The 72,089-nt window shown below is 41.6% G+C and overlaps 1 protein-coding gene across 2 annotated transcripts; it reads left to right on the forward strand.

Annotated features, from left to right (window-relative positions):
- Nucleotides 1-16,083: 16,083 nt before the first annotated feature.
- On the forward strand, nucleotides 16,084-39,968 carry FGFR4 (fibroblast growth factor receptor 4). 2 transcript variants are annotated; one of them, XM_032209115.1, is made up of 18 exons: nucleotides 16,084-16,403; nucleotides 17,811-17,956; nucleotides 23,905-24,171; nucleotides 25,400-25,489; nucleotides 25,937-26,103; nucleotides 26,909-27,032; nucleotides 28,316-28,506; nucleotides 30,118-30,256; nucleotides 32,055-32,248; nucleotides 33,014-33,159; nucleotides 34,595-34,716; nucleotides 34,844-34,954; nucleotides 35,214-35,404; nucleotides 35,976-36,098; nucleotides 37,125-37,195; nucleotides 38,618-38,755; nucleotides 38,888-38,993; nucleotides 39,122-39,968. In XM_032209115.1, the coding sequence occupies exons 2-18, from the start codon at nucleotides 17,863-17,865 to the stop codon at nucleotides 39,266-39,268; spliced, it is 2,421 nt and encodes an 806-aa protein (XP_032065006.1). In that variant the 5' UTR covers nucleotides 16,084-16,403; nucleotides 17,811-17,862; the 3' UTR covers nucleotides 39,269-39,968. The 2 variants fall into 2 exon arrangements, with proteins under 2 accessions (XP_032065006.1, XP_032065007.1); XM_032209116.1 differs by lacking the exon at nucleotides 16,084-16,403 and adding an exon at nucleotides 16,644-16,741.
- The last annotated feature ends 32,121 nt before the right edge of the window (nucleotides 39,969-72,089 follow it).

Here is a 72,089-nt window from a genome sequence, read left to right on the forward strand (position 1 = left end):
TCCATCAGATCTAGGATACAAATGCAACTGTAGTAATCCTCACATCTATATATAGGTCTATAAATAGTTGTTGCAATACACCATTACCTTTTGAACCTGGCCTCCAAAATATCTTCTCCACATTACCCATTCTGCTCATTCTAATAAGCAGCACCACTTTAAGATAAAGGTAAGATAAAGGCTCCCCTCGCACATATGTGCTAGACGTTCCGGATTTTAGGAGGTGCTCATCTCCATCTCAAAGCTGAAGAGCCAGCACTCTCTGAAGACGTATCCATGGTCATGTAGCCGGCATGACTAAACGCTGAATATGCATGGAACGCTGTTACCTTCCCACCAAAGGTGGTCCCTATTTTTTCTATTTGCACTTTTACATGCTTTCGAACTGCTAGGTTGGCAGAAGCTGGGACAAGTAACGGGAGCTCACTCCGTTACGCGGCGCTAGGGATTCAAACCTTTCTGATCGACAAGTTCAGCATCTTAGCCACTGAGCCACCACATTCCTAAGCAGCACTGGTTAGACCACAGCAATAACGTTGTGTTTGGTTTGGGGATGCCTTGCTTACTTGAGATTAAACCCCAATTAAAGAGTATGATAATAAAGAATCTACCAATCACGAAAAGTATGTGAGAGCTACATATATTTAAGGCACATTAACCAAGAAGTACTTTTCTCCCACTGTACAATAATCAAACTCTCTTCTATTAGAAGGTTGTGGTTTAATTCCTAATATAAGTATAACTTCAGAAGGCCAAAATGTTCGACACTCTTTTCTGACATGGCTGCCCTCCAGAGGTGTGGTCTTCAACTCCTCTAATTCGGAGGATGAAAAATGACCCTACGAGCAAACCGGAAGTCTGGTTTGTCCGTAGGGCCATTTTTAGTCCTCCAATTTTTTGTGCTCCAGAGGCTTCAGGGAAGCTTCTGAAGCCTCCGGAGGGCCTCCAGGGGAAGGGTGGGAAGGCTGTTTTCACCCTCCCCAGGTTTCTATAAAGCCTCTGGAGGGTGAAAAAATGGCCTCAAGAAAAGGGCTAAAGTCAGCTGGCCAGCGTGCGCATGCAAGCTGGCCAGCTGACAGGGCAACGCCTCGTATGCCCTGACAAATGGCTCCGTGTGCCCCCTGTGGCACACGTGCCATAGGTTCACCATCCTGGGTATAGGGTTTCCTACCTAGGCAGAGGGTTGGACTAGAAGACCTCCAAGGTCCCTTCCAACTCTGTCTATTCTATTATGTTCTGTTCCATTCCATTCTTATTCTAGTCTCATTCTATTCTATCATTATTCTATTCTCATTCTTATTCTTATTCTATTCTATTCTAGGGTAATTTCAAGGTATGTGAAATCTGTTCGCATAGGTCCTTCGTTATTTGCAGGGAAATGAAGGGACTGCAGGGGGTTGGGAGAAGCAGAGGCTGTGGAAGAAGCATGGCGACTGGCAATAGGGAAAGCAAACATGCTGACGTATCATCTTCTACATGCTGACGTATCATCTTCTCTGTAGAAGGACCAAAGGGCTTTGAAAAGAGAAGCCCATGGGCCTCCTCAGGGGCTATGCTTCTAGAAAAGAAGAGGCCATAGCCCAGTGGCAAGACACCTGCTTTCATGAAGAAAATCCCAACTGAGCCTGCAGCATTTCAAGGTAGGAAAGCAAGCAGGTACCAAGTTGAAGAGCCGAGGTGGCGCAGTGGTTAGGGTGCAGTACTGCAGGCCACTTCAGCTGACTGTTATCTGCAGTTCAGCGGTTCTAATCTCACCGGCTCAAGGTTGACTCAGCCTTCCATCCTTCCGAGGTGGGTGAAATGAGGACCCAGACTGTGGGGGCAATATGCTGACTCTGTAAACTGCTTAGAGAGGGCTGAAAGCCCTATGAAGCGGTATATAAGTCTAACTGCTATTGCTATTGCTAAGTGATGCTAAATACTAACCTTCAGTCCCTGCAGAGCTGCTGCCAGCTGCAGGGAGGGCCCCTATGGGCAAATAGCCTGACCAGCTATCAGGTGATTTCCTGTCCTTCAACAAATAGGAAGATGTTTCCCCCCACCTCTCCCTCCCTCCCTTTCTCTCATTCTCCTCTAGAAAGGAATGTGTGAGAGAATAGCTAAATGTGTTTTTCTGCTGTGTCGCATGTTGGATTCATGCAATGCAACACCCAGAAAAGAGGTCCGCCTGTCTGTCTCTTAGAGGTCTGTGCAAAACTACTCAATCAGGGCTCATTCTGAAACTCCGGGTTGAGCGAAATCTTGGCTTTGCATGCCCCATAAACAGAGCTGTAGCATCTTGGCGCAGAGTTTCATTCACCTTGGCATGAAGGCTGCAGGGCTGCTGCTGTACTATTTCATATGTTCCAGAACAAATACATAATTTATTCTTATTTGCTGTCCAGACTCCTACTCTTACTACCTGTCCTGTTGATAGATCGGAGAATGTTCAGCGTAAGATTTCAGGGAGACCGCCTGTCCCAGGTGATTGCTTCCAGATAAGTTAGATTCAGCTCCCTTCATCCATTGTTGGCTAGGAATGATGTGTGCTGACACCAACACATTTAAGAGCATTTGTTAAATCTTCAAGCCCCATCCTGCTACTTTTAACAAAATAATGCCTTTTTCCTAGTCTGCAGAAAAGTGTAGTTAAAGGAGCCACCAGAAACAATTCATCCCCTCACACCTCCATTGATGTCATATATATGTATCTTGGATATGCAGTGGCATTTATAGAGGCAAGCAGGCAATAGTCTTGAATTTCAGTGCTATCTCAAAGAGGCCACTGTTGGAAAATTTTTAGTAACACAAGTTTTCCGGTCATCTAGAACCTTTTTTTTCTTTGTGGGTCCTAACCCACAAATATCTATTAAGGCCACAAAAATAATAGTCCAGTTTGAAAAAAATATTTATGGATCTTAAAGAGGACAAACCTTTATGTATGAAGATATATGATACAGAGTAATCCAAAGTTTATTTTTAGGACCAGAAACATATAACCTTCAAAATACTTAATTGCGGCCACTCATTCAGCTCTGTTTCAAATTTTAAGAGTTATTTGAACTTTTGACTTCTAAATCCTGCATTGTAACTGCTACTACACATACTGGGTTAATCTTACTGAGGGAGAGAGCAAGATTAAGTTCACATCCTGTGCTTAGCTATGGTTTGCTCAGCCATGATTTGTTGAATAAACCATAATTTATGTTAAATTATTAATTGAAACCCATAAACATAAGGTTCAATCAATAAGATAAATGAAAACCGAATCAGTCATATTGTGGCTTAAAGCAAACCTGTGATCTAAATTATGAGTGAATTTCATTCTTTCTCTACTGGCAACTCAACCTGCATTCCATTTGTTTTGCCTGCAGAATTCCAGAGATAAAACTTAGCAGAGCAATTGTGAACTTGGAAACTCAAAGAAGCGGAGAAGGCAGGAAATATTTAAAGAAAAGCAATAACAACCAACAGTTAAGCTCAGACTTTTTTCTCCAAATGCTTCATTTGGGAGATATTTTGGGGAGGAGGAAGAGGAAGAGGAGGAAGACAAGGAGTGAGGAGAAAGATCTGCTATCTGTAAAGATCTATGTATAAAATGTACCATAGTTTGATCCTGGGTGATTAATCTCAAAAAAGTAACTCAAGTTGGCATTTTTTCAGGAAAAATAAAGAAAAGTATTTCCAGAATTCTGAATGCTAATGATTGCCTTGACACAAGGCGGCTATATTTATGTTCTCTGTTATTATGTAATTCTTACTTTTCAACATTTGTCTTATATCAGATTTGTTTTTATATCCCAAATGATCTGAGCAGCTTTATTAAAACTATACACAAACACTTCAGTTGTATGAATATTAAACAATTGGACTGTACAAACTTAGCCAAACTACCAACTAAGTTTAGTTCTTAAGTCCTTCCAATGTTTCAAATCAAATAAATCAAGTGAATGAATCAAAACAGTGTATTATAGCATTAAGACCAGACAGTAAAATACCTAAGACTAGAACTATTGCAGATATACATGTGTACGTACATATATAAAGCAGAAATGAATGAATAAATAGGGTCTAAAAACAAAAACATATATAATAAAATAAAATAAATATAATAAAACTGTTGAACAAATGCATATTTAAACATAATTAATGGTGCAAAATATTGTGTAGATGGGAGCACAAAACTGGAGGATTTGAGAGGATATTTTGAGTCCTTGTCCATAAGAAATGCTACAAAGTAGAAATCATTCTTCCTGCTTGAAAATTTTAAGACTGGATAAATGAAAGTCTGTCTAGAGCAGTATTTCTCAACCTTGGCGACTTTAAGTGCTATGGATTTCAACTCCCAGAATCCCCCAGCCACTGGCTGGGGAATTCTGGGAGTTGAAGTCCACAGGACTTAAAGTCGCCAAGGTCGAGAAACACTGCTCTGGAGTCCTTATACCCAGAGCACAGTAACATATACATAGAGCAGCAGAATTCCTATTGAACTGTTACCACATGGACATAATTGAAGAGACACTGGAGTATTCTTAAAAACATCCCAAAAGGACTGCTAAGGATAATGAATCTGGTCTCGCTAAAAGTGAAGGCTTTATGAAATTTTAGAATTACGTGGATGATAAATAAGAAACTGGAGCAAACCCTTTTGGTAGAATCTGGTAAATAATGAGCTCTCCATTCCCACCCAGCTCCAGGGGAAGGATACTGCAAAATCTCCATTCCCACCCCACTCCAGGGGAAGGTTACTGCAAAATCTCCATTCCCACCCAGCTCCAGGGGAACGATACTGCAAAATCTCCATTCCCACCCCACTCCAGGGGAAGGTTGCAAAATCTCCATTCCCACCCCGCTACAAGGGAAGAATACTGCAAAATCTCCATTCCCACCCAGCTCCAGGGGAAGGATACTGCAAAATCTCCATTCCCACCCCACTCCAGGGGAAGGATACTGCAAAATCTCCATTCCCATCCAGCTCCAGGGGAATGATATTACAAAATCTCCATTCCCACCCCACTCCAGGGGAAGGTTACTGCAAAATCTCCATTCCCACCCCGCTCCAGGGGAAGGTTACTGCAAAATCCCCATTCCCTTCTGATCAGCTGGAACTCGGGAGACAGAGAATAGATGGGGCAGGGCCAGTCAGAGATGGTATTTACCGGTTCTCTGAACTACTCAAAGTTTCCATTAATAGTTCTCTAGAACTGGTCAGAACCTGCTGAATACCACCTCTCATACGAACAAATAAGTACTAAATGGGCCAAACCTATAGGATTAACTTTAGCCAAGAGTTTATTAGAAACTATGCTGTAGCATCCAATAAGACTATACCTGTCTTTACATGTATGAGAGTATTTTTGATACTTTTTGGAACCATCCCTATGGCACTAATAAATTTATTTTGAATAGTTTCAAGACTATTAAGCTTTCTTGAAAATTTCAAGAATATTAAAGTATCTGATCTGTTTTTAATATCCTAACTGGGCAGTTTTATTAAAACTGCACTTAAAAACTTCAGTTGGATGTAGTGGGTATTAAACAAGTGAACTGTTCAGAACTAGCTAGGCTTCTGATTCTTCTTAAGCCCTTCCAAAGTTTCAGGGCAGAGACAAAGCAGCTCCCTGGGGAGCACAGGAATAACAATTCCAGGATATTTCCTTGCAGTTTAGACGCTGCTGGGAATAGAGATCTTGATACTGAGCCAAGAGCCTACAAGATCTTGGTCCTTTGGGATCAGAAAGGATACCATTATTAATTCATACCCCATATCACTGGTTAAACCAGGAAAAGTTTGAAGAGATTGGATGAAGATTATACATAAAGCAGCAACATTTGGGGGAAAAACCCCCACATAATTTATATTTATTCACTGACAGATGTCAGGAATAAATATCTCCAGTTTGGAACAGCTGAATAAAAACGAAGCCTGTTAGGAGAAAACAAACTTTGTGTTGCATTCCAATATTTATCTCTGCATTTAACATCATGTATTTTTAATGTAACAGCTGCTGATTTCATGGCAAGCCAAATTCAAAGTAGAACATTAAAAATGAGACTGATTTCAGATCAAACCACTGGTTTCAATATTATCGTCACTGAACAGCAATCTAAAACAGAGATTTCAGCTCGTACAAAGCATATAATCTTTCACTGAGCTATGGTCCTTTTCCCAGGCAATGGTTATCAACTTCAAGCCAACTGTTCCCTGCCCAAGAGGATTAATTCCAATATCATCACACACCTACACATTGATACTGTACAGAGAGTTGTCTTCCAGTAAGACAACTTTATTAATCAGCTAAGTTGCTGATTTAGTACCAAAGTGCCAAACAGAGCAAATTCACAATCATACAGCAATCTTCCCTACTATGGCAAATTGTATTTTTTTTCTTAAATTACAATAATTATGAATCAGCATGCATGGATCTGTCTCTTCTTTCCTATAAGTGCAATGTGTTCTTTTCAGGCAATGGGAAAATAGTCCATCAGCACACAAGAAATACTGCTATCTCTAGTCATGAAATTATATTTGGACAAACCAGATTGGGAAAACAACTCCCTTATTTCAGCACTCACATTCCACCAAACCAGTGGTGGGTTTCAATTTATTTTACTACTGGTATGGTCATGCACGCGCATGCGCAGAAGCATCCGGGTGGGTGGGCGGAGCCTACTGCCGGTGCCACTACTGGTTCACCTGATCTGGGTTGAACCAGCAGAAACCCACCTCTGCACCAAACATTTACCAATTTAAGTTAATCTTTGTCATGCTGCATTCTCTTATCCTCACAGAGCCTCTTTGATTGCCACGTAAAGAGCAAAAAAAATAAATTTCTCAATAGCACAAAATTCAACTCATTGACACCTATCCAAAAAGTCAACGAAACCCAAGATAATGAATTTATTTACAAAGAATGGGGAGGAAGTTAGTTAATCCAAAGTTCAGATTTAAAAAAAAATTAAAACCCCACCTCTCCTAAGGACTAATCAATAGAATGTTTTATACCTGGATGAACTTTCCTGTTTATTCAAAACGAACTTTGTTATTTCCTTGAAAAAGATTGAGAATAAAAAGATAAAGATGCCCTTGAATCAAGCTTATCTAATTGATAACTACAAAGTGTCAGTCCCATTGTATAGATCAAATCAGCTTAGCTATAATAATAGAATCTTGCAAGTTAAGAACCTTCTCTCTCTTTTTATACACTAATAAATCAGGGCAGTGGCTATCCAAACCACTTCCAAATATTATCTAATTTCTCTGAACCTAAAACCTGTTTCTGCTCCTTTTGCTTGGAAGTTAAAATGGTTATTGTATATTGCTTTGAATATCATTTTCTTTACTCTCTTCAAAACTGTCCATACAGTTTTCCTGACAACATATAAAAGGGATCCCACCTTTCCACCATTTTTAAAAAAATTGTTTTTGAGCCTGGAATTTGCTACTGTTCTGCCACCCAAAAACTTGACCCAATTTAGTTTCCAAGACCAGACAAGCCAACCATGTGCTCTGCTTTTATATTTCTGGATCTTACATATTACAGAATTTCAAGGGATTCCAGCGTGAAACCTTGCTTTTGCACAGCAAACCGATTTTCCCCTCTCCTCTAGCTATTTGTGCCTTTGCTCCTATTCAGGGGTGGGCTTCAAAAATTTCAGCAATGGGTTCTCTGCCCAGTTTCTGGTGAGTGTGGCCACGGTGGGCATGGCCTAGTCGGCCTCCTGCACCATGGTGGGGAAAGGGGCATTTTTGCCCTCCCCAGGCTCCAGAAGCTTTCCTCGAGCCTCTGGGAAGGCAAAAAGTACCTCTCCTGGGCTCCGGAGGCCTTCCAAAGGCCGGAAACAGGGCCATTTTGGGCATTCTGCAGCTTCTGTGAGGCCCGTTTCCCCCCTCCTCGAGCCTCTGCATGGTCCCTACACTTAACTTGCATCCAAAACAGGCTACGTGGAGACTCCTGGGAGGGGATGGGTGGGAGGAGCCAGCCAGGAGTGGGATTCAGAGATTTTCCGAACCTGCCATAATGTTAACTATGGTTTCTTCTGAACCTGGTCGAACCTGTAACCCCCTTCTCCTATTAAACTACGGATGCCGAACACTAAGAACAGTTTACCAGCCAGACTTGACAAGGTAAAAGGTAATATAGAATGTAAGGAAGATGAACCTTGTCACAGATATGCAGGAACTGTTACTCAGGCAAAAGGAGCTGATGTATTTTTTAGGTCCAGAATGAGATAACATTTGGAAGCAGCTTAGGAAGAGGCCTCCTAATTGAAGGAACCAGAAGAAGGGGGAGGAAATCCAGCACAATCTGATTTGCAATTTTTTTGTTGTTGTTATTATAGCCAATCTCAATAAAAGTAGTTCTAGGCTTCCTTCGGAGATGGAAGTCTCGTCTACTTAATGGAGCTGATATGTAAACAGCTTGATTTGTTCAGACTATAATTCTGTGAGATGTGCATTATGCTTCAACAGTACTATTTCTTGACCAAAGTGAGACTCTCTGGAAGAAAATGTATGCTTCAGTTCAGCTTTCCTAGATTCGGGAAACTTGAAACATCTACTCCCGCCATTTGCTGAGGTAGTGAATGAGCCCGTCTCATTGATTTTCCTTATTGGATCCTTCCCTAGCCTCGCCCTCTCCAACCACATTCAAGTACAACCACTCTCTGAAGTGGTTGAGGATGGGAGTAGTTGTAGTCTTAAGCATCTGCTGGGCGAGAGAGGAAGAAAAACTGTTTTGTGACATGCAAAGCCAGTGCAGAGGAGACTGAACCATGGGCTTCAAGGGTCGAAGCCCATGGTTTCAAGGGTAAAAGGCTCCAAGGCCATACTCTTATCCAATTAACCCAAGCAGGGAGTGCTAGCACTAGGTGCAGGGACAGCAAATCGGCAGTGAAGTGTTGAGCGTGTGGGGGAACTAGAGGTTCTTAACCTCAGGATTCCACATTTGCCTGGTTTTTTTTTATGGCAGCCTTTAAAGGGCTCTAATGAGGACTGCAGGCATTTTATGATCTTGCTGGCGCTGATAACCCTCAGCTAATTACAGCGGCAATTTGCAAGCAAGCTGGCAAGGACACTCAGTTAAGGACAGGTAGGCAGGCGATAGCTGTATCCAGCACAGGAGACCTTGAACCAGATCAAATGAGCAGGGGAGTGAGGGGACAGTCTGCTCTACCAAAATCATGCCTCCTGCTCGTTTGGGGCAGCTCTTCCTTGACAAAACCGGGATGAATTATATTGGTTCTGAAGTAAAATTTAGAACACAGCTAAATTTAGATTGTAGCTTGGCCCCACAACTTGATCTCAAAGCCAGGCTGTAGCCCAGCCATATCTAGATGGAACTCCCTTAAGCATGCAGAGTGACTATCCCTGGCCTTTACTTTTGTTGGGCTGGTTCACCTAAGCTGTCCTGATTTAAAGGCCTTTGATACATTTCTAATAATCCATCTTGACATTCAAGCCGTTTTGCTGGCCTGATCCATTTTCAAGAAATGTTGTGTGTGCCTATGGGGGGAGGGGGAGGGACCGTAGCACTTTACTCTGGTGGACAAAGATGCCTCTGCACCTCTCAGCTCTACAGTACCTGTCTATCAGGTGGCTCATTTTATCTAAAATAGTGTTTATTCTACCGTATTATTCAAGCTATTTCTTTTTAGATTTTCCCATCAATGCCAGAACTTACATTATGGATTTTTGGAAGCATGCTGGTTTCACCTACTTCTTGACTATATCACATCCTCATAAATAATTTGTCAGTCCTCAAATTTTCCTCATTTTTGGATTATTTCATTCCATAAGGGCTGGGCAACTTCGAAAAGGATTGGGGACTGCAAAAGTATCCAGACGTTTGGCTGCAAAAATGCTATACAGCATGGCTGAATTTTTCCAACTAATTTGGAAGGGGAATGTGGGGTAATTTAAAAGTGGGTCTCTCAAAGGACTGCTGAAAGGCAAATTGCAACCACCACCACCCCAACCTTCACAAACAGGACAAACTCACCCTATCGAAATCACATGGCTGAAATGGGATTGTTTGCCACTCAATGATTGGCATGACTTCAATGTGCTGGGCCACAAATGTGAAGGTGGGGCCAGTGGTGAAATTCAATTATTTTTACTACCGGTTCTGTGGGCGTGGCTTGGTGGGTGTGGTGTGGCTTGGTGGGCGTGGCTTGGTGGGCGTGGCTTGGTGACGTGGCAGGGGAAGGATACTACAAAATCTCCATTCCCATCCCATTCCAGGGGAATGATATTGCAAAATCTCCATTCCCACCCCACTCTGGGGCCAGCCAGTGGCAGCATTTGCTGGTTCTCCAAACTACTCAAAATTTCCACTACCGATTCTCCAGAACCTGTCAGAACCTGCTGGATTTCACCCCTGGGTGGGGCCCATGGGTTGCTCACAATTTCTCTAAAATAAACTGCACTGAAGGGGTAGGCAGTCTGGTGTCCTACAGGAGCTCTGAACAAAACCAGAATAGTGTGGTGATTAAAGCATAGGACTTAAGTTTATGCTTCGCTGTGTGATTTAGGCTATTCACTGAGTTAGGCTATTCACTGATTTGGGCTATTCACTGGTAAGCTCTCAGAGCTCTGCATATAATTTCCTGGAAATTCAGGAGTCACACAGCACTTCAGATCTGATTCTTAGGTAGAAATTGCTAACACCAGCAAATGTATAGAGCAAAAACTGCAGTGGTGATTTGAGCAATATCCTATAACGTTATTTACACTGAAAAGTTTATTTTGTTTTGTCCTGGATATGGACAATGCATTGCAGGAGCCAAATGAAGCCGGGTTCCAAAAATGTGTTTGCTGACATTTTTGCCCTCCCATTATCTATATGAAGAGGACCCACCAGAGGCACTGGCAGATGATCAAGCTCAGATAGTCCCTTTAAACATCTGTACCTTTACATGCCTGATAACAATAACAAAACACTGACTGTATCTGACAGGGCTTCCTGTGTGCAGGTCAGCCTGCTTTTAAAGATCACACAGCCTTGCCTGCCAGCAGAGAGCTTGCCTAGATAAGGCTCCCAACTCCGGGGCCCTGCCTGGAACATTTCCCTAAATAGTGCTTCTATTCTGGAGGGAGCAAAGCTTGCAAGCAGCACGCCTGAAATCTGCATGCGAGTAAGAGGTGCTTAATTTCAAAGTAATTATAGCACTCCATATAAATGTTTGCTCAGGAATATGCATTTGCTGATGTGTTGCCTCGCTCCAATGTCAAACAGTTTGTGCACTTAGGATTTTCCACCCTAATTACCTAGCAAGTAGCGGGAAGCCTGGTCTTCCTGCGATACAGCAATTGCCATTGCAATTCTCTTTGGAGCCCATCCTTCCCCTTCTGTGCTGTCTGACCTTGATCCATTCAATCCCTCTTCTGAATTAATGTTCAGACCAGTGGTGGGTTCCTATTGGTTCGGCCCGGTTCAGCCGAACTGGTAGTAGTTTGGCAGCCTGGGTAGCTAGAACCAGCAGCGACCCACGCCTGCCACACCCCCAAACCGGTTCTCCGAGTAGCACTATAAGCACTGCCATATTGTTTTTTGTTTCTACGCATGCGCAGAACAATCTTTATTGCACTGTGCATGCAAGCACAGCGCATGGAGCGCCCATGACCGAACCAGCAGTAGTGACTGCCAGAACCCACCCCTAGTTCAAACCCACCATATTTGTCTTTTTTCTGCCCTGTTTTGTTTTGATCTGATCGCTCTATTGCTGTTCTCCGTGCTTTTAGAGTTCAGTGCTGTGCCAGTCTTGGGAGAAGCCCCCAAAATTGCCACTATGTTTGCATGTCATCATAAAAACTATCCTTGAGCTGGACCAATTACCCAGTGCCAGGCCCAGACTGGCCGAGTAGCACTTCTGATGAAGTCCAGGTGGCGTGTGCTTCCAGGAACACCATTTCCATGAACTGCAAGGTGATTTACATGGTAAATTCCGGTGGCCTTGGGGGCAACTAGCCCAAAGTGACATTGCACCAAAGGAACTGGAGCTGTCCTGGGTTTCAGATGCCAACCCAAACAGCAAAACGGAAGAGTTTTGCTCTCCTGATGCAATGGAACTTTTTGAAGCAAACAAGTCCTGGTGAAGAATATGAGCACGTTATACGCTTCTCTGCCTCCGTTATTTCTCTGCCTAATTACACCATTGCCCTGGCCTAGGATCCCTGTTCGTCAGGCAGCTGCTGTAGTTAAAGACTCATATCGAGAAGGTTTCTCCCTCCCAGAAAATGGGAGACTTTTGTTCTTTTGGGGGAAGTGAGCATCGAAATCTGCTAGAAGCAGTTCCCCTTCCCCAAAGTGGTGTTTAAGGAATGAAATGATGCATCGGATGGAATCCAAATTTGGCCCCTGAAACCCTGTTTTAAAAGAGCAATTCGTACAAAAGGTGTGAAGTCTTTTGCTTGGCGATCCCTGGACAGTTAAAATAAAGTAAAATCTGCAGACAAAGCCAATAGCAGGAATACATGCACTCCTAGGGAAATACAAGCAAAGAGGGCAGAGCTTAAAAAGTTATCATTAAACACATAATGCTTTATCTACAAACTTGTCCAATGTTAGCGTGTTTTAATCTGCACCCTTAATCTGTTCTTATTTACTTACTGGTGAAAGAAGGCAAGAGTGACAATCTGGAAATTTTAAGTACTACAGTAAGAGCCTCATATGCAAAGTTGCCAATGTAGGCATACAGGTAGTCCTTGACTTATGACCACAATTGAGCCCAAAACCTATGTTGTTTAAGTGAAAAATTTGTTAAGTGAGTTTTGCCCCATTTTTCAACTTTTCTTGTCACGTTTGTTAACTGAAACACTGCAGTTGTTAAATAGGTCACACGGTTGTTAAGCAAATCTGGTTTCCCCATTGAGTTTGTTGGTCAGAAAGTCTACAAATGGGATCACATGACCCAGGGGCATTGCAAATGTCAAAAATGTGAGTTAGCTGTCAAGCAAATGACATGACTATGGAGATGCTGCAATGGTCATCAGTGTGAAAAATGGACAAGTCACTTTTTTCAGTGCCATTATAATTTCGAATAGTCACTAAGGACTACCTATATATGATGAAAAACACAGTGGCCTTTTCTGTTTCAGGGCATCTGTTTCATCCCAAACATGCTATGTCAAAAGACAGCAACAACCTGCTGGTAAACTGAGAATTTATTAAATCTATGTGTTTCGTGCTAATACACACTCTGAAGGCACCTTCTATTAATACAGTAGCCTCATCCAAATATTGCCTGAGAATTTAGGAGTGTATGAAGCCGAAAGAAAGAAAAAAAATCTTTTCTTCCATATTCTTTTCAGTTAAAAGTTATCACTCTGTTTTAGAAACAAGAAATCTAATCCGTGAGGCAAGTTTGATTCCTGGTAATTTAAGGGACACTGTTGTTTTCTCATCAAGGCTACAGAAATGGTTTGCCATTGCCTTCTTCTTCCAGGATGTTTGCCTACACATTTTATTTGTTAATATTTATTTTCTGCCTTAGGTTCAGTTGAGACTGTATTCCCTCCTCTTCTCCACAGCTAGCACTTCATGACCTGGTTGTGCTGAGAGAGAGTGACTGGGCCAAAATCACCCAGTGAGCTCTTGTTGGAGCAGAACCTCCAGCTTAAGATATTAACTGGTCTTAGTCCAATATCGTAACCAACATACCACGTTGGGTCCCATCTTTGCTTTTCATCTTCCCGATCTGAACTGGGGATTCCCATTGGCTGGAGCGCTCTGCTTGTAACGTTTACCAGCTCTGATTATTTTAACTTCTAAGCCTACAAAGGAGAAAAACAAGATGAGATATGTCTTAGTAGAAAGAGGAGGATCCTGCAGCTCCAGGAGGAGAAAAACAGGATATGAACAGAGAAGACCACAGTTACCTGGAGACAGAGCCAAAGCTAATCCCCCATTCTGGGAGCCTATTGATATGGAGAGTTTTATCTGAAAGGAAGATACTCCACTGTGGAGGCTCAGGCTTGGTGGAGGGGTGAGGCTGTGCTTGCTTTGGAATGTGAGTTTGTTTGGATGCAGTTTCATTTGAAGGAGGAGGTTTTAATCAGCAGGGTTCAATAGCCCCCGTTCAGCATGGAAAATTGGCTTGGGAAGTGCCTGCCATCCATTAATTAGCCCTTTTTGGAGCCTCTCTGTAGATTTTTCCTTGATCAATTGGCGTGCCCTTCCTGGTTCACCATCCACATCTTGATTGCATCCACATCTGTTCATGCAGGGCCATGAGACCATATTAGAAAGAAACCCAAGAAGATAGCTCTCTTGTAGCTAGCTTAAAAAGATTGGCCATTGTCAGGGCCTAAATGTTTTCTTCCCAAGATCGAACCCATCCGTTCCATCTTGCAGAGGAAAATAAATCACGGAGCATTAAAATAAAAAAAAGCTTGTTGCTGGATGGTATGGAAAGAGAGAGAAGCCCAATGTGGATAACCTTCCACACGTCCTGATAACATGCGCAGACAGTGTGGCTCCTCGGAAGATTGTTGGGTGTGACAGAGCCTGAGGGAAAACTTCTGCTATTGTTCTTGGTTTTTTTCAGTGGGCAGAATAAGGAGGAATGACCATCCCTACTATCTCACTATCTCCTTCAGCAAGCTTACATCTGTTTCTCTTAGCCACTTTCCTAGACTCTCTTTTCCCAGTTGCCAGAACTGGCATACTGCTTAAGAACAATGAGGGGGAGGGGAGGTTGGTGGGGAGATGGCTGTAGGCAGAAGAAAAGGTTTCCAGAGAGGTTTTTCAGTAAAAACAAACCAAAGTTCCTGGGATTCTCTAAATTTTCTCTCCTATTTTGATAGTTGGGGAGGGTGTGAACCTCAGCACTCAGGTTTATCTTGTGGTTAAAGCATGCTCATAAAAAAATTCTTGAAAAATATACAGTATAGAGGTAATCTTCCTTAAATAACTTTACTTAGAATTTGCATGCGGTTTTTAAAAGGTGTGGGGGGGGAGGGAGATGAAAAACCAACATATATTCTGATTTTATCTTGGTTGCATGTCTTGTTATTAGATCTTATTAGAACACCATCTTGAAAATGCTGACTTTCCCACGTGCGTGTACGCACACACCCCTGAAAACTTCTTTCACACATTCGCCTTACATTCTACCCACTTCCTTACCATCTTTTTCTCTAGCAGCTCTTTTATCTTGTATAATCTAGACCAGTGGTCACCAACTGGTAAGCTACTGGTGGTCCATAAGAAAATTTTGGTGGTCCTCAGAAAAATTATTTCCATTTTTATATTGCTCTAAATAGTATTTATCTTTTAAATATATATATATATGATATTAGAGGTCCGCAGGATTTAAAATTTTGAATTTAGTGGTCCCTGAGATTCGAAAGGTTGGTGACCCCTGATCTAGACATGTATCATAAATCCGTATTTATGATACATGTTCTGTGACAAGTCTTCTGAGTGTGATGCAGTAAATCAGACCCACTTTTTTTTGGTCCTTTTTCTGCCTTTTCCTGGAATAACATTTAGAAGTCTCAGTCGGATTGCAGACATTAGTGGATCACGCTATTTCCCAAATTACCTATTATTAAAATGAAGTTTCCTTATTGGATTATAGAAACTGATATGCCTAAAGAATAATGAAGCAAGCTAATTTCAAACCCACCCCCCCTTTATCGGAAGCACTTCATGCAGCCGTGGGTTTGGCAGGTGCAAAATCATGCCTTTTTACATGACTATTCATTTTGTCAGATGTACTCAAATAAATTAAAAATCTGCATAATTTGGATTAAAGTGTTCCGCCTCTTTCTCCTTCCGCGGGCTTTTAATTTCCCCCCACCGGCTCACTTTTTGTCTTCGGATGAAAAGTTCTCCTTGAGCCGAAGTTTAATGAGTCGTATCTCTAGTTGCCATTATAAGCAGAGAGGAAGCAAAAGGCTGGGCGAGATTGAACTCTGTTTAATCCCCTTTGCCGAAGCTTTGGGGGAGAGAATTTAGCTAATGTGAGTGTAAAAAGGCCCCGGCGCTGGAGAGGGAAGCGGCAGAAGGAGGGGACGGGGCGGGGGCGGGGCAGGCCCCTCTGATCCTCCCCCTCCGGCCTGGCTCTTTTCGCGGCCCATTGTTGGCTCGGAGCGGGCCGGCTGTGCGCTTCGCGGGGGTGTAACTTGAGAGCTTTCGCTACAAAGTCCCAGCGCCTATTGCAGAAGCCGACAGAAAGCTCACGAAGTGGAATCCGGCACTGGACGCGGCCGCGTTTTTCGCTTGGGGAAGATCCAGAGAAGAACGCTGAAGGTTGGCGGCGGCGGCGGCGCCTTGCCGGATTTATGCTTGCGCGGGACGAAGCGCCGCGGCCAAAGACCGGGACCCTGGCGCATCCTTTTCTTCCTACCCTCCGAGGGACGGAGCCCGGGAAGACGGAGTAGTTGGGGACAGCTTTTAAAGCCGGCTGGAGGAGGAAAGGTAGGTGCCTGGTTGGTTGCCTTGAGGCACCGAGGATGGAGAGGATCGGCGCTCTTCTCTCCGAAAGCGGACGGCGGGGCGAGAGGCAGGCGCGGAATGCCGAGGTCTTGCCCACGGGAATCCGGAGACCTTCCGGGGTGGCTAATGTAGCCGACTATGACCCGGAGAGTCTGTAAATCTGTTACTAAACCGTCCGGCTGCTTAGAAACTTTTTTTCCCGTCTCCCCGGTTTAAAAATTAAACTGTTCTCGGGAGGACATCGGTAAGCGCAACTTGTTCCCTTGCCTCACGTCCACACCGTGGGCTGCGAACGTGCATCGTGCCCACCCGCGCCGCGCGTAAGTGACAAGGCAGATCCGCGCTCCTTCCACTCTAATCATCCTCTTCACCTGCGGCTAGGCGAAACTTTTTCATAAACACAACCCAAAACCGTGCTTAAGCGAAACGGAGTTTGGGTTCTTACATGCCACTTAAATCCATTCATTTCAATAGCAGTAGACCTGCGTTATTGGAGCGCGCGCGGAGGGGGGGGTGTTATTTGCGAATGCACACGTGTGCTTTCTTTGGACAAGTAGTTTAAATCCTCGCAGTTGGATGAAACTTCGCCCGTGTTTCTTCCATTTACAACCGAACATTGTCTGAGATAATTTATGAGGCCCATATTTTCTTTAAATGGCATGGGCCAGTTTCCCAAGATCCGTTCAGCACAACTTCTGGGGAGCCACATGAAAACGAAGCATTGTGGTGATGTGCGAAGGAGGAGAATTAGGTGGATGTGTTCAGTGTGTTGCAGGATGATTGCCAACGGTGATCTTAGGGGATTGATTCCTTTGTCTCTTGAACTTTGAGCTCAAAAAAGTACAGCTTGGAGTGACACCTTAAACCTTGTGTTGGCTGTCTTTGCAAGACAGAATGAACTGTAAACAAACTACACCCTCCCCCCCCACCCATGTTAGTTTACTAGGTGAAGCCAGCCTGATTACTTTATGGTTGTTGTGTCAGATAATTATCTCAGATAATGGATTAATTGCATTTACCAAGGTTCAGTTAAGCATAGATAATTGTACAGTGAAAACACGATTGCTGGGAACTTTCAAAGTGAGTACTGTATTTCAAAACTGTAATAAGCTAAAGACTATTTGTTACTAAAAGGATTTCACTTCTTTGGTGGCATTTCATCTAGTGTTGAGAATGTTTGAATATTTGGATTGTCAAATGAATGTATTCCATTCCCTGCCACTTCTTTCTTTTGAGATAATGCGAAGTAATACTTGCACAGTCTAAAGCTTTAATAATTGTATCTGTACACTGTCCTACTGACCTTCTAAATGTTTGGATAGTTACAGACACATATTGATAATGTGTTACAGGACAAAAGAGTGACTTTCATTTTTCTCTTTAATCAAGTATCTGAGCGTTCAGTTGGGAGCCAGAGTGAAGAAGAAGAAAAGGCAACAGGATGAGAGCTCTGTGGTGTGATCTTCTTAGGGTTCTGGTGGTCGCAACAATATGTCCTAGGATATCTGCTTCCCCAGAAGGATCCAGGGATCCAGGTGAGAGTTACTGGGAACTATTGCTATTGATAGAATTAGCAAAAGTGTGCCTGAATATGAAAAGTGGTATTAATATGCTTTCTGTGGCAAAAGAAGACACTCTGATCTTTTGAGCAGTATGCCTTACAAGCCTCAGCCATCATGGCAAGTGATGAGGTATTTCAGATTTGCTCTCCAAACTAGTGGACAGCAGGAGACTTTTGCAGCTGACTTTTAATCACTCCTACTTTTTTCCCATGTCCTGAGCAGTCTTTTTGACAAGAAAAATATGTGATGGAAAACAGAAAGCTATCACTAATACAGTTTGTCAAAGGCATGTAGTAAGTCAGTGGCAAGAAATGGAATATCTAAGATCCAAGCCCAACTCTTTGCCTAACCAAGGTTAGTTCTGAATATTTTGTGCAATAAGAGCTTGGGTATAAATCATTTGGAATTTAAAATAAATAAGTGGTGTAGCAGTTAAGTAAAGAGTTGGACTACAGGACCAGGGGGATGAAAATTTGAGTACACATCCCCAGGCATGGAAACACTGCGTAACCTTGGACCAGTTGCTAACTCTTAGCCCAACCTACCTGACAGGGTTGTTGTGCAGAAAAATTGTCATAGGGAATGCTATGTATACTCCTTTTGTCCCTTAAGGAATGGTAAAATATAAAGCTATCTGTTTATAAACTTTGAGTGATTAGACTTCCAAAGGTCATTGACTCCCATCTTTTAATCTAAAAAGCCTATTAACATGAAAGAAAATGCAAAAGAAAAAGATGGAGTGTATTTCTGCATAACTAAACTATAAGCTGATACCAAAAGCACATTGCTTTGAGGCATGGCATTCCTACTGTATAATTCAAAAAGATGTTCTTCACTCACTCTCTTAAGATTACTTTCCATCTGTTCCAGCTGGTAGATCTCAACTTCCAGTTAAAAAATAAAAAAGGAAAAATAAAATGCCATAAGTCTAAAAAGTCTTCCCATTCCCTGGAATTTAAGAATAACAAAGGTACTTTCTGCACATAGGAAATTCCTAATTCTGATTGCAAGTGTAAAATTTACAGGCGGATTTTCTACAGTCAGCATACAATTATACCTCTTTAAATACTGTGCTAAAGTACTTTTGTTCACAAGCAAGATCTTGATAGTGTCAAATTTCTGCTTCTTTGTCATGGAGATATTGTTAATCTTCTTTCCCATTTTACAATAGGGATAGTTATCTTTTCATCTAGTTCTCACTTTTGCCTCTTAATTATCTTAATTCTTGACTGTGAAAGAGCTACATATTTTAATTGTGTGTAATGTAGGAGAGAACTAAGCACACTTGAATCATGGAAAGATGTAGATCTCTCTGAAAACATTGCAACATTACACCACTGCTATCATATTAATAAAATGTAATGTGCATTGAAATGCACATTGTAAGTTTGGTTGTGGACCGATAGCTTATGCAGATACATTTTAAAATTTGTCCCATGTATCTCATATATGTGTATATGAGATACATGGGACAAATCACTATATCTATAGTACTTTCTCTGTACCTATACCTGTCTATCAGTCTGTACTGTATGTATGTATATGTTTATATATTGCTGCAGTTTGACATTTTTTGAGTTGCTTCTACAGCTAGCATCCTTGCAGATTGTCTTACTGACCTCACTGAATAATCTAATTCATTTAAGTTTGCATTTCTGGGATTCCTTAGTGGAATAAGAGTAAATTGCCCTGCCAGGTGCTTGGCACTATCACTCATGCTTGAAAAAAGATGCTTCTTCCCTGACTGGCCCATCCATGAAACAGATGGGATAATTGTTTTTTTGTGCCAACCAGCTGCCTGGGTGCCTCTGAGCCTACTGTCACATCATGCTAGCCATAGCGCTTTGCTGCTATCCAACAACCTGCATTAATGGACTGAGAAAGCAATGTGATGGTAGATATATAGAGTTTCTGCTTTGCTATCTCTTCTGAGATTGGTACCATAAGCCCCCCAAGGAAAAAAGATCAAGAGAATAAGGGGTAAAGTTTGCAGTTTCTGCCTTTAAAGTCCGGTTTAATGAAATTACCTAGTTTTGTAATCAATGCTGCTTGTGAAGAAGAATAAAATTAATGTTTGTTAGAACCTACTGACAAACTCGGTGTTTCTGAATAAGTCGTCTCACAGTAAATGTGAACTTTACTCCCAAGTAGAAAGTATTTGTATAGCACTGATTCCGCTTGTCAAAGTCCATTGCTTGGGTGGCAAGATGACAGGACAGCTTCACCGGTCCCAGGAGCGACATTGTTAAGAGTTGTCAGCGTCACCAGATTTCATATTAGTTTCAAATTATTTTCTTGCTCAGTAGAAGGATTTTGAATTACTTGGAAAGATCTTGAATGCCAATCTGAAATGGTCAGGAATTGGAAAACGAGGTGATAAAGAAGAGCAACTTGAGAATAGAGGACTTTTCTAGATTTGTGGAAGGTCCAAATTACACAATTTGTACATTGTTTTTCAACATTTGAAATCCCCCTCTGGACAGTCACTACTTGCTGTGAATTGGTCACCGAGGCCCCTTATCAAGCTGACTTCATCGTGTTCTTCTAAAGGATGGGAAAAGGTTTTCTTCCTTTCCAATCAGAATGGTTTCCTCAGTCGGAAGGAGCATTTATAGCAAATAATTTAATTACCTCGGAAATTACATTAAATGATTTTTTTAAAGTAAAGAACAGCTGCAAGGGAATATTCCCTTCTGCACAAAACCAGATTGCTACATTGTGGGTGAAGGCCAACAGTTGATTTATACAGGCATGCTTTTTAATTGGCAATTCATTAACATTCATCTTAGCTTAATAGACTTAGACTTTAACATGGACCATCTATCTAATGAATGTGAAGCAAATCACATTCAACAATGTGATTATTGCATTCAGTTGTAATTCTTACTTCCCAGTTTGTAAGGCTTTTGATCTCGGGGCATTGATATAATATAGATCACTTTACCCTTTGCAAAGGAACAGAAGGCCCCAGGGGCCATTCTGCCTCAGGCGGGAAAAGTCTCAGGGCTCATCCTGAAGTTCAGATGGGAGGGAGAATGAACTGGACATTCCTGCAGTTCACACCATTTGCAGGAATTCCTTCCCCTTGGCAGCTAAGGTACTAGGAGGGAAGGGAACCAGTGGGCTATCTAGAATGGAAAGCAGCAGGCTTCCGCTGCTGCTACTACTGGTGGAGCAGGCTGGGACACATTGCTTTGTGGTGGGTCACCCCTGGAGCACAGTCCTCTCAGAAAAAGAGGGGAGCAACGTTATCAGCTAAGTGGGTTGGCATTAACCAGGTTTCATTGAGGGAGAGCCGGCTTGCTTCAGGAGTGAGTTGGTAGAAGGGGTTGCTGGCAGTGCTCCTACAATTGGAGCTAATGTTAGAGGAGGATGGGTCACCAAAGCAATTATAGTTCAAATCCAGGTTAGACAAACAGGGAGGCGGGAAGCTGTGGAGTCAACTGAGTGTGAAACCTCTCACTCCCGCTCACGCAACGGAAGAAAGGAGGGAAGCCTCTGGGCTGAGGGAAAGCTGGGTGGGAGGGAGCTAAAGGGGAAGGGAGGGGCCAGGAGAGGACGGGTGCAGCTGGGGACAAAGTTGCCTCCTTGGGTCTCACAGGCAGGCATGTGCCCAACTAGGAGTAATGGGGAAGGCTTTCTGTCTCATTTCTTCTCCCCACCCCCGCCCCATCCTGGGGTGTAGAAGCAGAGGAAGAGCTAAGAAGAGAGCCAGAGTCCTTTGCTGAAAAAGGGGCTGGCCCCTATTGTGAGCCGGGGCAAGGAGAGCGCGGGAAAGGAGCTGTGGGGCCAGGACAATGAGGGAAGGGGCAGTGGTCCCGGGCTTCCTGACATGTTCATTTTGGAATCTGTCAAAACAGTCACCTTGGGCTCAGGGACTGATCACTCAATTGAGAGCTCCCACAGAGAGAATTTAGGGGGGGGGATGTGAGCTGGAAAGTCATGCTTCAGTGTTCCTGGGGATCCTTTCTCCAGCCCAGGACTGGCAGGAAAGGGGCTTTGATGACATCATTGCCGGGGCAAGGGAGGGAATGCAGAACAAAAGGGATTATGGACAGGATTTGGAGAATCCCAAAGTGGAAAGAGTGGAATTGGGCAACTCTTTTCCACAACTCTATTACTTTAAAGTCCTGCTTAGCCTGTGAGCATAAAAAACAACAGTAAAACACCCAGTAAGCCTTCAGCTTTTATATGTGTTTACCTGTTACCGTTTTCTCCTTCCAAATGACAGATTTGCAGAAACCTGTGCACAAACACAGGCTTGTGCGCTTAATTCATAGTCAAAAGAGAAGAGACAATTTTTCCAATGTAACTTAACATTTTGGCAAACTGTACCCTGTGGTTTGCTGTAGAGCAAGCCAGAAATTGAGTGTGTGCCTCTAAAGTTAGAGCGACTGCGAAGATTCCTGAATATCTTGCATATTTGTCTGCTCCCCACATCCCAAATTTTATCTTCCAGATCTGTTAGAAATGTTCTAAATTAAAGTTTTTAAAAAAATCAAGATTCTCAAAAATGTTTATGCACTTGGGTGGGAACCTATTTGAATAGAAGATTCTGAAGAAAACGGAATGTAAGAATGCAAAATATGTATGAAATTTAGCATGTAAACAATATTGCCAGATTAATGCTTTTATTAAAACAATACTTACAAATGGGTACCAAGTTTAAGCTGTTACACCCTAAGAAACCAAGCACATCTTTAATACCCATTTTTTAAAAAAGAATAAAAATAAATTCAGTTCAGTTCCTTTATTTATATGCCGCCCTTTTCCCTGAGGGGACTCAGGGCGGCTCACAAGTCAGGGGAGGGGAGGACAAACAAGTCATGAACAAGATACATTGTTAAAAGATAACCCAACAGTCATACCATTCGGGTGGGGGTTAGGTCCTTAGCCTAGAAGGTATGAAGAGGTCTCTCTAGTCATGTATTTTGCGCTTTTGCTCTGAGCTCTGTGGATTTCAGAAGATGAAAGGTTTACATGAATTGAAAATAGTAGATTGACACCACTCGCTACTTTTGAAATCTTTGTACTTTGCTTAGTTTTCAAACATGCATCGGATTATTCCTCAGCACAGAAGACAGGAATCTCTGAAGGCAGTGGTGTCAAAGGCTAAATTGTGAAACAATTTTGCTCTGAGGTTAGGAGTGATATGTTGGGCAACTTCTCAGATTGGACTGAACTCCTTGATCAAACTGCTCCTTCTCCGTTCCAGAGCAGAATCTTACTCTGTTGATCAGTTTCATTCAGGGAGGTCCTGGCGGAACTCTGAGCTTTACAACTAGCTAACTGCATTTTAACATAGGCTGCTGTGTGAACCCAGCTCATTTTGCTAGTTCATGGTTCAGAATGTTCTGAGGGCACTTGAGTAAATCCCAGTTCAGTTATGCCTGGACAAGCGTGACATACTAACACAACCAGTTGAAACTTTTTTTTCTGTACCAAGTTAAATCTGGACGCGGACATATTTATAAGTTGCTGTTTTAAGTGCAGCTATACTTAAGATCTTCCATCACTCCTAAAGTTGGAATTGGTGATATAACAAAAAGCGAGTAGCTAAGCGGAGTTTCTCCAGCCTGCAGCTTTCCTGGTGTGTTGAGACTGTAGCAATTCAAATTTCCACCTTGAGCTTTTTGGTCGCACTATTTGAAGATGGTTATGAGAACAATATTTCAGGTTAAACACGTCGGAAGGGTACCTGCCTGAAGAAGTCTGGCATATATAATGGAAAATCCTGCTACACAACTATTGTGCCTTACCTTAATACACTAGGGATGTAAGATTTGGATGCTGGGATAAAAATAGCTTTGCTTTGTAGAGTTTGTTAAATGGCTCATTCCATCGCTCAAAGTATTTGTAAGATAAGGACAGCAGGGAAAACTTATCATTTGCATTGATCATCCCTTCTTTATATTGGACAGAGATATTTGACAGTCACATGCTTGAGACAGAAGAGGAGCATCTGGTTTTGGATCCTGGAAGCCAGCTGAAGCTCTACTGCAGCACCAATCACAGTCTTGCTGTCACGTGGTATAAGGAAAACAAGCAACTTTCCCCTAGTGAGCGCGTCCACATTCAGCAAAATTTGCTGGAGATCCCTGAAGCCACCTATGAAGATTCAGGATTATACTCATGCCATGCGTGGAATACTGGAAAAAGTCTGCGTAACTTTACTATCTCTGTTGTAGGTAAGAGCATAAGACTAGGAAGGATTGCAGTGGTCTAACTGGTTTCAAAATATCCAAAGAGATTTACTCTTTTCAAAGAAACACAGGGAGCAGCTTGAGGTATGCTGAATCAGATCACATGATCCACTGAGCTCAGGATATCATCAACAGACATGGTGCAATTTTAAACCAGAGCCTTTCTTACTCTTGCTTAGAGGTGCTCAGGGGTTGAGATTGTGCCCTGTCACACATCATACCATTTAACCAGAGGGGGATTCTTACCAGTTCGCACCTATTCGGTAGAACCGGTTCATCAAATCTACCTAACTGGTTAGAAGAGGTTCCACCAGTGGACCCGGAAAGCAGGCCACACCTACAGAAGAGGTTCCAAAAATTTTTGAAACCCACTACTGGTCCTTGGATATGATTATTCTACACTATCATGCTCATATTTATAAAACTCAGTGCCTCTGTGAAAGGTAAGGATGACTACTGCGTTTGTGATGCAATCAGAACATTGTGTGTGTTGAAGTTGTTTTAATGCAAACCAAAGATGCCTTTTAAAAAACAAGTTTACATCATATTTTCATGCATGCCAGTGCTGTGTATGAGGTAATTTAAGGTGGTTCTGACAAGTGTCGTCGGCATCTTCATATCCAGTCACATGGGCGGCAAGCCACTCACATCTGATCACATGGACGGCAAGCCACTCCCACAAAAGAGGCCACACCCACAGAGTAGGTTCGAACAATTTTTGAAACCCACCACTGCATTTAACAATCATAGTGTCTCAGATTTTGGGGTATTAATTTATTAAATTTGTTATGGCTGCCCAATCTGGGCAGTTTATAATATTGAACTACAAAATTAAAAACACGATAACAAAGTAATAACCGCTCAGATTAGAAAATGACCATAACTAAAGAAAATGCCACAGGGCCTCCACAATCAAACTAATTCCAGGCCTTTGGAAGACATCTTCCAAAACACAAGGATGGCTATAAAAGAGGAGCTTCCTTTGCAAAACAACATCTACAGTATAAACCCTGGAGTAAAAATCTAGCACTGCAGTGCCAACTCTCTTTATTTGCTATTTGTAAATGCTCTTCCGCCTAACATTTTGCCTCTTCTCGGAGAGTATAACAGTAAAAAAAACCAAACCTCTCTATATGTGGCATCTATCCACTGTCCCATAATTACTTGGGGGTGTTTTAGTACAAAGCGTCATCTGTGCTCATTTTGCTTTTAGATTCATTGGGTTCAGGAGATGATGATGAAGACAGTGATGTGGAGAATGCTGCTATTGAATCTAATGAGGAGCCTGTACACGCCCATCGAGGTTAGTATTGGGGTCATTAATCTATACTTATTCAATCTTGTGGACTGTGGCCTTTTAGGAGCAAAGACAAGGAAAACAATAGCCAGATATCTTCCCTCCATTGTAAATATCTCAAGGAACTCCAAAGTGTTGGTCAATTATTACCACCACTCTGCTACCAAGGATGGCGCATAACTTGGCCTACAATTAGTGTCTTTCAGAATGTTGTGTATTCCAGGCAGAATGAATGCAGTGCTGTCATTCATTTTGGCACACCGTTGAGTGCCCGTGTAACATTTTCTCTTCCTTAAACTCTTGTATTGTTTTTTTCTCTTCTTGGAAGCCAGTTCAAGGTTCATCCCCCTCCCTGCCTCAGTTATAGCACAAAATCCACCTTTGTTCCCAAGAAGAGAACACTCGTGAAGCCTTCGCTAAAACCTGAATGGATCATGTCATTTTTTTTTTTAGCACCCTATTGGACACATCCTCATCGAATGGAGAAAAAGCTGCATGCGGTCCCAGCAGGAAATACGGTTAAGTTCCGCTGTCCAGCTTCAGGAAATCCCACCCCTTCAATAATCTGGCTGAGGAATGGGCGGGAATTCCGTGGGGAGCATCGTATTGGAGGAATTCGGGTAAGACCTAGATGGATTGGATTGTTCTTTCCTCCCCTACCTTCTCTTTCCATTCTCTTGGTTAGCCCACCAGGTTTTGTGAATTAGGGCTTTGGGTAGAGAGAACTATAGAAACATGTAATATAGAGGAAATGGAAGTCAAACTATTCATGATGAAAGCCATGTGCAGAGCTACCAAAGCCTTAAATACTAGCTATAGCCCTGGTCTCTTTTTAACTCTCCCTGTCCTAAATCACCCAGAACAATACAGGTAGTCCTCAATTTACAACAGTTCATATAGTTACAGTTCAAAGTTACAATAGCATTGAAAAAAGTGACTTACAACCCTTTTTCACACTTAACAACTGTTGCAACATCCATGTGGTCACATGATCAAAAGCAGATGCTTGACAACTGACTGATATTTATGATGGTTTCTGTATCCCAGTGTGTGTGTATGTGTGTCATGTGATCCTCTTTTGCGACCATCTGACAAGCAAAGTCAATGGGAAAGCAAGACTCACTTAACAACAGTGTTACTAATTTTAACATCTGCAGAGATTCACTTAACCACTGGAGCAAGAAAGGTTGTAAAAGGACCAAAATTCACTTAACAAATGTTTCACTTAGCAACAGAAATGTTGGGCTCAATTTGTGGTCATAAGTCGAGGGCTATCTGTATTTCCTAAGCTTGCCCCAAGCTTGAAGTAGCCATGTCTGAGATATGAGATTCTATTAGACTTAAGCTTAGGAAAAATTGACAGCTCTGCAAAGCAAAGGATGCTCCAGTGATAACGGTAGCTTGCATCACTTTTTCTATTCCCAGCTCAGGCATCAACACTGGAGTTTGGTCATGGAGAGTGTGGTACCTTCCGATCGAGGCAACTATACTTGCTTGGTGGAGAACAAATTTGGCAGCATTCGCTACAGCTACACTCTGGATGTGCTGGGTGAGAAGGCCTTCCTTTGCCAAACCTTGAATGGAACCCTAGTATTCTTTAATGAAAAGCAAACACAAAGCAAGGGGGAACATGTCGGCCATAAGAACACAGTCAGACTCTGTATTAAGGAGAACAATTCAAAGATATAAAATGGAACACAGTTGAAAATGAAATGGACCATTTCCATAGTTCCTAGTTCCTGTTCTGATGAATGCTTGTGAGTTGGGGGCGGGAGGGGCAAAAACTCCAGGTATTGGCAGCCTGCCATTTTCCTTAGGAAGGCAGAGGCACCGCCCTGACCTCAGACTCCCCAGATTGGTGGGGGGAGCCCCGAATCCTCTGCTAGCTTCAAAGGAAGGCAAAGATCTCTTGGGCCACAAAGTCAGATGAAATTAATTAACCCTGCCTGAATCACTAGACAGGGCATTAAGCACTTGCTTTCTTATCTCTACATTCTTTATTATCAGTCTCCTCTGGGGTTACTCTTAATCGGCCCAGAGTCTCTGGAGCCAGCCCTGGCTGGGAGGTCTTCCTGTGGTATTATGAAATATCAGAAGGATAGCAAGTTCTGCTGATCTATGGGTGGGGAAGAAATTATGAGTCCCCAAAGTTTTGTGGCAAGGCCATTAATAGTGCTGTGTTAAGAAAATTGCAAACTGCTTACTATTAGAGGGCGTATTTTAGCTGATTTTGCTTTGTGCTGTTGGCCTGCTCTGAATCACGTTGAGTGATTGGCAATAGCAGTTAGACTTATATACCGCTTCATAGGGCTTTCAGCCCTCTCTAAGGGGTTTACAGAGTCAGCATATCGCCCCCACAGTCTGGGTCCTCATTTTACCCACCTCGGAAGGATGGAAGGCTGAGTCACCCCTGAGCCAGTGAGATTTGAACCGCTGAACTGCTGAACTAGCAGTCAGCTGAAGTGGCCTGCAGTACTGCACTCTACCCACTGCGCCACCTCGGCTCACTTGATGTACATGGTGGCTAAGTGTTTAGAATGCAGTACTGCAGGCTCCTTCTGCTGATCACAGGCTGCCAGCAGTTCAAGTCTCACCGGCTCAAGGTTGACTCAGCCTTCCATCCTTCCGTGGTTGGGAAAATGATGACCCATATTGTTGAGGGCAATCTGTTGACTGTAAACCGCTTAGTGAGGGCTGTAAAGCACTGTGAAGCAGTATATAAGTCTAAGTGCTATTGGTACTGGAGACTCCAACAGTAACCTGTCTTGAGAGTTATGGTGCCGTTCAGCTGTGCTGGACAATTGAACATTTTTCCTATTTGTTTCTTGACAGAGAGGTCTCCACACAGACCTATCTTGCAAGCAGGGTTGCCTGCCAATACGACAGCAGTGATGGGCAGTGATGTAGAGTTCTTTTGCAAAGTATACAGTGACGCACAGCCCCACATACAGTGGCTTAAACACATCAAAGTGAATGGCAGCAGTTTTGGTCCAGATGGAGTCCCCTATGTTCAGATCCTTAAGGTAAGCAGATCTACTTTAAAAAAAAATGGGAGTGGAACAGAATAAGTCATGTTGCTCAGTGATATTTATATTTATAACACGGCAGGGCTATAGAGACCCTGCCATCTTCATTATTTAGATCAGTGTTTTTCAACCACTGTGCCGCGGCACACTAGTGTGCCGTGACATAGTGTAAGGTGTGCCGTGGGAAAATTACTTTATATACAGTCAACATAGGCACAGAGTTAAATTTTTTAAACATTTTCTAATGGTGGTGTGCCTCGTGATTTTTTTCATGAAAAAAGTGTGCCTTTGCACAAAAAGGTTGAAAAACACTGATTTAGATGTTAATCAGCAATTGGTTTTCCTCAAGAGGAAGATGAGAAAGAAATGAGGGGTTGAAGGCAAGGATCTTACTGTCTATCCATGCTGAAGAATTCTGTTAACACCCAGGTCGCTTTCTAAACATCCCTTTCAGTTCAAGTGTGGGCATGGATGTTTTTGCTTTCAGTGGTTTTAGTTTGTAAATGGTTGCTGAGCTATAACCTTGCAAATTAAGGCATGCTCAAATGAAGGCGGCACCTGGTAAACATACAGCCATTGCAATACAGTGACTTTTTTTAAAAAGAAAGATATGATAGCTTTGTTGGTCCCGCAAAAGAAAGATGAGGCCCAAACATAATGATATTTTCATTTTTATCAACTGTTGGTAGGGTGTATTGAAAAATGTAAACTCACCAGTAGTGGGCTGCTCCTGGACCGGTTTGGCCCAGGTTGGTTGAACCTGTAGTAGCGGCAGCAGGAGGCTCCATCCACCCACCCAGATGCTTCTGCGCATGTGCAGAAGTGTGGCGCATGTCTTCAATCACGCACAGGAGCGCGATTGAACCAGTAGTGAAATAATTGGAAACCCACCACTGAAACAAACCCTTTAATGGCCAAAAAAACCCCACCGTTAGTTTAACACTTTTCCAGCTAGAAACTTGAATCTCATAAAAAAAAATCAATTATAAGCAATAAAAGTTAGCAACAAGTATAATGCATGTACAGCATACCTTCCTCAGAAATGTGGACCTTTGCATACATATGATAAGTTTTGTTTATCAAATTTTAAAACTGCCCATCTCACTCACAGAGGGACTCTTGAGTGGTGTGCAGATAAAATACTAAAACATAAATAAGTATATGATATTTAAAAGAGGAAGGTTTATTAAAATTTAATAGTAAAAATTAATAAAAAGGTGAAGGGAGGGGTTTCAGAGAGCTAACCCAGCTGACAGCTCTGTGCTCCTCTATGCAACCCACCCAAGGGCGCAGAGCTATGTTTTCATGTCTTTTCCAGAAGGGCTGGAAATGGGGACTCACCTCACCTCTGGGGGGAAATGTTCCAGAGAACAGGGGCAATGGCAGAGAAGTCTGTCTTCCTGGATCCTGCCAGTTGGAATTCTTTGATTGGCAGGGTCTTCGCTGCCTGACCAAGTGGGAAGAATTGAAGTAATATTAGATCATTATTACATATTAATAGTAGAAGCAAGCAAATGATTCCTCAACCAAAGAGATGCTTGGACACCTCCTTGTGTTGCCCACAATTAATGATTGTCTTTTGCCCTTGTTTGGCATTTATCCTGGTAGACAGCAGATATTAACAGCTCAGAAGTGGAAGTCCTCTACTTACAGAATGTCACCATGGAGGATGCTGGTGAATACACCTGTCTGGCTGGAAATTCTATCGGCTTGTCCTACCAATCCGCCTGGCTTACCGTACTTCCAGGTGAGAAAGAGCAGGGGTGGCACATTTCAAGGCTTGTAAGAAAGCTGTTTGTGGTTGCTTCATTAAAACTAAACTCTTGATAGGAACAGAGTACAAAATACGCACAGACACACACAGACACAGACATACACACACTCAACTTTAGATAACCCCAAGACCACTTTACCAGTTCTACCCTCAAGCTATTACTGCTCAGGAAAACAGTTTGCTCTGCTTACAGCAAGACAGTGCACAGATAACCTTCTGAAAAAAGAAATCTGATTAACTCTTTTTGTGCCCTGTCAGAATAAGCTGATATCATTAAAAAAATTGAGAGAAATTCTAGTGGCAACACATTGAAGTAGCAGACTTCTAATTGATTTAGTTTTACCAACTACCCAAGGCAGTTGCTATCACTTTAAGCAGGGGTGGGGAATGATGGCCCTTTTATGACTTGTGGACTTCAATTCCCAGAATTCCTGAGGCAACCAAGAGTTGAAGCCCACAAGTCATAAAGGGACCATCGTTCTCCACCTTTGCTTTAATGAAAGATCTGTTGGCATGACAGCTCCTTCCTCTGACCTATGGAAATATGCAGTTTATCAATGCAGAGTCCTCTGGAGCAGATCCAAATTCCTTCCCTCATCCTTGTGAAAATAGCACAACATATAGAAAGTTAAAAGAATAAAAAGCTGGATGCTGCTGATAGACAAGAGGGAGGTTTTGTCTGCCTAAAACCTTGGGAACCATAATAGGAGCCAGATGGTTGACCACACCAGGAACATTGCTCACAGCGAGATGGGCAGAAAACAAATAAATAAAAAGAGAGAGGGGAGGGAGGAAAGAGAAAAGAGAAAGAAAAAGAGAAAGAGAGAGAGAAAGAAAGAAAGAAAGAAAGAAAGAAAAAGAGAAAGAAAGAAAGAAAGAAAAGAAAGAAAGAAAGAAAAAGAAAAAGTAATGGACATTTGCAGCTTAACATATCCAATAGCGGTCACATGCTCCAGCCTTCCAAGCAAACCTTTGTCTCAGAAATCCCAGGAAATCATGAAAATGGCAACCCCAGAGGCAGGAGACATCACCATCCAGTGCAAACCAACCCACTAACAAATTATAGTGACATGAAACAACAACCAGCTAATATTCACCATGTTCAATGCAAACTACCACAAAATTTATCTGACTCCATACAGCAGCACGAGAACATCAAAGACAGGCCAAATTACAATCAGTGTGTCTTTGAAGCAACTTTTGAACTCATTTCAACTCTAGGAGGAGGCATGAGCCATATCATTCATTCACAGACTATAATACATTGCCAGGCACCCCTCTGATTGAAAAACAGTATGACAACAAAGGAAATGGGATAAAACATGGTGTTATCCTATGAATAAATAATGTTTTTTTAAATAATGTGAAAAAAAGTACAGATAGTTATGGGTTGTTGTTGTTTTTTGCCCATTTCATTCCTCAAACTGAAATGAATAACATCTGAATGTTAACATATATCAGGGGCCTTTTAGAATACATTTGCCGAGAAATGATTGGTAGCAATAATAAATGTTATATGTGAATATGTGCACATTTTGGAGTTTTTCTTAAAATGTAGATTTGTAAATAATTTATTATGTAAGATCACATTCTTAACAGAAAAAGAGAATTATAAGTGGCTTCCAGATAGTTGCCTTTGAAGAAGACCAACCACGCACTAAACAATTCAATATTTTCCCCTCTGCTTTAACATCTCCATACACATCTTCAGGTATTGACAGTTAGTTTAATTATAGAATTAATTAACTGAAGATTTATTTGCTATTTGCAGATGAAGAAGAAGTTGAAGAAGCATATGCTCCTGAAATCAAATACACTGATATAATTATCTACACTTCAGGGTCTTTAGCTATTGTTATGGCTATTGTCATTGTTGTCTTATGCCGCATGCAAAGTCAGTCAAGCAAGCAACCTCTAGAACCAATCGCTGTGCACAAACTCTCCAAATTTCCTCTGATCCGACAGGTATGTTGTAAAAACATTGACCTACTGAAATAACAGGACAATTAATCACTGGATTAATTATAAAGCTCCCCAATCATGAGTAAAGCTATCTGCAGGTAGCCCTTGACGTACAACCACAATTGAGCCCTAACTTTCTGTTGTTAGGTGAGACATTTGTTCATAAGTTTCACCCCATTTTATGACTTTTCTTGCCACTGTTGTTAAGTGAATCACTGCAGTGGGTCAGTTAGGGTAAGGTTGCAAAATGTGATCACATGACCCTGTGACACTGCAACCATCATGAATATGAGCCAGCTGCCAAGTCTCCAAATTTTGATCACATGAGCATGGGGGGGGGGGAATGCTGCAAAGGTCTTAACTACAGTCATAAGTCACATTATTCAGTGCTGTTGTAACTTTGAACAGTCACTAAATGGAATGTTGTAAGTCGAGGCCTACCTGTGTAGCATGGAACAAATGTTGATTGTAAACAATAGGGATCTGTGGCGCACCAATGATTGCAAAGTACAAGCTCCCTACATCGTTAAGGGCTTCAAAAGAACTCTTGATATCTACTAAGGTGGATCTGCTACATTTCCCATATGTAGACGAGTCAGACCAGTTATGGAAAGACAGAATATTACTAGATGCACCTTGGATAGTGTATTAGAGACCTGTGGCATTTTGTCACTCGAAACCAGCAGATTTAGACCCCGTCTCTTGCTGCTCTGGAACAGAACAACATTCGGGGAAAAATCTAATGTGTGTCTTCGGTTTACCTCACAGTTCTCCTTGGAATCGAGCTCCTCAGGGAAGTCCACAACGTCACTAATGCGTGTTACTCGCCTCTCCTCAAGCTGTACTCCCATGCTAGCTGGAGTGATGGAAGTGGAACTGCCACTGGACTCCAAGTGGGAATTCCCACGGGACAGGTAGGCATATAAGGAAGTGGGTTTTTTTTTTATTGCATTTGATACTGAAAAAGCACAGCTACTTTTACGATATCTTAACCAACTGAAGCTGTTAAAAGATGAAAAATAGGGGGGAAAATGCTTATAATTTCTTATTGAGGTCTCTACTTATTATACTACAAGGAGCTGGTTCCCACACTTTCTGCTGTTACTGAGTTTTTTACATCCACACACTAATGTTTTCTGAGTCTGTACAGAGATGGAACTTAATAAATACTGGTAATATGATAGTTCCAAAACGGCAACCCCATTCAGAAAAAATAAAGAAGGAGTATGACACATGTACCTTGTTATACATCTGCGAAGCTTCCATCTTCATTTTACAACAAACCTCCACAGGCTAAGGCCTCCCAGATGTGTAGGTTTACAGCTGGATGTTGTGAAACACTGCTCCACAAAGAACTGTGCAGCAGACAAAAAAATCAAAGTATCACAGTTACCCCCAGGCCAGTCAAATATGCCATATTTGTCCGTGTCAAAAATGCCCTTCTGGAATCCTTTCTGGCATATAGGACTATCTGCTAATTGAAAGGCATGGAAAAGGAATTGCTATAGGTAGTCCTCGACTTACGACCACAACTGAACCCAAAAGTTACGTTGCTAAAAATAACAGTTGTTAAGTGAGTTTTCCCCGTTTTACAACCTTTCTTGCCACAGTTAAATGAATCACTGCAGTTGTTAAATTAGTAAACCGGTTGTTAAGTGAACCTGGCTTCCCCATTGACTTCGAAGAGCCGAGGTGGCAGTGGTTAGGGTGCAGTACTACAGGCCACTTCAGCTGACTGTTATCTGCAGTTCAGCGGTTCTAATCTCACCGGCTGAAAGTTGACTCAGCCTTCCATCCTTCCGAGGTGGGTGAAATGAGGACCCAGACTGTGGGGGCGATATTCTGACTCTGTAAACCGCTTAGAGAGAGCTGAAAGCCCTATGAAGCGGTATATAAGTCTAACTGCTATTGCTATTTGTTTGTCAGAAGGTCACAAAGGGGGTCACATGACTCCAGGATGCTGCAAACACCATAAATATGAGTCAGTTTCCAATGGTCTGAATTTTGACCACATGACCATGGGGATGCTGCAGTGGTCATAAGTATGAAAAATGGTCATAAGTCCCTTTTTCAGTGACAGTAACTTTGAGGGGTCACTAAATGAACTGTTGTAAGTCGAGGACTACCTGTAAATGTTATTGAAAGCTAATCAATATCCACACTAGTCTGACCTCTGGAAGAATAATATTCCACTGCTAAGAGGATCCATTGTGACTTTAGTAATGCATAGAGCAGCCTAAGACACAACGCTTAGAATCTATTTAGGGGTGTTTTTTTAAATCAAGGTTGCAGCACATTGTTAATTTTGGCACATCTTCCCAATTCTAAAGTTGTCCTTTTTGTTCGTAGGCTGGTGCTAGGCAAGCCCTTAGGTGAGGGCTGTTTCGGGCAGGTGGTGAGAGCAGAAGCCTATGGGATTGATCCTGAACGGCCAGAACGGCCTCTCACTGTGGCTGTCAAAATGCTGAAAGGTAAATGTATTTTATAGGGCCCAAAAACTCATCCTTCTGAATTTTCTCATCATTGGTGGTATTCTTAAAAAACGGGTCTTCATATCATTTCAGGAATCCTTATAAGCTTATTTCTTTGCCTTATTAGATAATGCTACAGATAAAGACCTGGCTGACCTCATCTCAGAAATGGAGATGATGAAACGAATGGACCAACACAAGAATATCATAAACCTATTGGGTGTCTGTACCCAAGATGGTGAGTGACTTCATTTCTGGCCAGGAAGCAGTGGGCATTGGGGGAAAGGAGAGGATGTTTGGGGGGCAAAAGATTGAGAAATGACGACTCAGAATGGAATGGAAGCAGAACTCATCGTGGGGTGGGAGGATTGGGTATTGCTGGATCTGTCAGGATACTGAACTTAAATATGGGCACTTGTGGAATTGGGGCCAGAAGTTAGGACATTTTGGAGGCATTTTCTGAGGCCAAATGTGATTCGTAATATCTGACTATATAGGTCCTCTCTATGTGATTGTGGAGTTTGCTGCCAAGGGGAATTTGCGAGAGTATCTGCGAGCTCGCCGACCTCCGACACCTGATTACACATTTGACATTACCAAGATGCCAGAGGAGCAGCTTTCCTTCAAAGACTTGGTTTCTTGTGTTTACCAGGTGGCCCGTGGCATGGAGTATCTGGAGTCCAAGAGGGTAAGAGGGATCTGGGCCAAACAGTGTCCACTGCTGACCGTCATGATGGTGCCCCGAGAAACCCTCTTGGGTGTATTAGTCAGCTCTGACTCAGAAATACATAATTTGAGTTCAAAGCTTTAGATTGGGCCCACAATACTTTTCTCAAAATGGTGACTAAATTATCATTTTTATTGTGACAGGAGAAATTTAAAATCATAGGGTAGTGTTATTTAGTTCTGATTAATTTAAGATCAATTAAATTATCATGTCCAGCCACTTTGGGGAATGAGACCACTTCTTAGAATAAGACTCAGACCAAATATGTTCTTTGGTCCAGAAAAAAATATATTGATTGATTGATATTGATGCTCTGGCATCTTCATTCCACTCCGTATTAAGTTTGTTATTGAATTGCCTGAGATCCAACAACAGAATGCTGTATATATCAGGCCTGACAAAAAGAAAATTAGAAAGATGTAAAAAGTCCCTGCTTCTATTTATGTTAGAAGGAGTAATAAGATAATCTATGGTGACATCAAGGGTGTAGCAGAGTCCTTGGAGTTTGATGCAACTCTTGTTTTTCTTCCAGTGCATTCATCGGGACCTGGCCGCTCGCAATGTTCTTGTTACTGAAGAGAATGTGATGAAAATTGCTGATTTTGGTTTGGCCCGTGGAGTTCATGACATAGACTACTATAAGAAAACCAGCAATGTGAGTGAAAAGATCATTTGATGGCCACAAGTTTGCGAGTGGATCTAATGTTGCTCAGGTGCTTTGGAAATGCAAAGCATCACGGCGGGGGGGGGGATGGGTAAATTAAGAATATTGTCCCCAAAACAGCCAGAATAGCAAGAAGGGATCCGTTGATCTAGTCATCTAAACCCAAGGGATTTATTCTAGATTTATTTGTTTTGAAACTAGCCAGTTTTGCATAAGATTAAACCAATTCCACCCAGTCACTCCTCATTAGAACATTAAACCCAGCAAATCACACAATTCTGCCTAATAGCCCTGCAAGGAAAGAAACAGTGTGTTGCTGAATAAGTAAGCTTTTCCATTACACAACTCACCATCAAGGCCCAGCAGCACGGAATGCTCTCAGACATTGACTGTGCCATGCCCATTGGCTCCTGCCTAACCAATGGAGTCAAGGGTAGTGATGCAATGGAACCCCAACAGCAACTCTGTTGATGCAAAGAATTGTGTATTGTGATGCCTTTATGATGGCCTTATAGAAGACAATGGGTGGGGCCTATTCTGACTATTATGGCTGTTAATGTGACTGTCTACTTCCAGGACCACCCATAAGATCTAGCTGTCTAGGCAACTGACAGTATTTTTAAGAGGAACAGGACCAATGGTAGGGTAACAAAGTCATACGGTATCCCTCCTTTAGCAACCGTTCACAATTACAACGATGATAAAGTAACTTTACAACCAGCTCTCATATTTATCACTTTCACTATCTATAAAGCAAAGGAAAGCTGAACTAAGTCCATAAGCCCTTAGGGAACCACTTGACTTGACAATGGAGTTGCTGGTTCCAATTGTTGCTAAATAAGGACCACCTGTACTTTTGAAGTATAGAGAGTGATTTAGAAAATAAAGATTTGATAGGGTTGTGGTACCGATACTATTCATTGGAAGGAGAAGGAGAGAACTTGTCAGAGACTGTTTGTTACCTCCCCCCACCAAAAAAGCATCAATGAACTGACAGCTTCTCATGTTTACCTGCAGGGTCGCTTACCTGTAAAATGGATGGCACCAGAAGCTCTGTTTGACAGAGTGTATACACACCAAAGTGATGTGTAAGTATGATTGTGCAAGATTAAATGGTTCTTACTATCTAATCACCCTATAGAAACGTGCCTGGTAAAATAACTTGAGTAATGTTCTGTAGTATTTTGGATCTGCTTCCAAAAGTGTTTTGGAATCTAAACCTGCCTGCTACATCTTAAAAAAGGCATCTAAGATATTGCAGCTTCTGCCATACGGTCCCAGGAAAAGAGGCATAGCTGTTTAGGTTGTTGAACATAGATTTTATGCTGGTGTTCCCATCAAATTGTATGGATCAAATCTAAAGTTTTCACACCTACAGATAAATATTGCAAAATGTTTCAGATACATCTTTTTCGCCTATTAAAAAAAACCAGAGGAAATCTGCCTTATTGGGGTGGGGGGGAAACCTGTTGGTCTACCTAAATCCACAATATCTACACTGACTGGCTGTAACCTACTTTTGAGTCCCAGACAAGGATACCTCCCAGCTGTCCATGGAAATGATTGAGGCGGGGACTTTTTGCACATTAGCTGTGTTTCTAATACAGCATATTGCAACTCTTCCCCAAGTATTTTAGAAACATGGAGAATAACTGGAATCTATTATATATCACTTCCTTAATGTTCCTAGTGCATGAATCAAAGTTTTCATTGCAAAGCCAGAGCAATGTTTCTATCAAACTGTCTGTAATTGATTTATTCAGTAGTTAGTTCCTTCCTGAAATAGATGTTTATTTTCACCCTGGTTTTTGCATACTGGATACTTAATATTTACTGTGCTCTGCCATTTGTGGTCACAAATAATTTTGGTAAATACCTGTAATAATTTTCATTCACATTTCATTGTGAAGGACCTCTTCTGAGGTTTGCTTGCCACATGGATTGGGTCTTTTCCTGTGTAAGATTGAGATTATCTTGGCAACGTTTTGGCAAGGTCCCACTCACCATCTTCAGGCTGGTGTTTTCGGCTTCATGTTTGTGCGAGTAAAGCGTGGTTGGAGCTGCCCTCTCTCTATAAATCTTGGGGGGGGGGGGGTTACGCACACAAGCACGAAGCCAAAAAGACTAGCCTGAAGATGGCGAGTGGGACCTCGCCAAAATGTTGCCAAGACAATCTCAATCTTACACAGGAAAAGACCCGAATGCAACAAGACAAGCATACCTACACCCATGAAATCTACGAAAATGTATGTTTGTGTGTGTGTGTGTATATATGTGTATATATGTATATATATGTGTGTATATGTGTGTGTGTGTGTGTGTGTGTGTGTGTGTAGGTCTTTGGTTATTCGGGTTTTCTCCCGCGTAAAATTGGAAGTGTCTTGGCGATATATATGTGTATGTATGTATGTATGTATATGTATATAGATCTTTATATATATATTTGGAATATATATTCTGAAGATCTTTATAGCCTTCTTACTTTCTCCCTGCCTCTTCCTCACTTTAAGGTGGTCCTTTGGTATTCTCATGTGGGAAATTTTTACATTGGGTGGCTCCCCCTATCCTGGCATCCCAGTGGAAGAACTTTTCAAACTCCTGAAAGAAGGTCACCGAATGGACAAGCCCTCCAACTGCACCCATGAACTGTGAGTAGCACTGTGCCTCCTCCTAAAGCCACATTTCCCAGCCTCCTGGTCTTCCAAAGGCATTGCGTCCATGTCCATAGGTTACAGTCCAGTGGAAAATAGATGCCTGAAGCTTCTCTTTTTCCCAAATAGGTACATGATGATGAGAGAGTGCTGGCATGCTGTACCTTCCCAACGACCCACCTTTAAGCAGTTAGTGGAGGGATTGGATAAAGTCCTGGTTGCTGTCTCGGAGGAGGTAGGTTTGAACTCCCAGGGGATGGTTCCACTGAAGATATCTAAACAGCTGGTTATTGGTAACAAAATGTAAGGATTTTGCCTTTATCCCTATGAATGCTGATTATGTATTTTTCCCCCCCTTTTCAGTATCTGGACCTGTCAATGCCTTTTGAACAGTATTCCCCATCATGTGAAGACACAACCAGCACCTGTTCCTCTGATGATTCAGTCTTCACTCATGATCCTTTGCCAATCACCCCTTGCCTTTTTCCTTATCATAATGTAAGGACATGAAGAGAGAAACAGGCCGTGGACACTAGGGAAGGTGGCATTTTGGGGATTTCCCCCCCCCCTCCATTCCTAAAGGATGACCTAATTTGAGAACCGAAGTCCTCAGAATGTCCCTGGTGGAAGAAACTGCCTGGAGCTATATTAGCAAGAACTAAAAGTCGCATCAAGCTTCTGGAATCTGCTGGACATCTGCTGCCCAAAGTTCACCAACAAGGACCAGATGGTTTCCTTACATCTGTCTGCCGATGCTCCGGGCACTAATACTGATGCTTCAATACCTTGTAATCTCAGGTCCCCTCAAAGATGTTATTCTAGCTGAGCCTTCAGTGCAGCCAGCTGACTGAAGACAAGTAAGACCAGATTAATAGGAAGTAATTTAGTCCTGAAAAGAAGGACACTCTCTAACGGCAGGAGCTCTTGGGAGCATCACAGGGTATCCTGCTTATTTTTCTGATACCATTCCCAATTTAATTATACTTTAAAGAGACTTCATGATTTTGGCAGGAGTCAGCCAGCCAGCTTTCTCAGGCTGTCCCATCCTTATCTGGACATACAATCCCAAGGATGTCCTATCTGGGACACGGACCTTTCCTTCTGGCTCCTGATGTCCTCTGTACATAACCCTAGAGATAAATATTTATGTACATATCACTTCTAATGCACATGAATGACCCACACCCATAAATTATTTTTTGGAGTAGAACCTCTGCCTGGAGGTTTTTTTTTCCCTGCATCTCTGTTTGGAATGATTGTTAGACTAGTCTGGCCTCAGTTGGTATGCCTAAATCTCTGTGTGAAGTTCAACTGCTGCAAGTTAATTTGGTTCTTGTGTAAGTGAATATCTGTGGGGCTTTAGAAAGGAAGGAACTGTGTGTCTAAACTCCCTTTTTAACAGCTAGTCATAATCTGCCTCCCCAATGATCTGCAGGAGAGAAGTTGATTTGATTTTTCAAGTTGGGACACTGATACTCTAATGCAGCTAAAGCAACATAGGATCTGCTGGCACTTCGAATTCCAATATATTTATTATAACATTTGTGAATGTAACCCATCTCATCCAATGAAAGAATTGTTATCTTCAGCTATTTAACTGAGGAAGTAGAGCATCATTCCTCAAATCTTTTGCTCCAACAATTTTGTGATTCTTAAAGGCCATAAGACCCTTTGTCTCTGGCCTGATGTCATGTTCGGCAGGGTCCTTGTTTCACATTTCCCATTCAAGTCAGATGTTTTGTCAGGACATCCCTAAGCACAGTATTCCTAAATTTTGGCAATTTTCCCCAAAGTTCCCAAAAGTTCATCATTTATTGAAAAATGTGAAAGGAGAATAGAAGGACGTTTCAGGTGTAGTATACTCAACCCATTCGGTAATACTGTAACTTTTCCCAACTTGGCACTCTCCAGATGTGAAGCTTTCTGCAATATCCAGTATCTATGGGCAATGCAATTGTGCTGAGAGTTGCCATCCGGAGTGTACCAGGTTGTGAGACGCTGGATGCATAGGTGCCATAGTGAGAGCCATCTCTGTGCCATGGAAGAGTTTTACATGCTTTGTTTTGCTGGACACACACTGCTAGGCAAAATTTCTGTTTAGGGATAAAAATTAAGGAGACCAGCCCTTAGAAATGCAGCAGTTTTTGTGTTTTATAAAGAAATAGGTTTTGAGCGCAGAAAGGACTAAACACACTCACATGCACCTGTGTGACTTGCTTGCACGCACAACATGTGCACCTGTGTATTCCAACATCGTATGGGAAGGCTAGCGGTGGAGTGTCCATTCTTCCGAGGTTTGCTCATGCACAACATCTGTTCTGCATTAGCTGCTGTTCCATTTAAGCCACCATGAACTCCACTACCAACATCTCCCTGAAATTGATCTAGCAACTGGCCACTCTTTCAGAGCCTGGGAATCTATCTCAGGATATCGCAAAGCCCAGTGGGGCTATTCCACCCCCACCCGCCGAGCAGCCACCCTATTTTCTTCCTAGCAATTGGTCGAAGCCCCTCAAATGTCAAAAGGAGTCCCTTTCCCTGCTTACAATTCCAGAGGATCTAACATACCAAGAAATAGAACAAAGATATTCTGGGGAAACATTAAAGCGTGCATTCCTTCTGGTTGTGTCCCCTTTCTCCGGTTAAATATTCTAATTGCCTCCTCCCCCTTCCACCACTGAACTATGGCAGAAAACACACGGGATCATCCCCAGGAGGTAGCTGCAGCTGTCTCTCTCCTTCCTCCCCAGCCCCCTCCCCCTCCCAGCCATCTACTGGGTTTAAAGTTTCACAAGAGATCTTGTGAAGGAATTGTAGCCCCTGCCACCCCACTGGGGATAGGGTTTCAGTGGGCCATTTTCCCCAGTGGTGCTTCCTCTCTTCCCAGCTGTAGCCCATTCCAATCCAGCTGGGTGAAGGGATAAGAAAGAAGGCCTCTTCCACCCACCACCCACCCAAGAAATTGTGCTTCTGCATTTCCTTTTTCTGCAAAGTAATATATAGCAATGACATGGGGCAAGTGGTTATATGCTGCAGCCAGTGTGGTGTGCAGCTGGTGAGAAGGATTTTTTATTATTATTATCTTAGTGTGCAAGAGTTTTCCAAGGACAGAAGAGATGTTGCAACAGGTGCAATAGACACGAGTTGTTGCTAATCCTTTTGGTTCCCTCTGTTATCCGCTTAAAACTCAGTTCTGCACGTTCATCAGTATAGACCACTTGCACTTTTAAGATAATATAACCCAGGCTTCTCTTATTAGCAGCTTCCAGAGTCACATTAATCCAAGGATTCTTTTAGCCCATTCATGGAGACTGATATTGTGGATGTTTCAGCTTATTCTATTCCATTTTCCAAGAGCACAACACTGCAGAGCCAACTTTTATCAATGGATCAGAGGGCAGCATAGAAGTCTGCATAACAAATACTGTCCTTCATACATGGTTGCAATATCATTATGTGCAGACGTCTGTGAATGTTTACATTTAATTAGAAAAATGCTTATTCCGTAGTAGAGGAATGTTTTTATTCCCCTATAGGAGACAGGATTTTGTAAAAAATAATCCAGCCAGATTTCTATGACATTCTCCTGCCCTCCAGTCATTTATCCTGTACAATGATCCTCTCATTTACTTTTGCCCAGTCTTAAAATCAGAAAAATTCTCAGTATTATGATCAGAATAAATTAAGTACTTTTGTAATTGACTGTGCTTCTATCATTCCAGTTGCAACATTTCATACAAATAAAATTGAATTGCTTAGTTTATTCTGGGGAAAATATTGGGGATTTTTTTCTGATGGCTGATTGTACCTATAGCGGTCCAGTTGCAGGCCTTTAATTTACTCTGGATAATACGTTCTCACAGAAACATCCCAGTTTCTATCATCATCATCATCATCTCGGGGTTTTGTGGGGGCTTTTTGTTCTGTTTTTCAGTCAGTGTGGACTCCTAGCAACTTCCTGGAGCAGTCCCTGTAGTTTTATTAGCAAAACCTTCGGAAGTGGTTTACCATTACCTTCTTCTTTGGCTGAGAGGAAAATGATTGGCCAAAAATCAGCCAGCTGGCTTTTTGCTTAAGGCAGAACCAGAATTCAGTTTCCTGAATTATCCAAATATTTGCTTTGCTTGTCCATTTGCAGCAGCGTGAATACTTAGCACCCATCAATAAGCAGTGGCCCAGAATACTAGAATGGCCTTACTTAACCAAGACAGCTAGTCCACAATAGAGTAATATCACACATCTGCCTTCTTGTGCTACAGAGATTTGACACTTTTCTAAATCATTGAGGTCAGTATAGGATTTGAACAGAGGATGACCCAAATGTCAAGCATTGCTGTTCCTGTGACTTCTCCTGCCATTCATTAGGGATCTAGTTTCTACTGTTCCTTGGAAGCCTTTTCTTCAGATGTCAACATCTCTTACATAGTTTTTTCCACCAAAGCATTGTAATTAATCTATAATATAACTGACTTCTGAAAGATGAGCTTCCTTCCCTGCTCTCTTGGGACAAGAGCCTGAAAACTAATGTAGAGAAGCAAGTCTAGCATTCTGTGCTTGATCAATGCCAATCCTTTAAGACCACAAAGCCATTCCAAAGGCCATCTGGGACTCATAGGTTATGGTAGGTTGTCAACCTGCCAGCAAGCAGTGGGTGTTTCAGATGACACAAGGGCTTTGGTTTGGGGCCAATACTTAAAATTGGCAGCTGAATACTAAATCAGGACCACAATATATTGATGGGTTTCCTTGGCTAAAAGCCTGGGAATCATTGGCATTGGAAGACATTATTATTATTGGAAGGGATGGGACCTAAAATAGAATGGCACAAAATCATCAAAGATGTGAGCACAACAAAACTGATTCATACAACCCACATGTTCATACCACCCACCAGGAATTTTGAACCTGTGTGACTGGGTGGCATCCAGGTTGAGTCTGCCAACAGGTTTCAATACTCAAAGCAAGATATAGCAATATGCTAAGTCAGTCAGTCACATGGTACAAATTTCCAATTGGAAAATCTCACCGTAAATGAGCAAAGCTAGTAGGCTCCTACACAAACATTCCACATTAGTTTTCTTTCCACTTAGTTGTAGACCCATGCATCCAACTGTAAAGAACTTACATCTTCCAAGCACATTAAATGTTCTTAAAAACAGATATATACTTCATGTGCTTTTTTCATTTGTTTGGTGTTTATCTTGACAGAATCCTTTCCGGAATCTGCATATTCCAAGCTCCACAATAAAAATTCTGATTGGGTGTAAGCCTTTTACTGTATTGATGCTGCAAGAAGCAACTGCATGCATGAATGCATTGCATCAAGTTCTGCAGAGTGGACGTACAATACAACTTAGTAATTCCTATTGAATCCCTGTGTTGGAAAAACAAAGTGTAGAGCAGGATTCTAGAATTTTGCCAACAATACAGAAGGTGATGCTACTATTATCAGTAACAATAAAGCTTTGTAAATTGCTACCAGAATAAAACTCTGCCTGATTTCAGATTCCCAGAAAAATACTAACCTTGTGGACAGACTAGTATATAGACAAAAGGCAGGAAGGAACAGCTTGGAGCATCTGTATCTGTAGGACTATTCTGACTTAGGAATGGATCCATAATATGGGTCCTTGTGGATTAAAGAGTGTCTCCTCTGGACCCCAAAGTCCTTCCCCTACTGCCTCTTATAAGCAAATAGGCCACCAGCAGGTGTGAATCCTACCATGCTCCAGAAGTCTTAGTGGCCCACTGAAAAAGGCCAGCTGCCTGCTAATATGCCAGAACCAATGAATTCATCACAGCTAGTGAATGAGCCCATTGAGCAGAATTGGAGACCCTGTTTGCCAGTAGGGGCTTTCTTGATCCATACCAAACAGCTTGCTCCAAACTCAGGCACTCAGAATTGTAGGAAAGGAGTTGGGGCTTTCTGTCTCATTTCTGTATAAATAAACTAATGCACGGAGAGGAAAGAGGCAGTGGGGAGGGAGGCAGCTTGGTATGCATCTCACTCAGCACTTCATCTTTGCAGAAAATCCCATCCTAGTCCCAGGGCTATTCACCTAGTCCCACACCTCCTTCCCTGGTGCCACAAAATACCGGTAACACACACACACACCCCTGTGCCTTTGGCCTCTGTGCCGTAATGGTGCCTTGTCCAGCCTTGCGTGGGTCCAGCTGAATGAATGATCTCTATTTCAGGGAAGGATGTGGTTTCAGAAGCTTGTTCCTCTCACCCTGTTGGTTTGTGTTATTGCTTTCTTTTCCCTGTCTCCCCTACCCCCACCCTGCACATTCCCTTTCTCTCTGCCTTGCCAAAATTCCTTGAAAACAGCGCCACAGTCAATTACAGAGGCAAGGAGGAGTTCATTAATATTGAACACAAGCTCTGAGCCAGGTGGAGAAAGACAAGGAGGAGATTGTATGTGAGAAAACTTGTAGGCCACCTAAACTGAGCAATTGGACTTGTGTGTTTACACTTCTCCATTCACCCTCTTAGCCCTCACAGCCAGGCCTTTCAAGAACTGCATTGACGAAAGAGCTCCACTGAATATGGTGGAGCCGCCCGGCCCACCCAGGCCTAAGGCAGCCATCTGAGACTGAAATAGAACCTGTGTGCTTGCGGGACCCGGAATAGAAGGCAGTTTGTCACCGGCCCAGGAATAGAAATACTATCAAAGCTCCTGCCGGCGCCATGAAACCTGCCCCCTGTGCACAGATGTGAAGTATTGACTTTGGCAACAGAGATCCTTTGCCTTGTCGTGCTTGCAAAGAGTGAAATGGAACAGAGAGACCAGTGTGGCCCTTTGGCATGATAAAACAGGACATAAAACCTTAGCATTCGACCCCCCAAAATAGATAAACTTAAGAAAAAAGAATCCATGGAGAAGGAAGAGAAAGCCCAATGACACAACGCTCAAAATGTCTTGGCATTTTGAATATTTGTTTTCTCTCAGTATACAAAACAGAGGCTCGCTTTTTATTCTTATTAAATCAGATTTTCTTTTATCCCTCTCCACCCCTGAATTTTTTAACTGTAAAAACCAAAGGGCATTTGAAGCATCACCCAACGATTACCAAAGAGATCTGATTCAATCCCTAAGTGAATGTGAGTCCTAATCCAAATATTGAAGCCACGTGCCAATATCACCTGGCATTAGGTAAAAATTCCATCAGTTTGTTCGTTTGTTAAGAAAATGGTCCCCTTAGCGAGGATATGTTACTTTACTTGTTAGAGTTCTCTGAGATAGGAAAGAGCTCTTCCTGATCTCAGCAGGGCAGGATTGGTGCTCACAGAAATGGAGCAGATGTTCCTTCCTTGAATTCTTGACCCTGGGCCACATCTAGAGCAGAGGAGAGGGAGCCCCAGCTGCTCTAAGCTGGGCATCGAATTAGCTTCCTTGTTCAAAGTACCTTTGCCTTTGTTTCTGCACCAAGGCAACACTTAGCTCTTTTGGAATATTAATGAAGTGTGAAAAGTAATTTCTATAAATAAAAGTAGTACTCACATAAGGGGGAGGGGACAGGGGATGGATTGAAGAGCTAATTACAGAATTACCAACATATTGCTTACTTTTTAAGAGTTTGGCAAATTCAGTGTGAGAAAGGACACCGTTTCAAAGGCTATAGCTGTATGCATGGAAGATAAGATACAGTATCTCTGCAGAAAAAATGTCCAATTTCTGGAAGCCAGGTACTAAGAGCAAAGGTACCAAATTACTCTACCCCTTTCATCAAATGATGTTGGTGTAACATTCAGCCAATTTTGCTATTTTGTCTTCCTTGTAAAATGGGAGCCTTCAGTGCGCCAGAACACTTGCTCAAAACACCATATTCTACAGAACCTAGTCTAAAAAAATCAGTTGATGTGGTTTCTGCCTATTCCACTAATGCCCTTAGCCAACACTATTTTTGTTGAGGGGTCCTTGGTGCTCTCTGAGCTTGGTTGTTTTCTTTGCAGAGGTTTCATTACCCAAACTAGGTAACATTATCAGTGCTCTGAAGATGATGACTGCTTATGTTACCTAGTTTGGGTAATGAAACCTGTGCAAGAAAATAACCAAGCTCAGAGAGCACCAAGGACCCTTCATTTCAACCCTGAACTATAGATTTCCCCTCTCTCTCCTCCACAAATTTTCTCCTCTATCCGTAATATTTTTGTTTTTAGAAAATTACAGGCTTCGGTAGAGCTATATAAGTCTAAGACTGGAAAAGTTTGCCAAGTTATTCAGTTCCTTCTTGAAATAGAACCGCTTGCAATTCTGCTACTCCTAAATTCTCCCTAGAAGCAAGGAGGAGAAATAATGCCAGAAGACACCAGGCTGAAACTACAAATGATTAATGACTAGCTGGTATGAAAGACGGCTAGAAAAACTCAGCCTCAACACAGCTGGAATTTCTTCCCATGAAACCACTGACTCCAAACAGACCTAACTTGTTACAGTCCACAAATAATTTACTAGTGAGGGCACAATTATCTCCCAGTCCAAGGGTATATTATCTGTTACTCACAATTTGGGAGGCTAATATATCTTCTTGATTTGTCTTGGCTGTGAATAAGTTCTAGGGTACTATTAGGTATCCATTTCAACTGAGGAAATATAACATGAATTGTTAAGTCAATAATTTCATTCAATTACTATATTGATGCTTTTAAAGCTGTATTACAGTTTTGTATTATTTTACCAATATGCTCAAAGCTCATCACTCCAAGTTGAACAACTAGCTAGGAATCAAGAAGAAAATGACTCTTTATAAAGGCAACTAAAATTTTCTTGAATACATAATGCTGCTAAATTTTGAAGAGGATCTAATCTATTCATTTGTGAGTTTTCACTAGTAGGCAAACAGATGCTCACAGCGGTATACTCTCCATATTCATTAAAAAGAGCCGAGGTGGCGCAGTGGTTAAATGCAGCACTGCAGGCTACTGCTAGATCAGCAGTTCAGCGGTTCAAATCTCACCGGCTCAGGGTTGACTCAGCCTTCCATCCTTCCGAGGTGGGTAAAATGAGGACCCGGATTGTTGGGGGCAATATGCTGACTCTCTGTAAACCGCTTAGAGAGGGCTGAAAGCCCTATGAAGCGGTATATAAGTCTAACTGCTATTGCTATAAAAAAAAAAGAAAAAAAGCATAAAACAGGCCACCAAAGGTTTATCAGGTCTAACTTTCTCTACCACTATGGTCGAATCAATTCTCTAGGAATCCTGCAAGAATGACAGAAGAATAGTAGCTCTCCAAGCCCCATTCCTCAGCATCTAGAGACACATTATCTTTGATATTGAAGGTAAAATATAGTTATCATGACCAGCAGCTGTTGACAACTTCGTCCTCTATTATTTTGTATCACCTTCTTTTAAGGAAATCCATAGCGATTGCCATCATTACATCTTATGGAAGCGAATTCTACAAGCAAACTACGTTTTATGTAGCATTCATTTTCATCATTTCAATACAGGTGCCACTTTTAGAGCCAGAGGGTTTAAGGCTACAGTTGCTTAGTGAGATAATCCGTCTTTTAAGATGTGTTTTCTCACTGTCAAGATAGCTTCTACGCTCCCTCAGTGTGTTTCAGTAATGGTTTATTACAGTGGTGGCTCTCAACCTGTGGCCTCTGTGATGTCATTAGAGGGAGTCTGTGAAGGCTTCAAAAAATGCTGTGATTTAAGTCTTGAGTTAAGCATTGGGAGTCCGTGGCCAAAAATGATATTTAAAGGGAGGCCGTGGTGAAGAAAAAGTTGAGAACCACTGGTTTATTGAATAAACCAAAATTGAATGGGCTCATACGGCTAAGCTGCAACTACAGACATTTTGGTTGACAAACTGCATGACCCTAATCCCAGTGAGCCACTTTATTGTAACTTCAATTCAACATTGCACTCCTGTGGTTATGAGTGCCTTAAATAGACACCAACATTGTCCATTTCCATGATAGGCTTATTTGGCTTAAGGGAGGTGGGATTAATGTGCTGTGAAAACCTCCAAAGGAGTCAACCGACACAATCTGCAACTCCTGAGTGGTTTAGATCTAGCTCAAGAAACCCTATCTTGCACAATCTTCCAAATTACTCCTGGTAAGTTGTATCGTGGGAACACCAACAGCAAGTACATTGCTCTGTTTTGCCTATCTATTCTTCCAAGAAAAGGAATTGATTAGAAGAAGGAGCAGTTCAAAAAAAATGAAACTTCCCAATTCAGGTCTCAATGGCAGCAGAGAACACCTTCCCAAACAGTGACTGATGGCAGTGTCTATACGGCACCTTCTGCTGCTGGCCTGCAAGGATGTTATCAATATTAGGCAAGTAGCATTTCCAACAATTGCTTCCTGCTTCTCTTCTTTTCCTCCCCCTTCTAGTTTGCAAGGCGACCACAGTACTTTGCTGAAGTGTACATCTCCATGCCTCTTTAAAAGAAATAAACCCTCCTGGGGCCTCATCTCTCCCCCCACCATCTATGAGCACAGAAAACCAACAACATTGCTTATTCACCCTACCCCACCCTGCCCCACACTTAACTAGGAAGCATTTGAAAATTCTTTTGTAAACCTAATGAAAGCATAGTTGCTCCAGGCCTTCTATCACAAAGGATCTTCCTGCAAGAAGCAGAAGAGACATCCCAAGTGCTCAGGCTGCCTTGAGTGCGGATGGAGGCTCATGCCAAGGACCCAGCATGGTACCTCTTGGGGAAAACCGGAACAAAAGTAGCAGCTGGTTTTCGGGAGTCAGACCAAAGCAGCTAGGTCACACTTCTGCAATCCTGGCTAAGAGGAAGGGGTTAAGGATGCAAGGTGGATGGATTGAGTTATAGTGGCAATGAGTGCCTTTGTTGGGAGATTTTTGGGGGCGAGGAACAGTTTAGGGATAAATCACCATGCAGAAAATCTATCTACTGGTATGTGGTTTGAAAATGACTTCATGATGCCTAATCGATCAATCAGTCAAAAGGGAGGCCTTGAGGGAAGGACTCCAGGGTTAGCAGCAGTGGTGAAATGCATTTTTTTTACTACTAGTTCTGTGGGTGTGGCTGGGGAAGGATACTGGAAAATCTCCATCCCCACCCCACTCTGGGGCCAGCCAGAGGTAGTATTTGCCGGTTCTCCGAAGTACTCCAAATTTCCGCTATCGGTTCTCCAGAGCCTGTCAGAACCTGTTGAATTTCACCCCTGGTTAGCAGGCACTTCTCAAAGGGAGTGAGTGGAGTCTTTGCCTTCCACAAATGGCGATCTTTGATCTAGTTAATAAGATTGTATGCTCCTGCAGGCCCCAGTAAGGAGGTCTGACTGGGTTAATGATTGAAGTTGTGGAAACAAAGCAAGAAAGTTGATGATTACAAAGCAGAAAGGAAGATCTCTGCTGCTTCTTTTTCCCAAGACTGGAACCGGGATTTTTGAGGCTATTGGTGCAAATTATACTCAAAATAGGAAGTCCAAATAACTGTTCATATTTTTTTTGAATAATTCATGTTTGCAGAACTTCTGAATGCAAAGCACACTGTTATATTTTGAAGCAATAGCATTATTAGCACCATCCTAGGGACTGTATTATTTTGGCTGATAATATGCATCTTGTAACTTTGGCATCGCTTTCACAATTTTGTACCGACTCTTAAAAACTAACAGATATTAAACAGAACATATTGATATTTTTCATCTCTGAGCATTTTTTAAATTCATGACTGTGTAGAAGAGCTATGTACGACGTAAAGGACAAGTATTTCTTCCTTGAATTAGGAAAAAAACCCTAAAAATTAACATTTTTAAATTATATTTTGGAAAGCGGCCCCCAATATATTGATTACTTATACTTTGAGTCCATGCTTTAACGTGAAAACAAACTTATTTTTCAGTCAGTTTCAGAAAATATTTGTCTTCTGATTCAGGGAGAAAATTTGATTTGTTCTCATCAAACCTTTTCTACAAATTAGTAGGAAATCTCCTTTTTCATCAAGTTTTTCATCAAGAGGAACTTTGGTATGCAGCAACAGCCTTTGTTCCATCCTTTGCAAAAGAATATACTGATTTATTGGAGGCTAACCATCAAATGGTTAGTGTGGCAGCCCCATAATCTACAAAATAATCGGGTAAACTAAAAGGAATGAATGCAGCCCCGCTTTCGGAGAGAGAAAACTCTTAACTAGAGGCACATGTGGAGCCTGAGGTGGGGGGAGCCCTCCTCCAAGCCCACAACAACTGGAGGCCGTTTTATTGTTTAACATTCCTGATATTTTCTGTCAGGGCTGAACCAATTGTCCCTAATCCACCCAGCTCTACTGGCCAAACAAATGCAGCTGAATCCTGTTCCCACTGAACAGGCATCTTTTGTGAGGGGGGATTTAGAGAGTAGCCCAGTAAATCCATCTAGTTTCCTGAGTTGGGGTTCCCACACACACACTCTCTCCCAGCTGCTAGCCCTTCCCACCCTTTGGGTTATGAAGATGCCCTCTTCTCCTGCCCTACTGGGCAGTATCCATGGACCCCATGTACGAAATGTAAGTCTTTCTCTCTTTCCTTCAGTTGCTCCTTCTTATATCTGTTCCCCTTGAAAGCAACTGCCATTCTTTTTAAAGTACCCTGTCTTGGAGAAATGGCCAGGAAGCCATTTTAGACCCATAGAAGACTTGCTCGTTGTATATGACAAACTTAATTTGACAGTTCCAAAGGGCTTATGAAAGTTTCTCTAAATGGAGAAAAGAGGAAAATCTTGGGATTCAAGGGTTAATTTCTATTGTCGTTCTGTTCAGTCAAGGTTGTTCCCTTGTCATCAGAAACAGAGGATCAATCTCCTTGGCAGAAGCTTGCTTGGCCAAGATCTCGTTCCAAAACATTGCCAAGGAAAATCACTCCGAAGCTTGCAAAACGATAGGATGATATTAATACAAATAATGTATTTTGATAGTTGTATAAGAAAAATGCATTTGTATTCACTTTGTCTGGTTATTTGTCTCTGTTTTTCCCTATAAGTCATTAGGAGAAAATAAACATATCCAGTCCACACATGGAAAGCCACTGAGCCAAGGTGGCGCAGTGGTTAGAGTGCTGTACTGCAGCCACTTCAGCTGACTGTTATCTGCAGTTCGGCGGTTCAAATCTCACTGGCTCAGGGTTGACTCAGCCTTCCATCCTTCCGAGGTGGGTAAAATGAGGACCCAGACTGTGGGGGGCAATATGCTGACTCTGTAAACCGCTTAGAGAGGGCTGAAAGCCCTATGAAGCGGTATATAAGTCTAACTGCTATTGCTAACTGCTATTATGAAAAGTAGCATTTGTGAAGGGTCTGTACAGGAGGCTTAGACAAAAACTTTGGGTCATGTCAGTGTCTCATATCTTCTTCCCTACTTTGAAGGAAGGAAATTACAGAAATCTGATAAATAATTCTGAGTCCTGCATGTTGGCACAGGCAAAAAAAAATAATCAATAATGTATTCTATTTCAATTGTATTTATACTGCCCTTCAGCAGAGCCTGCAAAATAATTTATAATTTATAATACACGGGCAGGGGAAAAGCTGACTAGATTACAATTTTTACATCCATTCTTCTTTGCACAATCAACAATTTAAAATCTACACACGTGTATGCTTGTATAAATTACATGGTGGTATGTAAGAGGGCAACAGCCTAATGCTCAGTAGACAGGGTATTTGTTCTCCTAATTATGGAAGAAAGGGATAACTAAACTAGGACTCATCCACCCTTCTAGAACAAGAACACATTTTTAGCCTGGTTTAGAATAAAGGTAATTGATCTACCTATCAGTATCACTTGTGATCATCTTATTTTCTGTCTCTTCTCCCTCTTTGTGCCCCTTTTCTCCCTTTTCCAGTTCTGTCTGTGCTCTTCCTTTAAAGAAGAAAATGTTTTTTTTTTTAAAGTAGGCAAGAGATGTTATTACGCCAATGCCACCATGATTTGTCACTGAGCTAAATGGCAGCATTTCTCAGTTTAGTGTCTTCAGTCCCAACATATAGAAGGAGCCGCTGAGCAGAAATAAAGGGTCTTTTCCTGATCTGAATTATAGACAAAGATGGGACTCGGGATGCAGCCTGAGTTATTCTCATCAAATCCTAGCTGAATCATACCAAGCCTTTTACCATCTACACTGAATAATTCTTTTTCAGAAAAAAAAAGAATACAGGGAATAGCATTAGGGACCCAGCCTCATTCATTCGTTCCTTCATTTATTCATTCATTCATCATTCATTCATTCACTCAGTCATGCATTCATTCATTCAACTTTTATCCTGCTTTTATTACTTTATAAATAACTTAAAGCAGCAAACATACATCATACTTCTTCCTCTCCTATTTGCCCCACATCGAGAGAGTGACTGTCCCAAAGTCACCCAGCCAACTTTTAAGGTAGGAAACTCGACAACTATTACAAGTAAAAGCAGGTAAAACCTGTGTGGAGGCCAACTTCTCATTCACTGAGCAAGCTTCCTCTGGCTCCTTTCTGTCAATTTATCTGCGGTAAAAGTGCAATTTGGGGACAAAGAATGGTATAATGGATGCCTCAATGAGATTGTTTAGATCAGGGCTGTCAAACTCGCAGCCCGTGGGCTGGATGCATCAAGTGCTGGCCATGCCCACACCTGTTTTAGTGAAGGGGGGGGAAGTCCTGATAGGTCACGTGACGCCGCCATGACAACACGAGTTTGACACCCCTAGTTTAGATACACAATTCCATAGAACTTTTTGGTCACCGAACAGGTCTATTGTTCTGAGAACTCTGCATTTCACATCATTCTCTCTGCCATGTAACTAGCCTAAGCATGGGCCTAAAGCCATTCCCCTTTCCTATCCCAGAGCTCTGCCTTTTGCCTTGCACCATTGAAGGCGGTGACTTGCACCAACTTCTGAGGCAGTGAACCCTAAAGAGTCCCCGTGTCTGCGCGGAGGGGCGGGGGGATTAAACTGAATCCCAAGGAATCTATCTTGCAAGGGAGGAAGGGGCGCAATTCCCAAACGGGGGGAGGAGGAACAGGACCATTAATCTAAGGAAATAATGCTTTATTTTCCCAGTGTAGAAATTTGAACTCAGGCAGCACCTGGGACAACAGGCTGTTGATTGCTTCAGTTCTGCTTCTGACGCCCCTCCTGTCCCTTTGCTTCAGCAATAGAGCATTAGTTAATCCCACTTCAGTGCTCAATAGGGAGGAGAGAGGTGGGCTATTAAATAATTAAATTCTGAAACATGAGTGAAAGCTTGCTGACCTCTTTTGGGCAGGTAACCCCCAGTCCAATTCCCAGGACTTACCCCTCAGTCAAAACACTGGGGTTTGACACTTTTGTTTTCTTAGCTGGAGGGGCTGTAGTGGAGCCACCACCCCCCTGAAAAAGCCTTTAACCACTTCTCTCAGTTCCTTCTAAATGGCCTTTCCATAGTTCATGGCTACAGTGATGTACATAGCATGTTAGCTATGCTAGCTGGAGATATTAGGAATTGTAGCCCAACAGATTTGGTGGAATCAGATCAATACTGTGTTGAGATGGCTGGCTTTATAGATGGCCAAATAGAGACATTTGATTATAATGAACATAGAACAAATATATGAGCACAAACTCATTTCCCAAGGTTTCTTATGTTTCCTTCTTCATACTAAATTCTATAATGAAATACTCCTTTAATCATTTGTTCTCTCCTCCTCTGTGTTAACATTGATCCAGAGTCATTCTATATTATTCTAAGTTACTTTGTCTTTGAACCTTGAATGCAATTGAATGACCCCCATTACTCGCAGTCTTTCTTTCTTGCCATTGCAGAGAATATTTTATCTCCCCCACATAGTTCCCAGTCCCTTTTAAAAATAACAAATAGATGGAAGCAAAATACCTGTAACCGAAACAATTGACTGAATCAGCTCATCTTGCATCGTGAACAATTTAAACTGTAATAAAACACCAGTATTGTTGGATCGCCCTGACTTCAATGTTCATATACATTTGTAAGAATACATCTATCTTTATATGCATACATACCAGTACTCATACACACAAACACATATACCAGATCTTTTACCAGAGGTTCAATAGGAATCCTAATTTTAAAAATAAAAACAGTAGTATACATTTATAGGCTTCTACATCTAATTTCCCCTTGTTGGCTCTCCCTCTTGATATTGATGGATAAGCAGTAGGAAAAAAAGTCACAAACATCGTTTTTATATGTGACAACTGCAACAAATTATTGTAAACACAGAGATAGAATGATTTTAATGTGTATTTTAAACATTATTGTGTTTAAAATTTTCAATAAAATTATATACATAAAAAGCTGACCCAAACTGTCTTTGCATGGCACATTGAACTGCATACTGGTGGCTGCATTTCTGACAAATGATTGGGTTAAGTCTAGTTCTTGCAATGTGTTTGGTGTACATTGTAAAAGTCCAGAAAACCGGGTTGAAGAAACTTCAAGTAAGGATAGCCTAATGGTGGGAATATAAAATTACAAAGTTGGAATAGGCTGTTTGTAAGTGAAGTACTTTTTATCCGTCTCCATTAAATATCATCCTGTGATTTGTTTAATCTATCAAATTTGTTTTGAACATTACATCTGTTTTCTACCATATTGTTCTTATTTTGAATCTGGTGAATATCCATTTAAAGAGACTCAGAACCATAAATAACACATCATCTTAGAAATGTTCATACTTGATGAGAAAATTAGAAATCACCAGTCCCTTCTTAAAATGCACACTGGGGTAAAGAATGGTAAATAACACTCTTTCAGGAATCCTAAGCTACCTCATGACAGCCATTTAAAATAGATTTCTTATTTTGATTGGGACAGAGCACAGTTGCATCAGGTTTATTCATAGGGACTGGAGATCCTCCATATTTTAATATCATTTGATTTCAAGCTATGTCATAAGCAAACATCTAGAACAAGCATGTAACCCTGCTAAAAAAATGTGGGATTCTATTTTATTGTATTACTCATATTGCAAGAGTTTATAAGGTACTGATGGGATTCCTACTTCATATTCATTCATAATTTGCCTGATTACATTTTAATGAATAAACGACAGTGGCTGGATTCACACAATATGGTAAAACATTTTTTAAAAAAACCAGGCAAGGAGGCATTGAAAGCCAAAAGGGGAGGTGGGGCAGGAGAGAGAATGTGCAAAATATGAATAAGAAAAGTACTGATTACATGAAACTCAGATGCATTTCAAGGACACTACAAAGTAAAAGGCATATTGTACAAGCATCTTGTACAATATAAAAATGATTGTGTAAGATTTAAAAAAGCTATATTAATCACATCAGATTGTGTGGAATTACCAAACTTGAAGAAATATTTTTAAAGTGATAAATTAAACCCAAACATGTATTTAATACTAAAATCAAATTGGTGAAGACATGCTAAGCAATATCATATATTTTGAGAGATACCAAGACCAAGCAATTTATAGAATGAAAGATTTCATTTTTGAAGATTTCACTGATTAAATAGAAAATTAAAAGGTGCTTATCCTCCTTAATTATTTTTATACTTTACATTCCCTCATAAAAAACATTATACCATATACCGTAAGTTTTTGAAAATATCTACATTTTTACTATTTTTTGTTATTATTAACAAAGCTGGATTCAGAATTTTTTTTTGAAAAAATTAATATATAGGAAAAACAATGAAGCCACAAAAGGAAAGGTTTTTATGTCTTCTTACTAGCTAAAATATTTCAGCTAAAGGACACTAGAAAACTATATGTGGAGAGAATGCAGCTGTTTTATCTTTTGGCATTAACAAAGGAGGGGTTTTTTTTCTCTTCAGTCTACAAAAATGTTATTCTTTTCTTAAAGAGAAGTTGACTGGAAATATCTAGCTGAACAAAATAATAAAGTCAGGAAGAAAATGAATGTATTTTGTTAATGTTGTAAAAGAAAAATATTTTTGATAAAAGATTTGAGGAAAAAGGGGGTGAGTGGAGTAAAGCTTTCAAGGATCAAATAATAATAAATATTGGGTGTCCTGATGTGTACATTGAACTAATTATTAACAACATTGATTTCATTTCTCCCTAAAATTTTCATTATTACTTTGTTGAATAGCCCAAAAATGTAGTCCTGAAATTTTATTAGTTTTTTTTCCTATAAAATGCTTTACTAAAGACACTCCTGTTATTTTAAAAAAACTAATTTTCCCTCAGTCTAAACTTTAAGGGGCCTAATAATCCTAGCCACATAAATTTGTGATATAGACATTCTACTATATATACAATTTCACATAATAAATCTCCATAAGTGAAGGCTGTGACTATCCCCTGAATGAAATACTGTGGCTGTCACAAAAAAACATTTTTATGGATTGTAAAATGTTATAATAGTTTGATTTTGCGATAGAAAATGAATATTCTAAAACAACATTTTTTTCACCTAACAGTGGCAAAAAACTGGGGAAAAAACAGTATTCAATTCATTTTTAAAATCACTATAATTTATTCAATATTTTTTTTGAAAACAACTATTATAGCAAAATCTAAAGAATAGCTACAGGCTTTACTTGCTTCGCTTTTGAAATAGATGATTTATATATATTTGCTCCTTCAAAGAAGTGTATAAATCTGCCACCAATCCCTAAGGAATGCTTTTGCCAGGTTGGTGAAATAGTATTGATGAAAGTTTTCCTATTGGAAAAAATAAATTTGAAATATGAAGATATTATATGGTTGAAGAATTTACATACACACACACACACACACACACACACACGTCCATTAATCTGGTTCTCATCCTATTATTTATACGTATGTATATATTTATTTATATGTATATATAAACACATATACATAAATATATACATACATATAAATAATAGGATGAGAACCAGATTAAGGGATGAAATCTAAGAATGTTTAGGGGAACAAGGATATTTAAGTGCAACGAGGATTAATTATAGTTCACTCTTTAGACAATATTTTAAGAATCAAACACAACTGCTCCTTAGAGGAAAATCTTCAATTGCAATCTAAGACTCTAAAGAAACCATTAAGGAAGGATAAATGCCAATTTTGAAAAGCGAACAGTTCACACGAAGAACTTCTTATAACAAAAACAGGATAACCACATATCACATACAGAGTGTACAGACATCAGCCATGTTTTGCAGGCTAGCACAGTGTAAAGAGATATTGCTCACTGCTTAGACCTTTACACTAGGATTTGACACACTACCATATTCTACATATAAAAGAACTAAGAACCTGTAGGGTATACTATTAGAAATAATTTTAGTTCAAGCAATAGAACTGATAAAACCTTTAGTTCAAGCAATAGAACTGATAAAACCTTTTCCTTTCTCACCTTTTCCCCTAGGCATTTACCAAGAATTTTTTTTCATTATCCTCCCTGCCCCCAGCAATAATTTTATTTCCCAATCTTATTTCCTTTTCTCAGCTAGACTAGTGTTTCTCAATCAGTTGGCTGGGTAATTTTGGGAATTGAAGTCCATGCATCTTAAATTTGCCAAGTTGAGAAACATTGAGCTCGACTTATGAAATTAATAAAACCTCAGTGCTAGAAGATAAAACACCTGTATTATTTCTCAAAGTAACTATCAGTATCCTTTAATTTACTTGTTTTAACTGATAACCACAGATAAAGGTAGATGATAGACAGACAGACAGACAGATAGACAGATGTACTGTATATAGAGATACTCTTCTGAGTTTTTGAACTTGTCTTTTTGTCTACCTAACATCATTTTTTTCTGGCTCTTCTATCTCTACTCTCTTGAGTATGGATTCTAAAGCTACTATAAATTCTCTTGGTGTGGCATCTCACATGTTAAATCTCTCATGATGTTCAAGTATTTGTAATTCCTGCTGGCTTCATTGTTTGTTCAATAAATTGTGGAGCGAGTTCACACAGGTTTCAGAGCATGGCTTTAATTTTTGGATATTATCCTCCAACTCTTTCCTTTTTCTCACCTGTTTTTCTTTGACCAGGGTCCTAATAACATTTTCTAGGTGGGTGACTAGTTCTTCTTCAAGTTGTGATAGCCCTTACGTATATTGAAAGCTGTTTCATACTTGCCCAATCTTAAATAGCCATCATTGATTAAGACTTCTAACATACATTTGCTGAATGCTTTTGCCATACATCTGTCCATCTCCGAGTTGACCGGTGGTCAGTATCATAGAATGACCATTTCCCAAGTGCATTGGTATAGGAAACTTTCATAAGTGGACGCCTCATCTGATGTGAAGGATTCATAAAGCCAAACTGTTCCAAGAACTATGTAGCTGCCCATATCTCTCATGAATGAAGGCATTTATTTGTTCTGTAGTATGCTAAACACTGTAGTATGCTAAACACTGTTTTTTATATTTTTTTATTTTATAGTGTCCTTGTCAAAGGAATTTTCCAAAATGCATTGATCTTAAACCATGAATATACAAACAAATCACATATTTTAACATGATGAGTGAATCCAGCTATTACTAGGTTTGTACGTCATGTTTAGCTATGGTTTGTTGAATAAGCCAGAACTTGCTAGGTTTTGTCGTATGTGAAAACCAAAGAAACTGGAAGTCTTAACCAATGCACTTTTACACGCTCAGGAGCTCCACCACAGAGACATCCTCTTAATGAAGAATGAAGCAGTTCAATCTGCAGAAGAAATAGAATGGATTCATCTAAATCAAAGCAATCTTACATCACTAATCACCATGAAATGAAACCTATTTAAATAATTGATTGAACTAAAGTACGCTAATTTTCATGCATTTCCTAAACCAGTATGCATTAGTTACTATGGCAATCAGCCTGCAATGCATTTCAGGACTTTGATCATGCAGCCAGCCCATATGCTGTTTGCACTATTGAATTGTATTTAATCATGATGGGGAACATAGGACTCCAAAATCAGTGAATGCCTGTTGGGCTTTCTATATTCATTGAGGAACTTAAACCTTGAAAAGAATTATAAATTGCATCTCTTTTCCTTTAATTAATGGATTTCTTCTTGTTTCTTTTTATACAATGATGCCATTTAAAAAATCTTCTTAAGGTTTTCTTTTTAAGCTGTTTTCCCCCTCTAAAAATTATTCCTTGCAGCTCCCATGGGACAAAAATACAGAACAACAAAATCTTTTCTCCAAGGGAGTAATTTTCAGCAAGAAGAGACTGTTTCACCTGTCAGGCTAAGCCAGCATTTGTTTAATCTACATTTATTGAATAGATCAGAAATGGCTGGGTTCATACAACATATTATAACATAAACTATTTTATCAACCACACTGTCTTATATATGTGCAGGAAACACCTTAAGTCAAAACCAATGAACTTCATTATGATTGAGTGGTTCTCTCCAGGTGAGAGGGAGAGGGAAAGAATTAGAAATTCATGTCAAATGATGACTACCTGCAATTAGAAAGGTCACCTTATATATATTTCAGGGTTCACTGCTTTGCTGTGCATTGTTGTATTTGCATCAGTTTGTGAGGGATTGTAGGGAGGCTTGGAAAAGAATAGATGAGAACACAGACATAAACAGTCAAGAGGTAGAAGTAGGTGAGTTGCATCCTGCCTTCTTTCTGTCTGCCACCACCTCTACTAGGGCACCTCCCTTGCCCACAGCCATTCTCCCAAGACCTGTCAGGCTTTCCTCTTAGCAGTCATACTATGCTCATTTGCTCCTAATAGAAAAAGGAAGCCAATACATATAACCTGCTATCTCAATTATGGAAACCCCAACATACTATGCTCATTTGCTCCTAATAGAAAAAGGAAGCCAATACATATAACCTGCTATCTCAATTATGGAAACCCCGACATACTATGCTCATTTGTTCCTAATAGAAAAAGGAAGCCAATACATATAACCTGCTATCTCAATTATGGAAACCCCGATCCTGTTCAAGGCATAGATAACTACTTACTTCTCCTTGATTTAAGCAAGCTAATCCAAAGGTCCCAAAGAAACTCTTGCCTTTATTCCAAAATTCCTTCCAGTGCCTAAACTAAAGCATTAAAGCAACTTCCAAAGGAGTGACCATAAGGCAAGGCAGCCTACTAGCACCAGGCATCACACGATGTATCCAGTCTCTAGGTCAGTGACGGCTAACTTTTTTCTTGTTGTGTGCCGAAAGCGCACATGTGCGCGCACTCATAATGCAATGCACGTGCGATAGGCCCCCTGCGAATACATGTGTGACCCCCCCAGCCCCCCACGCAGATGTGCGTGTGTCCCACATGTGCTCCGCCCCTGCGCATGCATGGTAGAGACCAAAAAAACAGCTGGCCGGCGACAGAGGCGCGCGCATGTGCGGTGGAGATGAGCTGGGACAACAGCTTGTGTGCCTGCAGAGGGGGCTCTGGGTGCTACCTGTGGCACACATGCCATAGGTTCGCCATCACGGCTCTAGGCCAATAATCAAGACTAGGCCTTACAGAATGTTGTGTTGTAGCTATCGATGGGAACAGATTATTTCAATCCTCCCCCCCCCCCCAAAATATGTAAGTCTCTTTTAGAGTTGAGATTGATTTTTGGTGAATTCAGGGACACAGACCTAAAGTTTACTTGACAACTGTATGGAATAGTTTGCTATTGCCTTCTCTCGGGGGGATTTGTGTTTTACTTATCACCAATCTACATACTATTTATTGATAGTGTCCCAACCATTTCCTTAAACCTAAGCACTTAGCTTTCTGAGATCAGCCAAGTTACTAGATGCTACCACTTAGGTGGACATATTCTAAAGAGGAAAAAATAGGAGGGTGAGTGTTCTCCATTAATGATGCTGGGGTGTAATCATATAATTATCCCTTCTGAAAGGTATGTCCTGTATCTATATAGCGTTCAGATCCTACCTCATGCATTGTTTTTTCTGCAATATATTTCCAGAGAAATATATTGCATGCTTACTCATTTGGCAATCACTTCCAGCTTCCTCGTGCTTTTGGAGTGACAAAGGTTTGGGAATCAGTGGGTTTTAAGTTCTTTTACTCCAGACCAGCTGTTAAAGCCTCCAGGGAGGGGAGGGTCATCAGGAGACATGTTGTGGCCTAGGAAGCCAAGCCAGCTGGCTTGTGTCATTCCAACATCCCGATCCCATCAAATGCAGGCTGTCACCAGAGATGTAGTCCTCAGCACACACTCAGCAGAGAAATCAGACCATCCACTCACACCCCACAGAACTGCTCTGTAATGGAAGGGGAGGCACAGCCTAGTCATTTAGTAATGTCAAGATAGAAGAGAGCTGGCATGTCAACAAATAACATGATTTCCCAGGCTGGGTTCAACCATTCAATTCCAGAACCACAGGATGTGAACAGTTTCACAATTCAGTGACTCAAAGTTGATCCACCCAATTTCTTGAGCAAGAGGTGCCTGCTTGTTAAGGATAATATGCACTTACTGTTGCCCATCTGCCCCGGGGGTGCTGTTGGGAGCTAAAAAGAATTGAAGGTGACCTTATGTCAAGTCTGACGGTCTTACTGCTCCCAGAATAATTGAGGAATTCTGAAAAGCTAGATAACCCTAGGCTGCCTCTATTTCCATCTTGGTAGTATATGAATATAGTAAACCACCCAGACGTACCCTGTGGTAAGATGGGTGGCCAATAAATTTAATAAATAAATAATATAAGTGGGTTCTATATGCCATCACAAAGCAAACATAGAAGCTGTGCATGTCACATAGATCACTATTGTTGGTTTCCACAAATCTTGACAGGTGTTGTGGGTTTGAGTACAATATGTAGCCTCAGGTAAGCTTTGCAGTTAAACGAAGAATGCACATATGCATTTTGGAGAAGGGCTGATAAAATGTAAGCCCACAAAGTCTCCATTAACTTAAGAGTAGAAACCCAGCAGTTGTGTTCTCATGACACACCTAATTGGCTCACCGGCAAGGTTATGGTGTCATGTGAACAGTTAAACCCAGTCAGCTGTTAGGTTAGAGAGGGTCAGTTTTAATCCAAAACAGCCTAAGTAAATAAACATCCTCTGTTCAACTGGGAAGAGAAGAATAACACTCTCTCAGCACAAAATCAAACACCTAAAGCGGCACCCCACCCCTTCACCCCAAAGTGGGTTTCTCTCTTTGTCTGTTTTCCTTTACACCCTGTACTCTCCTCCCCCGCCCCCAACACCCCCCCACACACACACTAGAAACAAGAGCAGTAAGCGGGTGTAGCAGGATGGATAAAGCTCTCTTGCTAAAGTCACCATTGATTAACAGGAACTAAGATAAGGACTCCCAGGTCCAGAATGCCAACATCCGGATAACCACTAGTGATTGTCTGCATTTGGCTATTCCTGGTAGCAGCCCTGAACAAGATGGGCATCCTCATAGCAGCTGTTTTTAAAATCATTTTTACTGAACTACTCAGAACTGGCTGCATGTGTATAATCTAATAAGATATATAGTTTACAAAACACAGTTTGTACTGAGATGGAATGGAGTGGAAAAATAGAAGAGATCAGGTTTATTGCCTTCGTGGTCAGAGTTTACATGCTACTGACTACAGGATGGTAACAATGCAAGCTGGATCCAAAGCTACTATACAGAAAGAAAGTTACTTGTTAGCTTGCTAGGAAAAATTTTTTTAAAAATATCTGGGCTTCCCTAGTTAAATGGGGAGCAATCCAGAGGTCGTATTCAGCAGGTTCTGAGCAGTTCTGGAGAACCGCTAGCGGAAATTTCGAGTAGCTTGGGGAACCCGTAAATACCACCTCTGACTGGCCCTGCTCCCATCTATTCTCTGCCTCCCGAGTCCCAGCTGATCAGGAGGATATGGGGATTTTACAATAACCTTCCGCTGCCATGCCCACAAGCCACGCCCATCAAGCCACGCCCACAAAACCGGTAGTAAAAAATCTTGAATCCCACCACTGGAGCAATCATCTTGCCTGGTATCTCAGTTTTGTTTGCAAACAGCAGCTATTCTCCCTTGACACTTTTAGGAAAACATTCCTTTAAACATGCCTGGTGACCCAACAAGGATTGGAGCTACTGCTGACTGGAAGGAGAGGTATTAGCTTGCCTCCTTTGTATACACAAGCCACCCCACAGGATAAGGAGATTAATTTAAATACACCACCTACTGTAGTACTCGTGTTTTGAAAGGCAAATTTGAAGCTGGCTAGATCTTTATCTGATCTGGATAGGCATATTATGTGGACAGATTCTTAACTGAGCTGGGTAAGTTAATACAGGTTATACCATTTTTTGAAAACTGAATTTTCAAAACACATTTTCAAAAAGTCCACTATTTAGTTTATGTACATCAATGTAGCATCATGCTTACTATTAATGAGTGAAATGTTTATGCCACTGAATCATTAAGACTCATGGCAGATTATAACAACATAAAATTACAATAGAATATCTGTAAGAATAAAATTAATATAAATTTAAAAATAATATCAGAAAACATCCACACTCACAAAAGTTCAGTTTTTAATAACAATGAATAATGCCAGTTTAGCTTTTAGAGGGAGGCTTTTCCATTGTGTTGGTGCCATGAGTCTTGGCCACTTCATCCTCTAGAATTTAGACACCATTGTCTACCATCATTTTTTCCTGATTAGACCAAGGTTAATCAAGGAGATAATATTAAAATGGTGAATGGACATAATTCACTGATCAAGGCTGCCCTTTTTGGCTTCATCGCAAGCAAATAGGCAAGTAAAAATGAGTGGATCTTTAATAGTTTGGTCCATTATTTTGATGTTATTCTCTCTCTCTCCCTCTCTCTCTCTCTCTCTCTCTCTCTCTCTCTCTCTCTCTCTTTCTCTCTCTCTCTCTCTCTCCCCTCTCCCTCCCTCCCTCCCTCCCTCTCTCCCCTTCCCTCCCTCCCTCCCTCCCTCCGTCCCTTCCTCTCCCTCTCCCTCTCTCTCTCACACACACCTATCCATTGGAAGAACTCTGATTTGGAAACACAAACCTCCAGATTCTTTATTGCCAAATTATAAAGTATGACCTTATAAATCCCAATCAGCCTTTCCAATTGCACAGTCAGTCTTTATCATAACCACTAGCACCAGGCAACAAGTAAGCCACTATGTTTTGGACTAGTTTTCAAGAGGTCTTCAAGGGCACAAGTAGAACAGATTGTTGTTGTTAGTTGCGAAGTCATGTCCAACCTATTGCGACCCCATAAACAACGTTCCTCCAGGCCTTCCTGTCCTCTACCATGCCCCAAAGTCCACTAAGCTCACGCCTACTGCTTCGGTGACTCCATCCAGCCACCTCATTCTCTGTTGTCCCCTTCTTCTTTTGCCCTCAATCGTTCCCAGCATTAGACTCTTCTCCAGTGAGTCCTTCCTTCTCATTGGGTGGCCAAAGTATTTGAGTTTCATCTTCAGGATCCTAAAGAGCATTCAAGGTTGATCTCCTCTAGGACTGGCTGGTTTGATTGCCTTGCAGTCCAAGGGACTCACAGGAGTCTTCTCCAGCACTATAGTTCAAAGGCCTCAATTCTTTGGCACTCAGCCTTTCTTCTGGTCCAACTTTCACAGCCATACATTGCAACTAGGAAAACCATAGCCTTGACTATATGTACTTTTGTTGGCTGGATGATGTCTCTGCTTTTTAGTATGCTGTCTTGATTTGCCTTAGCTTTCCTCCCCAGGAGCAAGCGTCTTTTAATTTCTTGGCTGTAGCCCCCATCTGCAGTGATCTTGCAGCCCAGGAAAATAAAGTCTACCTAATCTAAAAATACCTCCATTTCTTCCCCAACTATTTCCCAGGAACTGAGAGGGCTGGATGCTATGATCTTAAGTGAGCAGTTTGCACCAGTCTAACGAATGATAAGGGTATGAGTTATTATAACTAGCTCCTCCTTTATATGATTTTCACATAAAGTTATCTAATTAAGGCTACAGTATTTATCCAGAGATGTGACACTACCTTCCTTTCTGCAAAAAGCCTTTAAATTAGCTCCTGTTATTATCAATGGAAGCTATTTTAAAGTCACTGGGCAAAGATTGTGACAAGGAGAAAATCAGGAGCTGGTTTACACACGACCTAGAGTTTGTGTGTGTTGGTAGGACATTGGAGGCAGGATCCTTGCAGTAAGATGTTACAATCTCTTCAATATGCTTGCTCAGAGTTAGCCTTTGGTCCAAGAGAAATGCCCTATTCCTGCCTTACATTCGTAATATATATTTAAGCATTTGAACCATTGTATTACCAGGCTCTGTTTGATGAATGGGTTCTAGTCAAAGGGAATTCCACAAGTTTATCCACCACTGCTCAGCAAATGCTATGCCATGCATAACTGCCAGGGAATAAGCCCCAGTGAAAATTTAGTTACTACTTTGGAAGAAAAATACATAGGGTTGTGCCATAAATCTTTTAAATGACCTATGGCCTTGGAGGCTGAACTTGCAATAGATAAATAGGACTGGGGAAAAGTGGCCAAAGTAAATTATGAAGTACAATTCCAATTTATATAATTCCGTTTCATGGGATAAATATAGTCTCCTAAATCTGTTTCATTTCAACTCCTCTTGGACTCTGTCTTGTGTGGTTTTTCAAGGGGAATCAGGCAGGCTGGCCAGGCTGCTGCTGCTGCTGCTGCCTCGGTACAAAAGCCACATCAAGAGGAGGAGGAGGAGGAGGAGGAGGAGGAGGAGGAGGAGGGGGAGGGGGAGGGGGAGGAGGAGGAGGAGGAGGAGGAGGAGGAGGAGGAGGAGGAGGAGGAGGAGGAGGAGGAGGAGGAGGAGAAGAATCACTGAGGTCGCAGCATCCAGAGCAGAGATGGGCAACTTTACGACCTGTGGACTTCAACTCCCAAAATTCCTGAGCCAGCATGATGCCCATGCTTCAAAGAAGTTTGGGTCTAGACCAGAGCACAGATTCTCATTAGCTCCTTCTAAAGCCAAAGTAATGATTTTAAACTCTGTTGGTGTTTTTTTTTTAAATAAACTCAACCAAAATGGACCAAATAATTTTTTGAACTAAACTTTTGTCCCTTAGTGATGGTTGGCTAGAAGCTTCCTATTACCCTTCTCTCCAGCAACTGGCTGCCTTCTTAATGAGCTGATCAAAGAGGGACATTAATAGATAAACAGTAATAAATAGATTCAAGGAACCTCTGATACACTCCAGTGTCTTGTCAGGGTCTCAGGAAACAGATTAATTGCAGGTCAAAGAAAAAAAAATGAGGTTTTTTTTTTAACAGGAGTTCCCTTCCTTCATCAATTCCACACTTGCAATTTCCACAATTCTTCCATAAAAATCACAATGAACAGGGAGAAAAGCAGTGGTGGGATTCAGCCAGTTCGCACCTATTCGGGAGAAACGGTTGTTAATTTTCTAAGCAGTTCGGAGAACCGGTTGTTGGAAGAAATCTCATTTTGTTTTTTTCCACTTTACAGGGATAATCCTGTAAGGAAGGCAGGAAGGAAACATTCTGGTGTTATTTCTAGCCTAATCTTTATTGTCCTGCTTACAGAAACTGCCTCTCTGGTTAACCTTTATTATATTGTAACAGCTAAGGCGAAGAGCCCATCAATGTGAGTGACGTTGAGTTGGCCATGCCCACTCTGTCACATGAACACTGCCTACCCAGTTGGTCATTAGGGCAGAGAATTGGTTGTTGAATTATTTGAATGCCACCACTGGAGAAAGGTCTCTTCCACACAGTCCCGACATCAAAATTGCTGCAACTCCGTTCTCTGCTTACTGGAAAGCAACAGTGCTGTCCCGATCCAGCAAACAGGCACCTCAGAGGGCCCACTTTTTGGCCCTTGAAACTAGAGGCATTTTTTTCCCAGCAAGCGCAGAGGGAAGGGAAGGCGCAGGGCGGAGCTGAGCCAGGCGCTAGACTGCTCCCGGGTCCTTTGATAGCCACAGCGGCTTTGCCTGAGCGCTAATCAGCGGGGCGGTTGAGTGTCTCCATGAAGGTGTTATGGGGAAAATAACAACCTTGGGGAAGGGTTCCGCAAAGTCAATATTCCTTGTGGCCCAAGGAAGGTTTTGCTCTCTCTGGCGGCCAAAGCAAAAAAGAACCATGGAGGCCCAGAGATTGGTTGCTTGCTGCACGGGAAGGGATGCTCCTACTCCAGGCCGATCCAAACCTGCTTATTCGGAAGTTGCGTCATGTAATTTCCTTAGACTTTGACTCGGAAGTCTGTATTACAGGAGCGATGATGTCGGAGTCTGTTTACTCCAGAATCAGCCTGGGAATCGAGAGAGATGCCTCTTTGCCCATCTTGTCGCGTGTGTGTGTGGGGGGGACAACTCCCCCAAGATCTCTCACGCAGATCTTTGCCATTGCCTCTTGCCTAGAAACGCCAAAGTTTGAACTTGCAGCTTTTGGCATGTAGAGTATTCAGGTTCCACTGCCTTAACAGAGTCAGCTAATTCAAGGCAACGTGTTGACTGATAAGTTCTGTGTACATTGAACTAATTATTAACCACATCCATTTTATGTCTTCATTTTGACTGTATTGAATGGCCTTCCTTGGAGATGAGGCGACTTGAGAAGAGTAGGGTGACGATATGCCCAGGTGGTTTCCTACGGGTAAAAATCATGCTGAGAAAGGGGGTGCAACAGTACCGCCCCAACCCAACAAACAAGCCCCTTGGAAATTCACGTTCTGGCAGCTGCACATAAAGTGATTCAAAATATAAAGTGATTTGAAAGATGATAGAAATATATTACAAATCCCAACATAATATTTTAAAGACTATTCAAAGCAACACCCATGTCCAAATAGCAGTACAAATCATTGAAACAGGAAAAACAAAAAACCCAACCTACCAGACTTTCAAAGCTCCAACTTCCATAAAAGTCAGGGTTTTCCATCAGGTTGCTAATTAGAAATGTATAGTAGGAATCCAGGAAATTCCAGGCTGTTGACTAGATAGTGGGGTCAAAAGCATCCTGGAAAAAGACAGTGCCAAACCATTTATTACTGTGACCAGAAAAATACACTATGTTTTTGCTCCACACTGTATGAAAATTTAGCTATTGCGGTGCCAGCAATAAGTGCAACCTAGGCTTGTCACTCCAGGACTGGGGATGAACAGGTCAAGATGTTACCAACCGGAGATTTCCTGAATCATATCCCTGACTTTTGTAGCCTGGAGTGCTGCTAGGGTGTCATTGAACTGACCCTTAGCAGATTGCATTAACAGCCATTTTTCTAGAATTTTGCAATTTAACACAGGTTATAATCTGATAATGTTTAATTGCTTCTATCTCTATGTTCCCTCATTGATGATGGTACACAGTGGTGGGATTAAAAAAATGTTACTACTGGTTCTGTGGGAGTGGCTTGGTGGGTGTGGCAGGGGAAAGTTACTGTAAACTCCCCATTTCCTCCCAATCAGCTGGGACTCGGGAGGCAGAGAATAGATGGGGGTGGGGCCAGTCAGAGGTGGTACTTACTGGTTCTCCGAACTACTCAAAATTCCCGCTACCGGTTCTCTAGAACTGGTTAGAACCTGCTGAATACGACCTCTGGTGGTACATCGGAACTTAATCAATGGGGCCAAATTCAGAGAATTCAATTATGTCACTATTTGGTGTATATTGCCGAATCAGTCGTAGCTTATGGCAGTTTACCATCCATAGCACTTGGTACATCTACAATAAACATAGCTAAATTAAAACAGCCAATAACTGATCAAAGTTAGAACAATACAAAAGTAAATTATAATAACAGTAATAATGAAAAATCAAATCAAATCAATGTTGCCATCTGCTGGCCAAAATCTAAAACAGAAATAAAAAAACGAAGTCGGACTTCCATCTAAAAAATTGCCTCACATTTCATCTATGGGGTTCACTAACACATCATCATCACCATCCCCTCTAATTTTGATATCCTGGGTCCCTCATCGCCATCCATCTCACATCCACTGAAACGGGTAAGGCTGTATGGTTTACAGAAAACCCGGCCAAAAATTTCTGAAATTGCTGGCATCCTTTCCCAAGCTTGCCTGCGCATGCGATAAACTCAAAACCTCACCTGCTTCACGGCCAGGGATGATGAGAATTGAACCTGACCAAAAGATATGATTGAGGGCTGGAAAAGGCTGCTTTCAAGTGAAGAAAACCTTATTTGTTGCATGAATTTCCGGCACCTGCAGTTTGCCTCACTCAACAACATAGGATCCTGAATGTTGCTGTGGGAAATAGAGAGTTAGTACCTATTTGATCAGAAAAAAATGCGGTCCCGTCTCTGGCAGGAGCCATTCTGATTCCCCTGCCTAAGTGCTGCTTCCTGAGACATGCAGTTATCTTCTTTCATTAGCGAAGTCCGCCAGTCCTTTCCAAACAGGAAAGTTCTCCTTTCCATAGCTGGGGGTAGGGGTGAGGGGGCAGCGTGAGGATTTTGTGTCCCAAAGATGATAGCCTGCAATAGCTTTGCCATCTGTTGATTTAAAAGGTCAGCAAGTCAAAACCTGGCAACATCCTGAACGAAAACAGAAAATGAAAACAAGGACTGAACTTGGTGCTGGAGGTCATTGGGGTCAGGGCTACAAATAATAACTTCCTGCACCCTGTGTGGATCAGGAAGCATGCTGGCCAGCACATTGATGGGCCAATGACACTATCCTTTGTGTTCTGCACAAGCGGCAAGCAATCGAACCATTGGCTCAGGGTGGAAGGCTTGTCACTTTCTCCTGGAATCCTTGCTGCCTATCTGGCCAACATTGCAAGCCCTCATGCTTCTTTCATTGAAGGAAGCCCCAAATAAAAGACCCTTATACAAGCTGGGTTCACATATCATATTAAGCCATGGTTTGTTCCACAATTTCTCAAACCACAAAATGTACTTCGTTTGCAAAACATACTGAGCCATAAAATGTGCCCTGCTTGGTTTTATAAACACAAGCCAGCCGCATCATGGCTTAGACTGAGTTTGGGGTGCCTCTTCACTGGCAAGCAGAAGCTCTACAAAAATTAAATCTAACATTGTTCCTAGCCCATCAGTACTGGACAGAGATTGAATTGGGGATGTTTTGCATGTAAAGCCTTATTGCCTACCATCCCATTCCTGTGTTAGACATCTCCAGTTGACCAACATGAGGCAGGTTAACCAGTGTAATTGGAAGGTGTGTTGTCAGGTAAGGGTTTGGGTGTTTTTTAAGGATAATATTGGAGTAGGCAATGCTAGGCATACTGTTCTGACCCCCTCCTCCGTCCAGTAATGACTACCGAGACAAGCTTAACTGGAATGTACTTTAATAGCAAGAAACCAAAACCTCGGTGGCTGAAAGCCAAGCATAACAAACAGATAAGGACCTTGGCAGCAACTCAGACAAACTCAGGCAGCAATAAACACAGATAAGGCTTGGCAGCAATCCAGCCTGCCAAGCTCACAGTAACGTCCTCTGACATTCAATTCTGCGTTGACTTCTGCAAAGAGGGGTGTGTGCTCAAATAGCTTTTTATAGTCTGGAGAGGAGCCTAATGACCACCAGCTGAGTGCAATTACCTCCTGTAATTGCATAATTGTTCCTGACGCCTAGTAGCTCTTCGATGGTGTGCATCCAGAAACAACTCACTACTGGCCTCCGGCTCACTCTCCCTTGTCTCCTCCCCACTGGTCCAAGGCTCAGGTGTCTCCTGGTGGCCAACCAGCCTCTCTGCGCCCTGCTCGGAGTCGGAACCCTGTCCAGGGACCTCCACATCCTCCAGAGCCGACTCAGAGGGCCCCTCGCTGTTGGAGTCTGGTGGCAGCTCCAACGGCACCTGCTGGGCCACAACAGCATACTGTCCAGAATTCTTGGAGAAAAAGAGAACATAAATTAATAAATAACAATAAATGGGCTCTTGTAATCATTAAATCTTCATTCAGTTTGAATTTATTGTCTCAATTTATTATTCCTTGAATTTTTTTTCATGAAAGCATATAGATTTAGGATTCTAAATAATTGGACAGAGAAAAACACATTAGCTGTTTATCTGCAAGTAGCCTTGTGTTTTATAGAAATGACATTCTCTGAGGTCCCACATCATCCTTTCCATTAAGAAAACAGCATCTTCAATGAATAAGTAAGCAACTATGAAGCACAGATGCAAGTTCCTGATAAGCAACCCATTCTCTTGCAGATAACATTCCTTGAACAAAAATGACTAATTTTTTACAGCTCAGATTCTAGAGCTGAGATTTGACGGCTCATGGATGGGACAGATCAATAAGGCAGTGGTCCCAAACCTTTCGGGCTTGGTGGACTGACAGGGGGAAAGAGGGGATGGTTCTATGTGTGTGGCGGGTGCCCGCATGTTCCATTTGTGCAATCAAGCTTTCTGTGCATAATTTGCATAATTTGTGATAAAACATATAATGCACATGATGTCACTTGCCTTCCTTTGCTCCACACTGGTGGATGTCTGTGCTGCATTGTGGTACATGTT

This window comes from Thamnophis elegans, chromosome 2 (assembly GCF_009769535.1).
Source record: "Thamnophis elegans isolate rThaEle1 chromosome 2, rThaEle1.pri, whole genome shotgun sequence".
Classification (NCBI taxonomy): Eukaryota; Metazoa; Chordata; class Lepidosauria; order Squamata; family Colubridae; genus Thamnophis; species Thamnophis elegans.

Coding starts and splice junctions, on each gene's coding strand:
- FGFR4 (XM_032209115.1), top strand. CDS start 17,863: ATGAGAGCTCTGTGGTGTGATCTTCTTAGGGTTCTGGTGGTCGCAACA. Junction 17,957..23,904: donor AGAAGGATCCAGGGATCCAG/GTGAGAGTTACT, acceptor TATATTGGACAG/AGATATTTGACAGTCACATG. Junction 33,160..34,594: donor TGGGAATTCCCACGGGACAG/GTAGGCATATAA, acceptor TTTTGTTCGTAG/GCTGGTGCTAGGCAAGCCCT.